General features: G+C 40.0%; 2 pseudogenes; both read right to left on the minus strand.

Annotated features, from left to right (window-relative positions):
- Positions 1 to 45558: 45558 nt before the first annotated feature.
- LOC149184402 (exocyst complex component EXO84B-like) lies at positions 45559 to 51557 on the minus strand (annotated as a pseudogene).
- A 2-nt stretch (positions 51558 to 51559) lies between these two features.
- On the minus strand, positions 51560 to 52900 carry LOC149184403 (exocyst complex component EXO84C-like; annotated as a pseudogene).
- Positions 52901 to 72089: the final 19189 nt, after the last annotated feature.

The raw sequence follows: 72089 nt of genomic DNA on the forward strand, positions 1-72089 counted from the left end.
AAGGTTTTTCGGTGGAGATTGGTTTAAGGGGCAGGGGCAACAATTTTCTCTTGCCCTAAAAAATTTGGCATTTGTGACATGATATGGAAAACTTTTTTACATCTGCAAAAAGAGTGGGCCAGTAGAAGCCAGCCCTTAGAATTTTATTAGCAGTAGACTTCCAAGATAGATGTCCTCCGCAATTACCTGCATGGAATTTTTTCATGACATTGTTAGTTTCATTCGTGGTTAAACAATTAAGCAATATACCTTCATGATTTCTCCAAAATAATGCACCATCTATAACACAAAACTTTAAAGCCTTCATTTTCAAAAATATTTTCTTGGTTCTGGACAATCCTGGGGGAGCACACAGGTTTAATAATACAAAGCATATATCATCGTACCATGGGGATTGTAAAAAGATCTCACTGATCTGTGGAGTCGCCAGCTCTGGTTCATTGTCCAGCTGGTTAATCTCTAAGGCTTGAAAATTCGTCTTGGACATCAGTTTAGCTAAACCTTGTCCCTTTATCAGCTTGGTTGGTTTTATTTCTATGTCATATTCAAGGATGTTTGCAATCCATTTACCTCTTTTGCCTTCTAATCCCTCTTGGGTCAATATGTCTTTTACAGCAGCGTGTGGGACATAGGCAATTACGTGTGAATACAATATGTATACTCTAAAATCCTTGATGGCCTTAACAAGTGCGTAGGCCTGTTTTTCCATGATTGGGTACTTCAACGGGGTGTCTCTTAAGGCTCGGCTGAAAAAAGCAATTGGCTTTTCAGCTCCCTGCTCATCCTTTTGCAACAGGATAGCGGCTATGGTGTGATCTGATGCAAGGAAAATATGATAAAATCTTTGTCAAACTGTGGGCTAGTTAGGATAGGGGTTTGTGTTAAGGCTGATTTGATACTCTCAAATGCTTGCTTGGTTTCAAGAGACCATTTTACCTTGGCATCCTTCTTTAACATGTTGCTTAACAATCTTATCTGCTCAGCTAGATTTGGAATAAATCTTCTCAAGAAGTTGATTTTCCTAAGGAATTCTTGTAACTCTTTTATGTTTCTTGGAAATGGGATTTGGAGGATGGCTTGTATTCTTTCAAGATCAATTCTGATCCCATCCTTTGATATGATGTGGCCAAGTAATTTTCCTTCTTCAAGGCCAAACAGAGACTTCTTGGGGTTCAAGGAAATGCCATATTTCCTACATGTCATGAAAATTTGCCTGAGATGCTTGAGATGTTCTTCATCAGATTTGGAGAATGGGGTTAAGTCATCAAGGTAGACAACTAGGAAGTCATGTATTTCTTTTGCAAATGCAATATCCATTGCTCGTTGAAAGGTAGCACCAACGTTTTTAAGACCAAATGGCATCTTTACATACTTGAATGTCCCCGAGGGTGTAGTAAAAGCAGTTTTGTCTTGATCATCTGGGTGAACAAGTATTTGGTTAAAACCTGAAAAACCATCTAGCAAAGAGATTCTAGATGATCCCACTACTCTCTACAATATGTGGTCCATTTTAGGCAAAGGGTAATGGTCTTTTAGGGAGACTTGATTTAAATTTCTAAGATCTACACAAAGTCTAATTTCACCTGTCTTTTTTCTCATAGGAATGAGATTGGACACCCATTTGGAGAATCTGATGGGTGCTATTATGCCTGCTTCAAACATCCTATTTACTTCCTTCTCAATCGGGGGAAGAAGCATGGGGTTAATTCTTCTAAGTTTCTGCTTGAAGGGTTTCTGGTTTGGTTTTAAAGGAATTGTGTGTTGGATCACCGAGGTGTCATAGGATTTCAAATCCTCATAGCTCCAAGCAAATACATCTTGGAACTCTTTGAATAAGTCAATGTACTTGGGCTTTTGATCTGGTGGAAAGTTTTTGGACAGTTTGATCATTTTCGGATTTTCTACTGTCCCACTGTTGTGTTCTTCTATTTCAGTGTTTATTGGCTGCAATTTTGGTTATCTGGGCACGTCATTAGCATCAAACATGTCTTCCAAAGGGGTGAGGCCAGCGGGCAAAAAATTATCTTTCAAGTTAATGACCTCTGCCTCTGTTTTGTCTATCTCTTCTGTCTATGTTTGTTTCAGCTGTTCTATGTTTTCTTTGTCAAAAATAGTCGGTCTCAGGATTTGCTTGATTGTTGCTGTTGTTATATCTTGCTGATTTTCAGTTGTTTGGTGTTCTGTATCTGTCATAGCATCCATGTCAATGTTAATATTTGAAAATTCATGCTCGAGGGTAAGGAAACTGTTAATCTGGGCATCATTTTCGAATACTTGCCAATCTCTAACGTTGTTTGGGACAGTAGGCCTATGTTTTATTTCAGCCGTGAAGTGATGGTTTGGGTCAAAAGGAAGCTTACATGTACTTGCAAAGGTGGCTAGGCTGTGTGCATGAATGTTGTGATTTCTGGAAATCTTGTCAAGCTTGAATTCAGTGAATGCCTGGAGTATGTCTGTAGCAGCGGTCCTATAGGCTCTCATTCTGTTGTCGTTGGTGACAAAATTACCTTTCATCTGTTGTATAACTAGGTCAGAGTCACCCAAGATAGACACTTTTACAGCTCCTAGAGTTTTAAGCAGTTTAAGGCCTAAAAGTAGAGCCTCATACTCTGCCATGTTATTTGTGCATTTAAAATTTAGTCTGTAGGCATGACCTTCTGCATGGTTATTGTATGTGTTGTGAATCCAGACACCTGCCCCTGCTCCTAACTTGTTGACAGAGCCATCAAACTCTAAATACCATGTGATTTCTTGCTTATGGTTAGTATCAAGAGATTGAACTGTTTTAGGATTGGGTAGATTTAAAATTTCTATCTGGGGAACTTCTTTTGGTAGGCTGGTTGCATCAGCTGCTGTGACAGTTTCATGGGTGTGTGCAACCGATTCTTCGTTGATGTGTGCTTGTTGCTCTAAAGCGAAGGGCTCATTATCAATTGAAACATTTGTATCATGATTAAACAAAATAAATGAATCCATATCAGAGTGGATTGAGTAAATGGGAAAATTTTCAGGCCTGCTCTCACTACTCACCACATATTTCATGAGCGTTTCTCTGTACAGTCTCTTTGGTTGCCCAAAGACTGAAATGGTGGCGTAGGAAAGGTCTAATTGAAGGGATCCTTGTAACTTTGCTCCCCATGATCTTGACAGGAGCATACCGTACTTTGGTGGAATGTCAGCCACCACTACATCCATGAGGATGGTCTTGTTGGGATATTGGACTAAGGAGACACACAAGTCTTTGATGAGGCCTAGACATTTCACTTGACTTGAGTCAAATGAGTACAGATCTTTGTAAGGTCTTGTAACATCAAGATTTAGTTTTTCCATAACTGCTTTGGGCATAAGATTGTGCGATGCCCCTGAGTCAAACATAGCATTGTGCAAAACTTTGTCATGTATATGCAAACTGACATAAAAGGGTGGGACAGGTCCATGTGTTGATTTTCCGTTAACTTATGGGTCGAATAGCAGCTCTGGGGTATCGTCCAAAATATTTACATCATCCTTGTTTTCTGGAATTTGAAGTGACTTTTGAATTTGCTGCCTATATACATCGTGTTTAGCCAGTTATGAAAGAGGAATGGCTATCTTGAGTTTTCCTATATCTGCCTCTAAGTTAAATGGCTTTTCCAGTGGAGTCTTGGTGTTGATAATGGCAGTTTTTTTCTGTTTCATTTGAATTCTCAGCGATCTGCTCTTGTTTATCAGCATTATGGGAAGTTTTTGCTTGCGGTTTTTTAGTTTCAGGAGTGCTTTTTTGGATACTGTTTGAATTTTCTTTTGAGGAAGAAGGTGGCAAAGGCTGCTCAACTGAAGGCTGCGAGTCTGTTATGTTTTCTACAGTCACTTGATGCGGTTTGGAATAGGTATATCAGCTGGTTCTGTTATGACAGCCTTGTTTTTAATCTTGTTGGGCTGTTTGCCATCCTTTGTTTTACTAGGTTCGGAAATGTCAATGGTCCTAGTTCTCAGCTTATATTTTTTGTGTACTTCATACACAGCGGTATCATAGCCTTGTTTAAAATCAAAAGACTCGCCAGACTTAGTCTGAAACTGATTGTAATCGGGTTCATTTTGGTCTTCTTGGGATAAGACAGTTTGATGCTCACCCTTTAGATCCATTAAGTTCATGTGAGTGTCCTCTATGGGTTCACTAGAAGTGGATCCTTCAACATAATTATCTTGGAAAGGGGGTCTTATATCATGGTCTTGGTTAGGCCTACCGGCATTTGTGTTCTGTGTTTTTCTAAAATTTGGGTTCCTTATGGTATTAGACTGTTGTACTTCCCATGATGCTTTTCTCTCAACATTTTCTACTCTTTCTCCTAGTCTTTGCAGGCCATTGATAATAGCATCCAACTTCTGGTCAAAGGCTGAGGGTTCTTCTTTAAAGGTGGTTCTTGTTTCCATTCTAGCTCGGTTTCTTTTGGCAATTAAATTGGCTTCTACGCTGACAGCATCATTTTGCATGTCCGCAAGGGTTTGAGGAGCTCTTTCTTTTAACTGGTATGCCATATCCGGGTCGAATCCATCAGGAAATTTGTACAAGGCCAGATCAGGTGGAGGCCTTAAGTTCTGTGGTATTGCGTTATATACATTATTGAATCTTGCACAATACTCCAAAACAGTCTCTTGAGGACCTTGTTTAATTGTATCATATTCAGCTAGTATGTGCAAGGGGTCTTTCCTTTTCTCCCATCTGTTGGTAAAGGATTGGTAAAGCTCATCTGGGGTAGTTATGGAATTTGCAGCAAGTGATCTGAACCAAGTTCTTACATCACCTGTCAAACTCTGAACAAAAATTCTCATCCTTACACTATCATCATCTATCTCATAGTTTTCAAAATAGTCTTGCATTTTTTTGGTATGCTGAATGGCTGTGAAAGGACCGGTGGAATCAAAATAAGTGATCTTCGATTGGTACTCTTGAGGTAAAGCCCCAGCATTAGCAGGTAATTGCAGGGGTGCATATCTATTAGCCATATTGGCCGGTATAAGTGGAACAACGGGGATAAGTGGAACAACTGGAGTGACGGGGATCACAGGAGTAACTGGAACGCTGGAAACAACAGTGGTGTCAGTATGTGCAGTGAATGAAGGTGTGGAAGGAGTACTACGGGATGTAGATGATGAACTGATGGAAATAGGGGTTGAACGGAACAAAACCTTGACAGGAGTCGGAAAACAGCTAGGGTAAGTTGTTTCAGGGCTCAAATCATCAAAATTTTCCTGTCCTTCTTGCTTCCTAAGGATTTTCGGGATTATATTAGGGTTTTCAAAAACAGCTGGAGGGTTGGGGTCTAGATTTGACCTTGTATATCGTGGATTTTTCTTGGGAGCCAGCTTCTGAATTGTTTTTTGGGTATTTTTCCTGGGAATGTTTTTTGTAATCGACAAGGGACTAATTAAAATTTGAGACAGCTTGTTTGTAACTTAAAACTAGCATGAAGATTGACTGAAGCAGCATTCATTTACTCCTATTAATGCAAAGAAAAAACAGTCTCAAAGGCTTCCTGGCTAACATTCAGGCTTCATTTGTAGTTTTAAGAGATAAACAACAATTGGAAGGTTTGATTTATGGTCTCAGCAGAGCTTTCTTACCTTCTTCATGAAAATATCTGAGGAAGTGTCCCCAGTGGAGTCTTCCAACTTAATCAATAAAACTTTCTGAGGATTAGGTCCCCAGTGGAGTCGCCATTATGTTATCACTCAGGTTGTCCTTAAGCTCTGGAAAAGGATACGGCCGAGGTAACCACAGACCAACTTTGGACTGCAGGTTCTAGCCAACCTGCAATCAGAGAGGGCTCTCTCTTTTAGATTTAGCTTTGTTTGAAAAGGATTTTAGGCTAGGTCTCAAGTTCAGAGGGTTTTTGTTTTATTTTTGGTGGGAAAATTGATATTTCAGGTAGAGAGGCAAAGCATAGTCTAAGGGTTTCGAACCATTGGGCGTGGAGTCGAGGAGAAAAACTGCTGGTGCTTTTCCTTAATAACAGTGAGGGAAAATGGAGCAAGATAGCTGAGCATGAAACAATGTTTCAGGTTTAAGGGATGGAAAGAAGTGCTAAGTAATGAGAGGCAGTTAAGAATCTCTCAATTATGCTTAACAAGGGAAAATGACAAGGCGCTACCTAGGGGCAGTTAAGAATCCCTAGATAATTGGCAAACACAGGTGAATCGGGGTAAACATGAGCCAGAAGGAATTCATATTCATAACCAATTCAATCAGAGGAAAACATAAAGAAATAGCAGAAATTGAGCATAGAGAGTATTTAAACTAATTCTAGGCTATTCTTTCTTTCTGCTATTTAGATAGTGATAACAATAAAACAGAGGTAAGATGCACTTATTGCTTCAGGCTGCAGCACAAGAATTCCATCTTCATATCTCCATAAACATTCATTCACAATAGACAGTCTGCTCTCCAAGCTTTCTGCAATCTTTGATTATAGAAACAGTCAGGTATACAGTGCGAGTCTCTAGTGAAAATTCTCAATCGACCAACCCTTAAAACTATACAGAGGGTGGTATATATAGGGCAAAACTTTCTATCCATAGAGTTCTTTATTACATCTTGACCTAATCAGGGCATAAAGAATAATTAATTTACCTACTCCTATCTGAAATAAATGCATAAAAATATCTCAGGCTGCGCTGGGGCGGCCGTATCAAAACTGAATAACTTATGTAGTCCTTGGTGGCTTGGCGCAGGTGCTTTTGAAATAAATGTGCATGGATTTCTGCTTCTTTGCTGTCCTGTGGCTTTGAATGCCTTAATTGTGATTTGAAGGTAAGGATGGGCTGATGATGCCTGATTTGACTTAGTTGGCGGCCATTCAATGTTAACCTGCTTTGGGAACTGAAGGTTTCCATTAAACAATTTAAATGGTACACTTTGCTGCTTCTCTTTCCTCTGATACTCTCTGACAGATGAACTGGGTCGCTTTTCTTCTTTGCTGCGGGTCTAATCACAAGTTAAATGCCACTGTTCGGCCTCTGTTCCCTTAAAACTGGCTTCTTCTTCTTCCTGAATGCTTTCGCGAAGAAAACGGGTCCTTTTTGCGCCTTTTGGGCTTCCTGGGGCCGTATGATGAAAAGATTCCCTGAAGATTCCCTAAAGATTCTCCATTTCGGCCTAAAAATCGCTCATCAAAAACTGCCTCAGAATCGGATTCTGGGGCTTCGAAGTGCGACTTTTGCTCCTTTGCGCCAAAAAAAGTGCTGATGACGTCAGCATGACGTCGGCATGATGTGACGTTGTACGGTGGGTGACGTCAGCGATGGCATTAGCATGATGACGTGGCGGGATGACATCAGCATGACATCATCATGTACGGACGGTGATGTGGCATGACACATGGCAAGGGGCCACGTAGGCAGATGACTCGGCGACACGGTGGCAGGAGGCCACGCAGGCGGTTGACGTGTCGCGGTGACTGGGCAAGGGGGTCATGTAAGTAGTGACGTCACAGGGCAAGAGGTGGTAAGCGGTATTGTGGCGCACCGCTTATTGGGGATGGTGGTTTCATGAGGGGGGCCTCCGCCACAGCCCAACGCTTGACGCGTGGCGGGAGGTAAGGCGGTAATACTGTCCATCTCCCAGACGCTAAAGCTCGGGCAGCTCGGGGATGGGACAACCCACCCACCATTAATCTGCGGGGCTGGCAATCCAACGGTTGGCGGCAGACGCGAGGCGGCAGGTAGTTAGGGCGGGGAATATTCGCAGGAATATTCCAAACTTAATACTCGCGCCGGTGGGTTATAACTTAGGAAATGTGGGTTACGAGGATTAATGCGGGCGGGGTCAATATTTTATACAAAAACTTTGGGTTAGGGTGGGGAAAGGGGGTTTATGGATGTAAAATGAGTGCGGTTGAAATATATACAGCTGGGACTTAGGGATGAGGGGTAAAACATGGTTTTAGAGGGTTTTTGGGGCTAGGTGAGAGGTTATTAGTCTGACCAGGTGTCCGATTAATCCCTGTTATGACTCGGATGGGCTAAAAACAGCCCGAGATGGACTATTTTTTCCCAGACTTATAAAAATATGGCTATATTGCCAGGGTGGGGATATTTACATAGGGGAGTTTTATGTACATAATTTTAATAGGGGAAGGGGAAAACTGCTAGGGAGTTATATAATACTGTTAATAGTTAATATGAAGGTGATAATCAGGCGCTAAGGTCAGGGACCTTAGGCTAAATTTGGGGAAAAGAACTTGCAAAGAGATGAAGTCCTTGAGTGAAGCAGATCTTCACCAAGGCAACTGATATGGATGATGATGAAACTAAGAGGCTCAAGCAGATCTTGACCTCTTTGGGGAAATTAGTAAGTGACTTGGGGAATTAGAAGAAGGGGAAGTTAGTGATGTCCAGCTCTGAGCTCTTTTGAATAAAACTGTCTGCACTGATCTGTAAAGATAAAACAGTTTGAAACACAAAATTGATCATGAACCACCTTTCTGCAACCACAGCTACCTACCCATCCTACTTTCCTAACATTTTTTCTTCTTTTCTGATTAGGGTGCATTTAGACTTGCAGACCCAGGATTACAATTTTTCTTTTGAATTTTTCCTATCTAAATCTGCAATTATTTCTGCCAGGGCCCAGATTAAACAGTTGGGTCCCTTTGATTCTCTACCTATCTACAAAATCTGCCAAGGTTAAACTGTTTGGACAGATGCATTGTCTATATTCTACAACAGGAAATTGAAACCTAGGGAGACCAAGATTAGACTGTTTGGACCTCCCTTAAATGAAAATTCTTCAACACTGGGACAACTCATCAAAAATTGGAATCAGCAGTGGCATTTGGATTAGCACACTTCATGGCTTTCTTCTTTGGTCTCTTCTGGAAATATGGAACACTGCAGCTTGCAAAGTATGACATATTTGGCATGTAAAAATGTCAATCATGAAAAATGATACCCTGTTGCAACAGGAGGCTAATAGAAGTGTTGTTGGTTTCTTGAGACAACATCATATTGTTGGGTGATCTAAGCTTTTCATGAGGTGAAGAAGGGCTTACTTGCTAAGAGGATGATGATGGGTCAAAACAATCGGTTGTAATTCTCTTGGCTCTTTCTTGATTATCAATAAAACTATTCAAGTTTTCCTCCATACACTTGTGTGATTGATGTTTTATGCATTTGTGTGGTTAATATACATCTGATCCTATATTGCTTATGATAATAGATCTATGTTCTCGTATAGTGTTATGTTGCTTTGATTCTACAGGTACTCTGTGAAGCTGGGTACGAAAGAAAGTAGCAAAGAACTATCAGAAGAGAGAGGAATCGAGCAAGGAACCAATCACAAGACAAAGGTTGGTCTCCTTTATTCTTCTCTCATCTATTTTTCATAAAAGAAAACGAAAGTAGTTTTAGTTTGTTTGTTTCTAAGGTAGCTACCAACCTTAGTGGGATTAGCAGTTCTGCATAGACACTATTCCTGGTAACAGTTGGTTCGGCTGCGCTCAAGACCATGATGCACATGCTACATGACGAGTTGGACAGAGGTACCAGATCAGTGTACCCGCATGCTACGAAGGCGAATGTTCACTTTCAGAAGGATTTCACCACGGAGTACACGAACACCATAATAGACTACCAAGCTTGGCATTAGTTCACCACCAATGATCACGAAGAGGATGTCGAAGAGTTAGTCTTCCCACATCTATTTGAGTCTCAGTGATGTCTTGTATGGATTACTCAAGCCCATTTTTGTCTCACATGGGTACATGTGCAGATTGTATTGTAAATATGTTGTAAAGTGAAATACCTATTGCCAATAGTTGAATGTAAACAGTCATGTGTAAGTTGAAGAGTCATGGGGGTAGCTCAAGAGTCACAAAGGGGAATGTCAAGGGTCACCACACCCTTTTCTATATATAGAACCTTATAACTCATTATGAGGGCTTTTGGGAGCCAAGCTTCTGATAGGTAAAACTTAGAGAAATCTTGGAGCATATTGTAACAAGCCTTGGCTTCTCCACAGTGCAGAGAGAGTATATCTCTTTGGAGGAGCAGGTGACAGTGACTGTAACGTTCCACTATTGGGGCTAGTGGCTATCATGGTTGTACGTATGATTGGATCTTTCACTCTTTTAATATAACAGATCCAACACGTTTCATGCATGTATTGTTATTGTAGTTCGACTATTCTAGTTACTCTAACAATGTATATAGTTGTAACTTATGCATGTATGTATGGACTATTCTGCATATGTTTGTCTGAATCTTATCGAAGCATATTGTTGGTTTAACTCATCACTTTGGATTTTGGACTATTTTTCTTTCCATATTGTGATGTCTTTCACCTCGTGTGTTCCCTTTCAAGTTGCATACTATTACAGGCTTCTAAGGGGCTCACTCCTCTCCCCTTCCGTGTGTTAGAGCCTTTCCATGCATCTTCCTTGACTTGCTGCAAGGTCACACCCTTGCTTCCATCAAGGACATCTTACTTACCTTTGTGTGCAACCGTAGTTAAGGCAATGCCGTACTACCATAGAAAATTTTAGGGGCGATTGTTCGCCCTTTGGCGAAATTAAGGGGTTTTAAATTTTTAGTGGGCGAATATTTTGTATCATAGTATATTTTTACAAATCACCTCAAATAGCCCACCTTATTTTAAGGGAGAGGGTAAAAGAGGTAAATTTAGCCCTTGAAATTAGGAGTTACAACCTTCCATTCGCCCATTTTCAAGAATAGGTTTTATTTAAGTGAATCCATTCGCCCATTTTCAAAAATAGGTTTTATTTAAGTGAATCTTATGGGCCCAAATACCATATTTATAAAAGAGGTATGATAAATTAATAAAAATATAAATAAATGAGAGGTATGGTAAATAAATAAAACATTTTTTATATTTACTCCATAAGTCACCTTATATACATGCAAGGGTGTAAACAAATAAAAATATAAGTAAAGTGGAGGTATGGTAAATAAATAAAATGTCTTTTTATACTTACTCAAAAGGTATGGTAAATAAATAAAAATATAAATAAACTAGATGCATGGTAAATAAATAAAACCAAACCTCTTTTTATGTTTATGAAGGCTCAAGAAAGAGGTTTTATTTAAGTGAATCCTATGGGCCAAATACCATATTTGTAAAATAGGTATGGTAAATTAATAAAAATATAAATAAATGAGAGGTATGGTAAACAAATAAAACATTTTTTTATATTTACTCCATAAGTCACCTTATATTTACGAACACTCAAAAAATGCGTTATATTTAGGTGAAACCTATGGGCAAAATACTATGGGACAAATACCATGGACTAGATTGTTATTAATACTATGCAAAAAAACATTATTAACCCTAATATTAGTATTAATAAAAATAAAAATGGCACATGGTATTGACCCATGGTATTCACCGAGAATGTAGCCTATTTAAATGGGGAATTAAACCAGCATAGATCCATCTTTACTCTGGATCTACTAACCCCCGAGAGGTATCAAATATCGTGATATGCAAACTAGCATAGAGTGAAAAAATATTTGATCTGATCAAGAGTAAAAATGGATGTTATAATTTAATGTATGTTAAACAATTTAGCTTGGTTAAAAATAAAAAAATAAAAAAAAATCAACTATTAATTTTATTAATTTTTATAAATTACTAATAGTAATTTTTAAGCTCCAGGTTTATGATAACCCATGGTATTGACCCATGGTAATACCATGGTATTCATGTGAGCATAGACTATTTAAAGGGGAAATTCTATCATCTTAGATCCATCTTAATTCTGGGTCTACCAAGTGCTCAGAGGGATAAATAGATTTCATCCCCCTAAGAGTGGTAGATGTGGAGTTAAGATGGATATAGGTTGGTTTTTATGATAATGAAGATATTAAATAGACTTAGGAAATTATATTGTAAAAACATCTTAAGGTGAATGGTTAAAGCATAGACATTGGACAAGTATATTTGTATACTTCCGTTTTAAACTGAAACAAATCTAGGGCTAAAAGGAATGGACTGATTGCACTAGTATCCTTCTATAACTTTCCAACATATGCTAGAGTAAACAGATTGTAATTTGGGTAATTTTTCTAATTGCAAATAGGAACATACTTGTGTATTGGTGATGAATTTGAATTTTTCTTGGTTTTATATATAGTATTAGGTTTTTTCTCATGCTTTTTGTGAATGGCACGGGTGAAATTTATCCTACACCCACTAGGTTATCGATATGTAATTTCGGTAATTTTGATTTCAAAAGATATTTTAAAGAAATGCAATGATTTCATTTGTGTATTCAATAAACACAAGATTTTTATAATTCAGTAAAATATTCGCCATGCCTGGTGAGAGATTCGCCAAAAAATTATATATACATATCATATTATTGGTAAAATCGCCTTCCATTTTTCCTATATACCATGGAGATTCGCCCATTTATTATACATGTAAATTTTTTTTTGGGGGGGGGGGGGGGGGGGGGTTCTTAAAATTTTCCCTACGTACTACCCACCGCTGGGACTCCTACTCCAAATGGTCTGAGGTCTAGTTGGGAATTCTTACCGGGGAGATCCCCTAACATGTTGGCAAGTCCAACACCATCAACATTTCTGATGCTAGAAGGAGGGTCGGATGACAAGCTGAGTCCTCACAATTTGTTTTGAATCTTCGCACATCTATCATGGAGTTTGTTATAGTTCACCCTCCGAAATTTCCATCCAACAGATGTATCTTTGAAGTTGAGAGTGAGTTCTTGGATGACTTGTCACAAATCATATATGATGGTGAAGGAGAAGTAGCCTAGCCTGAGCACTTAGATGACTTCCATGCAACCATGGAGAGATTGGAAGGTCTTAATGAAACTATGGTTTGTACACTACTCGCACACACACTTCATGACTACCCATTGCTATGGTGTAGCATACTACCTCATAACTTTGTGCACTCATTCAAACAGTTCAACGATCAAATTGAATCTATTTCTGACCATTTTGATCATGAAGCACTTGATAAAAAAATGTTACAACAATGGAAGGCCCCGCACGAATCTGTAATGGAATTTTGGGGTTTCTTTTGTCTTCTCTCTTTTGAAGCTCCAAACAGTAAGATGTCTTTTCAATATATTTTTGAAAGATTCATGTATGTTTGTACCATATTGATCAATCCAAAAGAAAAAAGGTCTCAAACCCCTCTCAGCATACTTCAGTGATGGAGTCGCGCAATCACAAGCGGACACAGTCGTTGTCACAAGTGACTCCTCTCATCAAACAGCTCCACCCCCATAGTGTGATGTGAGAGAGTGTGCACATAAGTCTGTTGAACTGTCACCTCCTCCCACTCCTACCACTCTCAATTTCTGCGCAGATTTGGTTGGGAATCCCATGGGTTGTCATATGCACTTGTTACCTCAACCTTCGTCCCCGCGTTCTGTTGATCCTCCGGATTGCATTGTTTTGTGTTCTTTTGTTTCAGACTCCACACTTGTTGTGAACGAAGATCGAGTTATCAATGGAGTTGATGTTGCACAACCAACCTGCGTTGCCATTTACGATGAGTATGACTGGGAATATGAACATGAACCCACGATGAAGGATGACCTCCTTTTGTCTGTGCCTCCTCCGCATTTTCCTGACATCTTTAGTGATGTTGTTATTTATGATTTTCCTTGTGAAAATTTATCCCCGGATGCATCTACTTCCGATCATTGGTAGAACACACGTGATGTCATTTCATCATTTGACAACGGAGAGGAGAAATCTTTCATTGAGAATCCACTCAATTTTGCATCTACTATTTTTAGAAACGTAGAGGGTGAACATTATTGCTTCTCATCTACCCCTTTGTATGATTCATTAGACCATGAGGATGCCGATGAACTCATTGATTTTTCTGATCGTAGTTGTCATGATCTCTTTACTCCTATATTCGATCACGATGTTGATTCAATCGTTGTTGATCTTTCAAAGCCACCCGTTTATGATGATTTATCTATCGATGAAGTTGAAACCCCGTAGGCTGTCGAGGAACTTCAACCCTAGATGATGGTTATGTTAGGCCCTCGTTTTCGTGAGGTTAGTTTCACTTCCGATTAGGAAATTGTTGAACAACCCAAGGCTCCTCATTACTCATTTGTATGCATTGAAGATCAATCCAATACACAGATTTCACTTCCTCCACCCGAATCACATGATCCCATCGCTCATGCATTGGAGGAATCATACAAAGCAAGCACACTTTCAAGGCATAATTTTTCTCTCTTTCTCGTGTTTTATTCTCTGTCACAGTCAAAAGAGTGCACATGCTTATTATTTGCATGCAATGTGTCACAACACCATGTTAAGTCCGCAGAATTCTTGTCTTGTGCTTTAACTCTTTTCTTTTCTGTAGACGTGTTTAAAATCAAAGTTCGTTGGTCTTCATTGTAATATATTTCATGTCTTCTAGTTTGCATAACCATCATTTCCACGAATCATGCCTTCACCAACATGGGTTAACCAATGCGCCGATGGCTATATTGCAAATATCACTTCACATGATCAGGCCCATGCACCCTTAGCTTAGGAGTAGGAGTAGTGTTTGATTTGTGTCTTGTTTTCTTGCATGCATGTTTTCCTTTTTACTTGTTTGCTTGCTTGATTTCTTTCTTTGCTTACTTGCTTTTCTTTCACATTTGCTTCTGCTTTTTTCTTTATTGTTTTGTTTTCTTGTTTACGTCTATAGGTTAGTTTCGCATGAAACCGTGTGCGACTCTTAAGACAAGCAGGGTAAAGTACAAGAGGACTTGTACAGCTATCAACACTTGGTTATATATTGTCCTTTCTCTTTATATAGAACTTGTTGTCTTCAGTCAATGATACACCAATGGAATATATGTTCTGTTCGAAGTGAATCTTGGCAAAAACACAACACTTGCGCTCTAACTAGTACCAATTACTCTTGTCTGTTGTTTTGGGTTAACCCTTGTCAGCTCAGTCGAGTAGAGTAAGGTGAGGGGAAAACCTTAAAAAGTATGTCAGAGGTATATAGAACATACTTCCCTGAAGGAACAACCTCTTATGCTCTCAATAAGTAGGGATCCCTCTTCTGCCTCTGAAAAAATAAGTGCCTATGCACAGTTCTTTGAAAATAAAAATAAAATAAAAAATGAAGAATGAAAAATATATAAGGTGAAAGAAGAGAAAGGCTTCCTACGCAGAGAGGTGATGCAAGTAACTCCACCAAGGTAATGACCAAGCTCACTGGTAGCGGAGCAATGCTTTTGTTCCTGCGTGACTCCGACGGGGTACTGTCCAAGCCTGATGGTAGCGGAGAAACACCAGAGATGAAACTTAAACTTTGACAGCTATATTACTTGTGCAACAATATACCCCTCATCCCCAATTGAAACAACTAAGTTGACTTGGCTTGGAATGTGTGCTGACCGATCAAGAGAATGGCAGGTGCTACATCTTTCACTCAAGCAAGTGTGGAAACCATGATCATCGAAGGACCAAACAATACTTCCAAAGGAGTTAGACTTGATTTTCATGAAACAAGGTCCATTCAGAGAGCTGGAGTTCTACCAGTGTGTCGCCAATGTTGTAGCAGCTACAACCACCCTCCAAAATTTTGCCTTGGCTTCATTTTGGAGCCTCCCTACCAACCATTCTTAGCAACATGTGTTGCACTACCCAGGTACTTAGGATTTCAGTTGAGTTTCTTTGGCTTATCAGCTTGTGTTCGCTAACTTATTTTTCTTTCGCCCGCAAGCTGACCTCCCATGACTTGGTCTCAAACCGGCTCTTGTATTGACTTGGAAAAATGTGCAGCACTGGAGGGAAACAAGCCATGCTCTCCAGAATTGTGCAGTGCATCCTGGAAACCAACACTGCTCTCCAGAATTGCGCAGAGCAGGCAGGCTCCCTTCTCCAAGAAAAGTGCGCAGAGCAGCCCATCACTGGGCTTGCTCTCAGAATTTGCATAGTTCTGGCCGGCAGCCCTAGCTTCAGTCCAGAAATTGCGCAGAGCTTGAGGGGCAGCCAAAGCCTCTCAACCCAGAAATTGCGCGGAATTCATCCCAAGGCTTGCTGATCGTTGCATGTGCTCACAGGTTGACCGGTTCCTTGCAGGACTGTGCAATCTTGCATTGCATGCATAGGAAGTTTTTCCAAAAAAGCATCCCTACATTTTAGGGATCTATTTTTAGCATCTGGGGGTTACATGCAAAAACTGTTTTAGAAACCTCCTGCCAAGAGTCGTTTTTTCCTTGAATTGTGGCATGCACGTCATAAGCCTTGATCTTGACAAAAATGTTTATTTTACACCTCATAGCTCATTCTTCACTTTCAATCTTGGAGCTCTTGCATTCCCAATGCATCTAGGAACCTTCAGCACACTCATCGCAGCTTTTTCCGGGTAAGTCCACTTTTCATGTATTTTGCTGCTTTTTACATTTCGGTTCGTGTGAGTGTTGTTTGCTTGGTTTTGTTGAATTCTTGATGTTGTTTCAATGCATGTTAGCTTATAGAAGCGTTGTTTCAAGGTTTTCATTGCATTTCCTTGCTATCACATACATGCCACTGTTTATGCACTAACGGTTGTCGTTGCGGTGACCCGCTTCAAACACTTCATTGTTTTACCATCTTACTGAATCCCACACTTACTGATTGCATGCATGTTTATTCACTCATGTCTGCACCCATCTTTTCACATGTTTTTAGTCCTTACTAATTGCCAATCGCCTGTCGGCAGGTCTGAGCTACCTTGGCTCGGACCTTGCCTTGCCCGGCTTGCACTGCACATTTCTGGGATGGATGGATTTCACTTGCTCCCAGGAATTGCACAAATCTTGCCTCACACTAGCCTCCCAAGGTGTTCTCTATGCAATTTTGATACAAAATGCCTCAGTTGGCCCCAGGGATTGCGTAGTGCAATTTCCCAGGTAGTAGTAATGCTGACTGAAACTGTGCATTGCGTAGTTCCAGTCCTCAAAAGGCCAAGTTGGACTGTTCTCTATGTAGTTTCAGTAGTCATTCAACTCACTGGCAGGCTATATTGTGCTTTGCGCAGTTCCAGCAGTCAGATTCCCAGCCTCTCCTAGAGAAAATTGCACAATTTTCCTAGTGAGTTATTCAGGTGTGTTGCATGTCAGTCCTCAAGTTGCTTCTGGTTTTCAACTGAAATTTTTCTTGCCATGAGCATTGCTCTGTCTCTAGGTATCACACGTCTTCATCAATCTCTTAGCAGTACAAGTACAATGGCTTCCAAGAGAGTAGGGTCAAAGGACACCATAAAGAGCACAACTGGAGATGTGGTCGAGCAAGTGTTTGTGAGTTTGCCCATCTATGAAGATACTAAGTTTTTCTTAGACAAGAAGATCAATATCAGATGGCAGAACATCAATGACATCTTTTCATGTACCTTTGAGGAGAATTTGGAGGATCGCAGAGTCTATCTCAACATACACAAGTTTGGCTTGTACTAGGTTTCATGTAGGTATCCTGCATTTCCATGTGCAAACATGATCCACTGGATTGTCTCGCATACTGATCCAGAGACAATGGTAATAAGAAGTGTCAGTGGAACAAAACTTTCTACCTTCAGGGCAAATAACTTTAAGGAGATGTATCACTTGCCGCAACCCGTGAACAAAATGGATACACTCTTCACCAATCCCAAGAGCAGCGCAAACTCAAGAGACATCTTGAAGAGCTGGGTGAGAGAGTCGTCTAAGTTCAGGATGACACCCAACCAGGTATACAAGACAAAGACACTACAGAAGGCTTATTAGTTCTTGGTCATCTTCGCATGTCGCTCGTATGAGCAAGAGAGTAGAAAAACCTTCCCGCAAAGTTGGGTGATTGTGTTGTATCAACTGGCGAACGAAGGAAGACCTTTCAATTGGTTCGACATGTAGGCTCTCCAGCTAAAGGGGAAAGTAGCAAATGTCCAACATCTGCCCAAGGGTTAGTAGGCAAAAATTTTCATGTCCGCCTACATTCTTGATGCAGTTTGTGCTCGTCAACAGTTCCCTAGCTTGGGTTGGGCATGGACACCTTCAGAAACCTTTGTGCACATCTATTGCAGGTTTTTCTCTGGGTGCAATTTCTGTGGAGTTATACTATAGCTATTAGACCACTTCGTCACCCCGGTGTACAAGATGATCTTTGAGCAGGATCCTCCTTTCATGTCACAGGCAGGGATGGAGGCATTGATTAACATAGCAGATTTGTATGCCTCACCTCTTGGCACCTTCATACGAATGTACATCGCGAAGAAGGATCCACATGTGTTACCGAAGTTTTCCATGGACAAGTTGGTCATGAAAGAGGTTGCATACCACATCTCGACAGGGTTTTCAGCGAAACTGCACAGGAAGAAGAAGGAACCTTGGCCCACTCTTCCTTTGCAGATCGGGTTGTATGAGATCCAGAGTCTCAAGCATGCTGAAGCTGAGATGGAGGAATTCAAGAGATTCACCTTTGGCACCAGAAGTTTCAATCCATATGACCTACATTTCTTATTGAACGACCACTGTGCGAGAGTGTATCATCCTTGGATCTACGAGGCATGTCATTGGCTTGAGGAAGACCCATGGAGATACTGCTATAACTCCTCAAGGCTCAATGAATCAGTCAGATTGGTTGTAGAATGGTTAGAAGCGCACAAGGAAAAAACACTTGAGAAAGAAGCAACAATAGTAGTAGAAGAGAGCAGCAGCCCTGTGCATGACAAAGGCAAGAGGAAGATTGATGATAGTGCAGAGGTGGAACAAAGCTACAAGTTCAAGGAAGATCCACTTGTAGTAAGAGAAACTTTGGAGATTGAAGCAAAGAAGCAATAGTACAATAGAAGGATTGTGTAAAGACAGAGGGAGAAGCAGAAGTTGGAGGAGGCAAAGAAGAAGTTGTAGGAGGTGAAGCAACAAGTAAGGGAAGAAAAAGAGCTACGTAGAAGGCAGAAGGAAGTGCAACAGGAACAAGAACAACAAGAAGCGCAATGTGTACACATTGATGAAATTGCGCAAATACATGTTATTGAATCAGAACATATGGCAGATCACAAACAAGGTGAGGAGTCGCAGGAGAAAGACTTTGCTCAAGAGATTGAACATACGTTGGAGCAGATGGACATGAATTTGGTTTAGCTGAAGTAGGATTAGGATAGAGACCTCATGCCCAAGGACCTAAAGGTCACTCCACACGCTTCACCAGATCCAAGAGCAGAGCATGTCCCAAGTGATCAAGGAGATACTGAAATCCTCAAGGACAATCCATAAGAAAATTTTCACAACATATCCTTTTATGAGTCACAACACAGAGTTGTGCAGTCGCGCAGAGTGCCCACTTCGAATGTCCATGCATCTCCTATGTATTTTCAAGAATGAGTGACCGTGTCTGATGTGCGCAGACATCCAGCTGCATTAGCTAATGCTACAAAGGAATATGCCAAAGCTACAAGCTCAAGTGTGAGATTCTTGATAGTTGAGAACGAACACATGGCTAAGGAATTGCAAGCGGCCAAGAAGAGAGAAGCGAAAGCTACAACATCTACCATAGCAGAGTGGAGGAAAGCAATACTTGATGAAGTATCATCTCTCGAGACAGTCATGTGGAAGTCATACTTCAGGTTCATCATCGTGCATAAGTAATTTGTCCATCTTAATGGTTGGCAGCATCGTTGTCTAGGAGAGCACGCATCTTGACAGACATACAGACCATTGTCGATCACATGAAAATATGGACAATGAGGTACAAGGGAGCCCCGTTGTACTTGCCAAATATGATGAATCTAAAGATAGTGGAGTTGAATGCATGCATCTATAGTCAAATCCGAAACTATGAGGAACTCCCACAACTCATCACCAACTTATAGGCTTCACATGCATGAGTTTTCAGAAGCATGGATGTCATTGTGCACACGCATGTGATCCCATCCATTGGCACACTCACCGAGTCAAAAGAAAAGAACTAAGTCCAACTGGAGTTGGACATGTACTTCGAGCAGTTGATGCACATAGCCATCAACGCAGATTTGCAAATGAGCGCAAACACTATGTACAAGTATGTTGTTGGTCTGGATAAACTCAAGACAATAATGCAAATGCTACATGATGAGTTGGACAGAGGTGCAAAATCAGTGTATCCGGATGGTATTAAGGTGAAAGTTTGCTTTCTAAAGGATGTCACCACGGAGTACACAGACACCATAGAAGACTACCAAGCTTGGCATCAGTTCGCCACCAACAATCACCAAGAAGATGTTGACGAGTTAGTCTTCCCACAGTTGTCTGAGTCTCAGTGATGTATTGTATGGCTTACTCGGCCCATTTTTGTCTCACATGGGTACATGTGCAGATTGTATTGTAAACATGTTGCAAAGTGAAAGACCAAGTATCAATAGTTGAATGTAAACAGTTATGTGTAAGTTGAAGAGTCATGAGGGTAGCTCAAGAGTCATAAAGGGGAATTTCAAGTAAAATTCTAAGTGTGGGCACAAACAATTCCTCTAGCTCGAGAGCGGGTCTAGACACAAACAAGACATTCTATGGAGGATTTCCTTAGGTTAGAACCAATTAAGGGAGCCTAACTCTTAGTACGCTTATCCCATTTGGTGATGACCTTGTTTCCTCACTCCAGCGATCTCACGTTTCCTTCTTCAAGAATCTGAAACGAGTAAACAACAACCAATAACAACCGTGATAATAAACAAATTGTATTCAACCTACTTAACAAGTCAAGAAACATTAAGCCATAAACATGTGAGATGACATATTATGTAGGAAATCAATCAATAGTTGTATATATATTAAATCAAGAAGAGATTACAACCATTGTCTTGACGTTGTTGTTCTCCTCCGAAAAATCCGGGTTCCAACACACTTCCATTAGCATTCCATGATGGCCTCAACAATGGTAGTTTTAAGGCTCTTCCCTTTAGTCTTCACACTAAACCAAATTCACACTTCTCCCTCACACACAACTAGAGAGCTACAACTATGAATAACTTGCTGATTAATCCACAATCAAAACTTCAACTAGAGCCTAATTAGAACTAAAAGCTAACACTAGCTTGTGCTTGGGAAAAAGGGAGGTTTGTAGAAATTTCTCTATAGATCAGCTAGCTCTGACACCATGTAGAAATTCTGCAAATTCTCTACAAATATCACTCTAAGATTATGTAGAAAATATGACTGTAGTTTAACCCGATAATGCAATATACCAAAGAAAAATACTATAATGTACTTCTACTATCAATTTGCGGAAGCTTAAAGATTGAGCAAGATCGAGCTGAACACATATAACCAAAAGAAGATGAATCAATGCACATGAACACAGAAAATACTCAAGGGAAAGCCTCAGCTAAAAACCCCGCTATCTGTATTATCATACAAGGTGGAAATACATCAGAATTATACAAAGCCTTAGCTCTCACAGCTAGACAGTTCTCAGTACAATCCTCCTGGATGCTCATAGGCAATCAAAGCTTCTCACAAGCCTTCTCCTCTACCCTCCAAGCTCCTATTTCCTTGTGTTGTTCCTAATGGATGATTCTCACCTCACCAAGTGGAACACTGCTCTTACACACTGTAAAACTACGCAATCCTCAAGGAACCTTGCCTTGACTGCATGCATGATTTTCCTTTATAGGAAAACACATGCAACTGATAGTACACTGTCCTTGTCTTTAATCTCAATTGGGTCTTTCTATGAATAGACATGCATGATTTCCTGATGAGGGAATCTTCAGTTATCCGGAGTAAACTGGTTGAGTGCATGCATGTATCAACTGACCGATAACTCACAATTAGTTCCTCAAACAGTTTGGAACTAATTTAACTGGGCTTAACTCGGTAAACTGAGCTAACTAATTACAACTCAAATATAACTCAATCGTATCTCCTTAATTAAGGGATAATCTCCTTAATTTAAGGGATAACTGTTGGATGAATTCAGAAAGACTACTAACTTGAATTTCTCCAACTAATTAATCCATAATGAAATAATTAATTATCTCCAAGCCGCTGGTGAGACTAAATTTGAATTTTAATTCACAATTTTAATTCAAGGACAAATTAAAATTGGAATATTTTGGATTCTATTTTTATCATTTCTTGTTGCTATTTCCAACACTCCCTCTCAACAATAAAGGAATTCAGCTCAATCCCGATCGCGAACCTTTGGAATGTTATGCATGCAACACTTCTCTCTAGTGTTGTTGCTCCAACAACTCCAAAAACAGAAAAGAAAATAAAACATCCAACCTGAATCAGTATGATGCATCTGTCATCAAAGTCTCTCATTGCTATTGCCTCTGTCAATTGAAAACTTTGCGCCTCTGCTGACTCAGCCTTTCTGCACTGTTGTCAATCCTTCTCTACGCTCTTCAGTATCTAGTTGATCTAGCCTCTGTCACTTTGATCTCTGACTGCATCAATCCCACTGATTCCTCCTGCTACTATGTACTTTGGGATCCTATAGCAAGGTACTATCCATGAGATAAAACCTCTCAATGGACCCTGCCAAATTTCAGCCTTCTTGAGACTATCACTTCACATCGCCCCACCTCACACCTGGAGGTATGGCTGCATGTGATCCCTCTGCCCACTTCTCCAATTGTGACTCCTCCACAATTGTCTAAGACTTCTTCTGGGGCTGCATGTTGAGAGGTAATTTACTCTCCCTCTCAACCACCAAGTCTCTAACATTTGCCTTGCTCCTCAAGGCTTTGCATGCATCTTGAACCTCAAGAGCATACAGGTTCTTAACTCGTGAACCGATCTGTTTCACTTGTCTCATGGTGATGTGTCTAAGGAAAACCTTTCCCTTTCAGAAGAAAACATTGTAGCCTTTGTCCTCCAACATCGTGACCGATACTAAGTTCTTCTTCAGTCCAGGCACATACTTCACATCTGTCATGGTGATAGGAGCTCCATGCTCCCTCTGAAAAGCAACTGTGCCCACTCCTAAAACACTATAATTTTCGTCGTCACCCATCTCTATGTGCATCTTGAGGCCTTTCTCCTCCAAGGTACTGAATAAACTTTTATCGCTAGTCATGTGGAATGAGGCTCCACTGTCAATATACCAGACACAACCCATCATCGATGACACTATGCATGCAATGAGGGTAAAGTCCATTTCGAACTGAGAGGCTAATGCCTCACCTTCCGATCCATCCGAGGATCCCTTAATGGACTTCTACGATAGGAAATTAGTCGCATAATGTCCCATCTCGTGACAATTAAAGCATATCACTTTAGACTTGCCAACATTCTTCCCTCCATGAGAAAAATTTGATTTGGAATGGGAATCCTTCCCCTTCCCTTTCCTTGCCTTACTCGCTAAGGCCAGATTTTCTTCATCATCATCCTTGGATGAAGAACCATCTCAAGTGCTCCTCCTAATCTCCTCCTGCATGAGATCCGACCACAGTCGTTCCTAATCCGACAGTTTCTCCCTTCCATTCACAGAGTCATGGTAGTTATTCCAGCTCTTTGGAAGGCCAAGGAGAGCGAGGCTCACAATATCATCATCGACAATAGTTATTCCCACACTACCAAGCTCATCTCTGCAAGTGGTGAGCTTGTTCAGATATGTGGAAATAGTATTGCCGTTCTCCATCTTGATTCTTCGAAACTTATCCTTGAGCGCCAATTTCCTCTGGTCACTATTGTTCTGGTAGAGGTCCTTCAATGTCTTCCACATTGAATATGGAGTATCCTTCCCATGGAGACTCGAGACAATATGGTCTCAAACTCCCTCAAGGATGATATGTCTCGCCCTCACCACACAATTCTTCCACTCAGCCAACTCTTGTGCATTAGTTGAACCTGGCTTTGGGATTTCTTGACCAATGAAATCCTTCAAGCCTTTGTCTTCTAATACAAACTCCATGCGATCTTTCCATGCTATGTAATTCGAGCTGTCTTCCAAGGCATACTTGAGTCTCAAGCCCTAGAATGCCATTGGCCAACCTTGAAGTATGATATGAATTCGATTTGCACCTACAACCCCGAACTTCAAACTTCGAATTCTCTTCTTCGTATACTATTCACAGCTCCGATAAACTTGGCTCCGATACCATGTAGAAATTCTGCAAATTCTCTACAAATCTCACTCTAATACTATGTAGAAAATCTGACTGTAGATTAACCCGATAATGCAATATACCAAAGCAAAATACTATAACCTACTTATACTATCAATTTGCGGAAGCTTAAAGATTGAGCAAGATCAAGCTAAACACATATAACTAGAAGAAGAAGAATCAATGCACATGAACACAGAAAATACTCAAGTGAAAGCCTAAGCTGAAAACCCCACTATTTGTATTATCATACAAGGTGGAAATACATCAGAATTATACAAAGCCTTAGCTCTCACATCTAGCCAGCTCTCAGTACAATCCTCCTGGATGCTCATAGGAAATCAAAGCTTCTCACAATCTTTCTCCTCTACCCTCCAAGCTCCTATTTCCTTGTGTTGTTCCTAGTGGATGATTCTCACCTCACCAAGTGGAACACACTGTAAAATTGTGCAATCCTCAAGGAACCTTGCCTTGACTGCATGCATGATTTTCCTTTATAGGAAAACACATGCAACTGATAGTACATTGTCCTTGTCTTTAATCTCAACTCAATCTTTCTCTGAATAGACATGCATGAGTTCCTGACGAGGGAATCTTCAGTTATCTGGAGTACACTGATTGAGTGCATGCATGCATCAACTGACCGATAACTCTCAATTAGTTCCTCAAATAGTTTGGAACTAATTTAAATGGACTTAACTCAGTAAACTGAGCCAACTAATTACAACTCAAATATAACTCAATCTTATCTCCTTAATTTAAGGGATAATTGTTGCATGACTTCAGCAAGACTTCTAACTTGAATTTCTCCAACTAATTAATCTATAATGAATTAAATAATTATTTCCAAGCAGCTGGTGGAACTAAATTCGAATTTTAATTCACAATTTTAATTCAAGGACAAATTAAAATTGGAATATTCTGGATTCTATTTTTATAATTTCTTGTTGCTATTTCCAACAAGGTTTATATAGCATGGATGGAAGGGAGATAATTCCTCTTCTCATGGGAGAAGGTCTTACCTCTTGAGGTAGTTCCATCCTAATAGGGGAAAGGAGCCCAATCTGACCTCCTGTTGAAGCCTCGAAAATCACTGCAACAACATTGGGGATAACCACCCAGTCCGGACCTTAGTACAGCTCCTTTTCCGTTTGGAATAGTGGCTCCGACTGGGGATAATGGGACCAGTTTCCCAAAAGTGGATAAACAGGATGAATAGATGATCTATAAACTAAGCTAACGGTGAGCGAATAACTAAAACTATTAACAAGAATACATAAACTATGATCTATCTCGGGAACTTATTGAGCTTTAAAGTGCAGCGCTTGATGATCTGTGTCTATAAACAGGCATATAGATGACTATATTTAACAGACATAGACATTATTTCATTCATGATTACTATGCTTAAATAGTTAAGCAAAGCGATTGAAGTGATATTACCACACTTATCATTTATATCATTGACATATACATGATTAAAAAGAAAGGCACATCATAAAACATCCAATAGTGGAATGAATATAGATCTGCTGTTACAGCGCATGCATATAATCAATAATAGCAAGAATAATCACATAACAATTCATATGAAAGGAATGAATTCAGACATAGATAGAAATACCATATGAGCTGCTTGACACTCCCAATATCAGTCGCTACTTGTAATTCTTCCTTCAACGCAGAAACATTCTCAACAAAGACAATAGTGCACAATTGCATAAAAAGCTTCCTTGTCGAATTAAGAACAACTGGTCCAGTTTCATAAAAGAATATTGACTGAAGCACAATAGTGCAAACTTCAGTCTTTAAGTCTGGTACAAAACTTTACGACCCTTTCCAAAACAATGAAAGGGTCTATAAATACTTAACTAATCTACCTATCTATAAAACAGAAATCCTATTAAATTGGTATCAATCAATCTTGATATGATTTTCCTCAGCGATCTGGCAGTCGGTGGCATGATTCATCAGGTAGGCTGCTTGCCTTTATATCTGAGCTGACTTATCGCAAGCATTGGCTCTACTTCAGGAGGTTTGTTGAGGCGCGAGCTGAGCTGGGCAGCATAGGTGGCATCCTGAATATCGGGAATCATATACCCAATTGCATCTGTTAGGCATTTGAGGGCGGCTCTCTGTGTATGCGGCTTTACCAGGAAGAACCAATATGGGTCCCAGGTTAAACTATTGATCCCAGTGATTAATCTCCCCTTTTCCTCTAAATCAGGATAACATGATTGCTCCAATGTGTTCGTTGTTGTCAACTTTCCTGGTGTACATTGGGAAATCATATTTGATAAGTAGAGAGTGTTGTTAACTAGTTCAACTAGATTGCTGGAAGTTGATTTACATCTTGAAGTCGCCCTCTCTGCTTTCATCAACTGGGACTGCCATTCTGTGAAGAGTATATCTTTATGCGTTTCTAGGATCCTGGGAAAATTTGCCGCTTTCCCTTGATCAGAATCTTGCCAGTCAAGAAATGCAGCTATGGTTTCTTCGGCTTGATCCAATTCATTTCTGGCCTTCTCTACCTGCTGATTTATGGATGTCGTTAATTCACACAGTGGCTCTGCCTGGGCAATTTGTTGACACAGAAGCTTAATTTGGGATATTAATGCAGTGTTTATTTGTAATGCTTCTGCTCTGAATTCAGCCACTTGTGGAACGCCCTTTATTTTTTCGAGCTGCGATGACAATTGAGCAATTTGCTCATCTTTTGTTTTCATTATTTGCTCATTTGCTGCCTTTAATTGTGCCAATGCCTCTGATAATTCCTTCTGTTTCTGGATCGCGCTTTGGTCGATCCTTTGCTTTTCTGCCTGCAATTGTTGAGTTAGTTGACTGTTCACTCGTTGTTGTGTCAACAATTGCTGCTCTGCCTTCTGCTTTGTCTAAGCTAACTCTGCCTGTAATGAGAAAATATCTTGATCCTTGGTTTTCAGTAGAAGAGTTACCTCCAATGCCTTATCAATTGTCGCTGCCGAATAGGCTCCATATACTGCGACAGTTTTGTCAGGTCATCGGAGGGGTCAAATTCCTCCTTCTAAACCACATTTCCCGTAACAGTTTGCTCTGGGAAAAGGGAAGGTTGATCAGTCCTTCTTCTTTTCCTTTGCCGTTTAACCACTGCTTTATGCCTTGGGCTATAGAAGACATCCAGGGGAGGAATATCTTCTACCTGCAAAATGATTTGGTCGGAGGGGTCCTTTGGTATTATCTCAACCTCTTTGGAAATGGGTGGGCCGCTGGTTCCACTTAGAACCTGAGGTGAAGTGATGTCCTGTGTATCGGTTGTCTTGGAAGTGTCTGTATCCTTTGAACATTCCAACCCACTGATGATGGAATCAAATTGCTTCCATTCCTGGAGCAATTTTGGGTCAATATGAGTATCTATATTGACATCAATGGTGGTTTGTCTTTATTTTTCAGCTTGGGACTCCTTCAGCACTTTTTCCTGTTCTCTTTTCTGCTTTTCCTCTTGCTCTTTCTTTTGTCTTTCCTCCTGCTCTTTCTTTTGCTGTTCCTCTTTCTCTTTCCTCTGTTTTTCTTCCTGCGCTCTCTTCTGGCTCTCTTCTTTTTCTTTTCTCTGCTTTTCTTCCTGTTCTTTCTTCTGCTTTTCCTCCTGTTCCTTTGTTATAACGGGAGGTTCCTTTGACTGTTGTTGATCAGGCTCGCTTGATGATGTCGCTAGGGTTGTCGCTAGTAAATCTAGAGGCAGAGTTTGCAACCTCTGTTCTCCAAGTTTATTAAATTCAGTCAACCCTTCATCATTATATTTCACTTTAGCGAATGCTTTAACCTGATTTATTGTCTCAGCTGAAGAGAACAGGTCGTCAAACATATCTTCTTTATGGTCAAATCTTGTCAATTTGGCCCGTTCTAGTGCAGTATAGGCAACTTTGTTTGGATCAAACTGCCTATTTGGGAGAGTCGCCAGAGTTAAGATTGAATCTTTGTAGCTTCCTTTTCTGCATGTTTGAGATCATGCAAGGTATATACACCGCATCTCAAAGGAAAAGAGGGCCAGCCTTGCTTCTTATTTTTCTTGAGCGTTTGTGTAACACTCTCAGCAATGATTTGGTAAGAAATTTCCCTCGCCAGCAGTTTATCCGGTATGTATAAAGGGAGGACATGAGGTCTGGCTTGGCTACCGAAAACTCTTATGTAGGTAAATCTCTCCTCTCCAAACCATCTACCTATTGAGGTTAAATCAATTCCGGCTTGATAAGAAATCTTGGGAGCAGGTTTATCGAAAATGGAATAATAAATAGGCAACATAAAGCCATTACAGACTTGGTATAGATGATGTTTATAAGAAGATTTCCACAATTTCTGATGATATATATGAATAGGCGTGGGGTCTTGTGCAGTCCACCTCCATCCGAGTACGGGGAATTCAGAGTTAAAACACGGGGTATCTAGAATATAGGCACTGTAGTAGAATGGGGGAATTACCCTTTCAGAAATACGGGTTTTGCTTCTAAACTCAAGCACAGCTGTTGCTAGTTTGTCTGAGAGGATAGTGGCCCAATCCATAATTACACTGTTGCATGCTGCTTCCATTAGGGGAACCATTTATATGGTAAAATTAGCAAAGTCATGCAATCCCCATAATCTACACATCATTATTCCAGCATAGCAATAAGGAGAAGCCAGAGAATCAACCGAGTACTTACCGGAAGATTCATGTTTGCGCTTGGCCGGATTTTGTCTCCAATCCCGGATGGGTTCGAATTCAACTTCGTTCTCGTTCGAGAATTTTTCCAGGAATGCCTTATTGTATATCTTCTCTGGCTCAGGCAAATGATACATTTGCCTCAAATCATCAGCTTTGAATGACCCGAAAATTCTCCCGTCTCTGGTGCTGAAGGTTCTATCCAGGATTGGGATTTCTTCAATTGCCCATCGCACTACATCTGTGTATGGGAGAATTTGTTCCCTGGCTGCTATCCGGTGAAGGAAAGAGTCAGCTAAATCCTTGAGAGTATTCTCTGATTTCCGAGTAGAATCTACAGTAACTTCTACTATTGTCTTTGCTGGTTCTTCATCTTCAATCAGGTTGTAGGTACCTTGCCAAGTAACTCTGACGAGACCCGAACATGTAGTATCAGATATCAATCCCTTCTTTTTGTCCACGACAGCTTGTCCTGCAGCTGGCACAGCGGAAGCGCCTGTGGTCTTCTCGGATTTCTTCCCCATTTTTCTTGAGCTTTCGCCTTTGGATGAATTCTGCACAGAGGCGAAAATAAACGTAACACAGAGATATGCCAATGAAAATCCAATATGGGAAAGATATATTGATCAAACCGTGCTGAGAGATTAACTCTAAAAATGGCTGCGGATACAATCTATGGGAAGATCTTTCAATTACATTAAATGGCCGTTTAAAACCTGCCACCCCTTAAATGCACATTATATCATTATTCGGCCGAATGGCTTGCTTAAGCGTGCTATGGATATTTTGGCAGTTGAGCGCAGGTGAATGATTGCTTAACAGATCAAGCTTTAAATATGAACGGATCGTAATATTCCTCCACTTAACGGCTTTTTTGAAATCTGCGCTTTATCGCAATCGGTGATCGGGGAGAGCTTAACCTCTTGTATTGACACCGTTTAAAACCCCCGATCGCCGATAGCCGATATCGCATCGCGTCGGAAGAATAGGGATTATATATGACATGGACAGCATATCGCCGATTTGCCGATTGCGATATCGCATCGCATCGGGCTGCATCACCTGGGCGCCTTATTAATGTGCATAGGATATTTCCGATTGCCGATTGCGATATCGCATCGCATCGGGGTGAAAGGCTTGGGGTGCTTTAAGACTGCGTATAGAGTATCGCCGATAGCCAATAGCGATATCGCATCGGCGGAAACCAATATGCCACTTATTTGTGTTTTCTATGTCATTGCGATATGCGATCTTGCGATCGCTTTATCGCAATGATGAAAGATTATTTTATTTGATCAAAATGGGTTTTCCAAAAGGTTTTTATATAATGTTTTCATTTGGTTATCGGACCTTTTTGAACAATACAATATTGATACCAATTAACTTCTAAAGGGACCCATTTCATATGATTATTTTGTAAATAAAAATGATATGAAATGGGGGGTTGTTGTAGAGCACAACAATTGGCGATTCGCTGGAAGAACCAGTTATCTCTGAAAAGCCTAGAAATACTTAAACTTTTTTTCAAAATAGAGTTCTAATCAAAAGGGAAAATTCTAATGTAACTAGGTATACATGCATTCCAAGTAAAATGAATGTACTTTTGCTAATTTCCTCTCTTTTTTAAGAAAATAGATACATTCTAAGTTTTAAATAGGCCTCTATTGGTTTATAATGATAAAACAGAAAACTTTTCCAAATCAGCTTTTATAGTGAACTCTTCTGTCATAGGTAGAGCCTCTGCTGCCAGCAAACGTTCATAGTTTCGACAGGGATACCTTTTAACCATGTTATTGTCCATTGTTCCATCCAATTAAGAGTGTGATTAACAGAATGAATTCAAAACATGTTTTCATATTTTGTATTTCATTTCCTTTTTCTGTTATTGATAAGATAAAAAGCCATTGTCCTGGTTTGGTGGCCAGCTATTGACAATGCCATTCACTGGTAGTAATCTAACCGAACAAGCTGGCTCGTAATAAGACCTCTTATCTTTTGTATCAAATATTTTAGAATTACACTCTGAGTAATCATAAACTTTAGTGAATGGGATGGACAATTTTCTCTTTTAAGAGTAAATGGATGACAGGGTAAGAGTTGAAGATGCTGAAATTGGATTAGCTTCTATCTTGATATTGATAACCTTTTGAGACCAATTTAAAAACAGAAAATGATTTACAATACTTCTAAACTTTGAGAGGAGTTCACAAAACTTGAAATTTGGTTTCAAAATACAATGATACCTAATTGCCTAGAAATTATCCCTTTTGGTTGTGAGCTCTATTATTTAAAAGCAAGTATCCATACTACTTCTGTGGGACAACTTTTTCAAACACAACAAAAGGTCGATGGAAGATACCTTACAACTTTATTTCCTAATGATCCTACAAACTATAAAACTCTATCAAGCTAAAAGGAGAAGGGGTTACCTCCTCAATTAAAGAATTTTTTTAAGATAAGGCCATTAACAGGGAGAGAATCTCTCGAACCTAATAAATCTTGCAATATAAAGGTCGAATGGCCTATCTTTTCACAGATCTAAAATGGTCCAAGCCACATCTTCTGGAACTTGGTGTGTTTACCCTTGTCCTCATGGGCTTTGTCCCATTTCAGAACTAAATCACTGACTTGAAATTGTTTTGAACCAGATGAGACTGAATCAAAAGCTGCTTTGATGATTTGCTGATGTTTGGCATGAGTAACCCTAGCTTTTTCTCTTTCCTCTTCTAATTTTAGAATTTGGTCATGTCTAAGCTGAATAGAAGAGGAAGGACTTTCCTCAATGAACTGAATTAGGGCTAGAGAAGGAAGAACAAGATTTGTGGGCAGTACTGCTTCTTTTCCATACACAAGGTTGAATGGGGAAGATCCTATAGAAGCTTTCTGTGTTATCCTATCAGCCCATAACGCAAACATTAAGGATTTATGCCAGTTTTTATGATTCTGTTCAATAGTTCGCTTAATGATTTTGATCAGATTCTTATTAGTAGACTCTACTAAACCATTACCCTGGGGATAGTAATTAGTAGAATATTTCAATTTAAATCCTCTTTTAATAGCGAAATCAAACATAGCATTACCTGAGAAATAAGATGCATTATCAAAAACAAGAGCATTTGGGACACCAAACCTGGTAATGATGAATTGATCTATGAACTCAATGATTGCTTCAGAATTTGCTGTCTTCAAAGGAATTGCCTCCACCCACTTAGTAAAATAATCGGTAGCAGTAAGGATATACTTATGCTATTTGGAAGATGGTGGAGTAATTTCCCCTATGATGTCCAATCCCCATTGCTCAAATGGTTGTTCAATGTTGACTGGTTGCAGAGGGAAAGCTGATTTACGTTGTCTTCCACTAGAAGTTTGACAATTGAGGCATTTCCTTACATATTCGTGAGCATCTCTAAACAGAGTGGGCCAATAGTATCCAGCATGAATAATTTTGTGAGCTGTTGTGTCAGCTCCAAAATGTCCTCCTACTGGTCCATCATGTAACTCCTGCAAAACCTTTTGTGCTTCAGGTTTCTCAAGGCATCTTAACAAAATAGAATCATAATTCTGCTTAAAAAGCACATCATCAATAATTGTGAAATTCCTTGCTTTTAACCTAATGGCCCTTTTGTTTTTGTAAGACAAGTTTGGAGGTGCATAACCATTCTTTAAATAAAAGATTAAATCTACATATTGAGATTCAGAATCAGTAACACTTATCTGGTTGATTTCTTCAGTTTGATCTGTATCGCTTGATTTTGGAATGTTGGATGCTCCTACCAATATCCTGCAAAAACCTTGGCCCCTAACAATCTTTGCTGGTTTAATTTGTAAGTCATATTCTTGAAGCGCTGTGACCCAATTTGCCCTTTTTTCACCCAGTTCTTTTTGGATTAATAGTTGCCTAACTGCAGGGAAAGGAACTATAACTTTTGTGTGGGTTTTCAAAAGGAAGGGTCTATAATGCTTGACTGCTTTAAATACAGCAAAGGCTTGTTTTTCTACATCGGAGTAATTTAATTCAGCACCCTGAAGATTTGAGCTAAAAAATGAAATGGGTGCTTCTAGATTGTGATCATTTAGTTGCATGAGTACTGCAGCATAAGACAAGTTGGATGCGATGGTATACAATGTAAAATGATTAGAAAAATTTGGAGTATTTAAGGATGGGGCATTGATTATTGATTGCTTGATTAAATCAAAAGCTTCTTTTTCTGCTGATCCCCACTTAAAGACTGAATTTTTCTTAATCATTGTTTGAAGTGGCAAAATAATTTGAGAAAAATATGGAACAAATCTTTTAACAAAATTGATCTGGCCTAAAAATGACTGCATCGATTTTTTATTGTGTGGGAAAGGGATTTCAGAGATTTCTTTGATCCGATCAGGATCAATATAAATGCCATCTTTGGACACAATAAAACCCAAGAGCTTTCCTTGATCAAGAGCAAAGAAAGACTTTTTAGGGTTAAGAGAAATACCATATCTTTTGCAACGCTGAAAATTTTGATTTTGATCATGCAAATGATTGTACCTCTCCTTAGAGAATACAGTAATATCGTCTAGATAGACGACTACTGTTCTATTAATCAACCCTCTAAAATCTATATCCATAGCTCTTTGGAATGTCACTCCTGCATTTATAAGTCCGAAAGGCATTTTCTGATATGCATATGTTCCCCATTTTGTTCTGAATGTGGTTTTAAGCTGGTCATCAGGATGAACTAGGACTTGGTTATATCCTGAGAAACCATCTAGAAAGGACATCAATTCAGAGCCTGCTACTGATTGAAGTATTTGCTCCATAGTAGGTAATGGGAAATTGTCTTTCAAGCTTGCTTTATTCAAATTTCTGAAATCAATAGAAATTCGAATGTCGCCATTTTTCTTTCTGACTGGCACCATATTAGAGACCCAGTTTGAGTGTCAGACAGGAAAAATAATCTTGGCTTTCAAGAGTTTGTTAAGTTCCGATTTTATCTGGCTCTCTAAGTTTGGATGTATTTTTCTTAACTTCTGCTGAATCGGTTTCTGATCGGGAAGCATTGGAATGGTATGCTGGATAATGGATGTATCATAAGTCTTCAAATCATCGTACTTCCAAGCAAAGACCTGTTTATTTTTCCTTAACAGTCTAATGAATGCCTCCTTCTCTTCCAAGGAAAGTCCTAGTCCTAAGTTAATGTTTTGAGGAATTTGCTCGGTGCCAAGATTTATCAATTCAAACCTAAGGGTAGAACTTTGGAGCTTTGCATTAGTTACAGGTTTAAACCTGTCTTTTATATCATAAAGATCCTCGAGCTTTACCACTGGCTTAGGAATTGAATTTTCCTACGGCGTTTCTTTCATTTGTAGATCATGGTCATTTTCCTCGATAATTTGATCGTCATAGGACTTTTCAGAAGCTAGAAATTGTAAAATATCCTCATCATGGTTGAATACTCTCCAATTAGTGACATTGTCAAGAATTGAAGGCCTAAAAAGCAATTCTACGGAAAATCTATCTGGGCTGTAGTCTTCAGAAGGTAGGAGCTTGGAAGCTACATTGGCTAGGAGATCGGTTGCCGAGTTTTGAGACCTAGGGATGGAGGAAATGTTGAACGCGGAAAAGTGCGATGTAAGTTCTTGTATTAGCGATTGATAATGCTTGAGGTGATTTGAAAGACAATGGATTGCATTCCTCACCTGTTTAACAATAATTTCAGAATCGCCGAATACTTTTAGATATTGCACTTTAAGGCCGATTGCTTTATATAGTCCCTGGACTAAGTGATCCGAATGGAAAATGGCATCAACCCATGGTACTCATCCACCCATATTATTCATCGACCCATGGAATTTACCCATGGTATTGTAAATGGAATCTGCCCGTGGTATTGTAAAATCCACCCATGCTATTCATTCACCTATGGAATTGACCCGTGGTATTGTAACTGAAAAATACTATAAGTAACAAGTCACATTTTGTAAAAGGACAGATTGTCCGCCACAATGTAGCCTTTACAGTTCAAAGGCATGTAGCGATCACATCTCTTCTCAGAGATAAGCTACCATCGCCCTAGCTGGTTTATTTTTCATTACTATTTTAAATAAAATTTTCTTTGTGGTTTTGTTTATTGGGAATTCTCGTATTTTTCTTCTGGCAATGCAAGTTTTCAGATCTTGGAGTCCTTTCCCCCAAGATCCATTGCAAGGTTTCAGATCTTGGGGGTCTCTCCCCCCAAGATCCATTTCAATTCTCTAGATCTTGGGGGCCTCCCCCCAAGATCCGGATCACTAATGCTTCATATTCAGCTGTATTATTAGTGCATTCAAATTCTAGCCTAGAGGACAACATTGTCTTTTCCCCTTGTGGACTAATTAAAATACATCCTGCTCCTGAGCCCTCACTAGACTTGGACCCATCGAAATATAAAGACCAAAATAAAGAAGTATTAACAATTGTATTTACAATTTTCTCAGTATCATTGAAACATCTTGATCGATCTGTTTGTGAAAATTTTTCGATCTGAGACGTAGAATGGTTTACTGAGAACGGAGAGGGTTGGGCAACGAAGTTGCCAAAGAATGATTTTGATGAATAATTCCCCAAAATGTTGTTGTTGAATGCTACCGGCTGGTTTTCTTGTTCGAATTCTGTAACTGTATGGGTCATATGTTTTTCCCGATCGATCCTTATTTGATTTGGCTTGCCCTTGTAGGGAAGCCACATATGTGACCAATCAGTGGAAATATACCCATGCAATTTCTCAGACCAATCCCTACTCAAAATTAAACCGTAAAATTCAGGTATATCGGCTATTAGAATATCAATCCTCTGTACTATTCTTGGATCAGCAGATAACCTAATAGTTACGGAATTAATTTCTCCTAAAACCTGTACTTTGGTCCTGTCCAACTGTACAATATGAATAGCAGACTTTTGGGGTTCAATGTTCAGTTTAGAACAAACTGAAGCTGGCATTATGTTAGATGATGCCCCTGAGTCAATTAAACAGTTGTGCAGGTTTCTGTTGTAAATCTCATAGGTCAATAGGAAAGGTGGGGTATGATAATTTGATCTATCGCCAATCAGAACTGAATCGATAGCTTCAACCATACCAGGAGGGGGTTGGCCTGAATCATTAGCAGCTTTAGCACTGGGAAGAGGTGCAGAGGGAACAGCATTCAATTCCTTGAGAAGCAATTTCTGCTGATGCTTTAATTTACTAAGTTCAAACATAGTAATGTTTGCTTTAGTTTTCTTCATGTCATCAACAATATTGTACTCCATTGAATCAGATACCACCAATGTTTTAGATGTTGAGGGAAAATTAGAAGTTGAAGGCTGGTTTTGGGGAACTGCTGCAGGTGATTTCTTTGCAGGCGTTTTTGTTTTAGTTGTAGCAGCACCTGCACTCCTTTTCTTTGAGGTTACCTGAATAGGTTTGGAAGTACTTTTACTCCTAGTGGTGACCGGGAATGCTTCCTCTTCATTATCAGAATCGGAGTTGGGGAGTATAAAATCCCACATTCCATGACATTCTACTTCTTCTTCTTCATCGCTAGTTGGTGTAATCGTTTCCTCTTCCTCTTCTTCTTGCTCTGAATCAGCATTAGATATGACATTTGGTGGCTTTGATTCATTTTTCTTAAAAGTCCTAAAGGGTCTTTTGGTTGATGTCTCGGCTACCTGTTTCTTTATTTCAACCATTTCATTTGATAAAGTTTTTAGGACTTTTTGCAAACCCTCCATGTCATAGGGGTCTTTTGAGATTTTCTTTCTTGAGTCATCTTTAAAAGAGACTTTTTTGGCTTTTCTGTCTTCCAGGGCAGCTTTCTTTTCTAGAGCATTGATACGTTTCTCCACAGCAAGCGCTTCTTTCATGTTTTCGGCTAAGGTAGGTTTCCCAGCTCTATCTACAAAAATGGCTATATTGGCAGGTAGGGCTGTTATATACCATTCGCTTCGAATTTGTTCACTTGGTTTGGAGGCTGTAGGGATTTTATTCAGGAGTTTATTGAAGCGAGCATTAAATTCCTTAATTGGTTCCCTATGCTCTATCCTAAGATTGGAGAGGTCGTTTATTAGGGTAGCCAGAGACCTATCATCTCCATATTTGGTAAGAAACTGCTCTTGGCAAGTGTTCCAACTGGTAATGGAACCAGATGGTAGAGAAAAATACCAGGATCCTGCTGATCCCTGCAAGGTGTAAGGAAAAAGTCTAACAACAACGTCTTGTTCTGTTACTCCCTTCAAGTTGACTGCCAACATGAAATTATTGATGTGTTCCTCAGCCTGGGTCCCATCATCTGGATTAAACTTGGGTAGCCATTTTTCAGGAGCATCTGGTAATGGATGCAATGGTGCAGGCATATTGACTGCACCAGGTCTGGTCCATGGATCTGCCATTATAATAGCAGTAGTGGTTGATACTACTGTCGGGACTACAGATGTCTGGGAAGGAAATAATGTTGAGGAGTGAGCAGGTTGGGATGTTGAAGCTCCTAGTCCCTGGTGAACAACAATATGTAAAGGGGGAGTGGATGGTTGACTTTGCAGAGGAGAAGATGCAATGGAGGATGTGGATGAAAGCTCTTCACTATCAGATCCTTCAGTATATTTCTTCGCCTTTTTCCTTTTGGGTAAAGGGAACTCAGTGGATTCAATACCAAGCTTTTCGCTCTGAAGTCTGGTGAGAGGATGAGGTAAACTGAACTGCGAAGTCGCACTGCTTTGTGATACCTCAGATTTCTGTGGTGAAATCGAGAAGCTCTGAAGTTTATGGATAAGAGACTGGACTTCAGGTGATTCAAGACTTAATTGTTCTGGAGTATGATGGGTTTGAGCAGTGGTAGTTGATTCCTCTTCTTCTTGTTTGGATACTGGAGAACCAGCATGCGAATGAGAGCTTGAGGGGATTTGGAGGGAGAATTACTCTTAGAATGGCTTATAGATTTTGGTTTATGTGCCATTCACAGTCAGGCCCTCCTTCTAGTGCCAAAAATGTTGAAGCCTCGAAAATCGCTGCAACAACATTGGGGATAACCACCCAGTCCAGACCTTAGTACAGCTCCTTTTCCGTTTGGAATAGTGGCTCCGACTGGGGATAATGGGACCAGTTTCCCAAAAGTGGATAAACGGGATGAATAGATGATCTATAAACTAAGCTAACGGTGAGCGAATAACTAAAACTATTAACAAGAATACATAAACTATGATCTATCCCGGGAACTTATTGAGCTTTAAAGTGCAGCGCTTGATGATCTGTGTCTATAAACAGACATATAGATGACTGTATTTAACAGACATAGACATTATTTCATTCATGATTACTATACTTAAATAGTTAAGCAAAGCGATTGAAGCGATATTACCACACTTATCATTTATATCATTGACATATACATGATTATAAAGAAAGGCACATCATAAAACATCCAATAGTGGAATGAATATAGATCTGCTGTTACAGCGCATGCATATAATCAATAATAGCAAGAATAATCACATAACAATTCATATGAAAGGAATGAATTCAGACATAGATAGAAATACCATATGAGCTGCTTGACACTCCCAATATCAATCGCTACTTGTAATTCTTCCTTCAACGCAGAAACATTCTCAACAAAGACAATAGTGCACAATTGCATAAAAATCTTCCTTGTCGAATTAAGAACAACTGGTCCAGTTTCATAAAAGAATATTGACTGAAGCACAATAGTGCAAACTTTAGTCTTTAAGTCTGGTACAAAACTTTACGACCCTTTCCAAAACAATGAAAGGGTCTATAAATACTTAACTAATCTACCTATCTATAAAACAGAAATCCTATTAAATTGGTATCAATCAATCTTGATATGATTTTCTTCAGCGATCTGGCAGTCGGTGGCATGATTCATCAGGTAGGCTGCTTGCCTTTATATCTGAGCTGACTTATTGCAAGCATTGGCTCTACTTCAGGAGGTTTGTTGAGGCGCGAGCTGAGCTGGGCGGCATAGGTGGCATCCTGAATATCGGGAATCATATACTCGATTGCATCTGTTAGGCATTTGAGGGCAGCTCTCTGTGTATGCGGCTTTACCAGGAAGAACCAATATGCGTCCCAGGTTAAACTATTAATCCCAGTGATTAATCTCCCATTTTCCTCTAAATCAGGATAACATGATTGCTCCAATGTGTTCGTTGTTGTCAACTTTCCTGGTGTACATTGGGAAATCATATTTGATAAATAGAGAGTGTTGTTAACTAGTTCAACTAGATTGCTGGAAGTTGATTTACATCTTGAAGCCGCCCTCTCTGCTTTCATCAACTGGGACTGCCATTCTGTGAAGAGTATATCTTTATGCGTTTCTAGGATCCTGGGCAAATTCGCCGCTTTCCCTTGATCAGAATCTTGCCAGTCAAGAAATGCAGCTATGGTTTCTTCAGCTTGATCCAATTCATTTCTGGCCTTCTCTACCTGCTGATTTATGGATGTCGTTAATTCACACAGTGGCTCTGCCTGGGCGATTTTTTGACACAGAAGCTTAATTTGGGATATTAATGTAGTGTTTATTTGTAATGATTCTGCTCTGAATTCAGCCACTTGTGGAACGCCCTTTATTTTTTTGAGCTGCGATGACAATTGAGCAATTTGCTCATCTTTTGTTTTCATTATTTGCTCATTTGCTTCCTTTAATTGTGCCAATGCCTCTGATAATTCCTTCTGTTTCTGGATCGCGCTTTGGTCAATCCTTTGCTTTTCTGCCTGCAATTGTTGAGTTAGTTGACTGTTCACTTGCTGTTGTGTCAACAATTGCTACTCTGCCTCCTGCTTTGTCTCAGCTAACTCTGCCTGTAATGAGAAAATCTCTTGATCCTTGGTTTTCAGTAGAAGACTTACCTCCGATGCCTTATCAATTGTCACTGCCGAATAGGCTCCCACATACTACGACAGTTTTGTCAGGTCATCGGAGGGGTCAAATTCCTCCTTCCAAACCACATTGCCCGTAACAGTTTGCTCTGGGAAAAGGGAACATTGATCAGTCCTTCTTCTTTTCCTTTGCCGTTTAACCACTGCTTTATGCCTTGGGCTATAGAAGACATCCAGGGGAAGAATATCTTCTACCTGCAAAATGATTTGGTCGGAGGGGTCCTTTGGAATTATCTCAACCTCTTTGGAAATGGGTGGGCCGCTGGTTCCACTTAGAACCTGAGGTGAAGTGATGTCCTGTGTATCGGTTGTCTTGGAAGTGTCTGTATCCTTTGAACATTCCAACCCACTGATGATGGAATCAAATTGCTTCCATTCCTGGAGCAATTTTGGGTCAATATGAGTATCTATATTGACATCAATGGTGGTTTGTCTTTGTTTTTCAGCTTGGGACTCCTTCAACACTTTTTCCTGTTCTCTTTTCTGATTTTCCTCTTGCTCTTTCTTTTGTCTTTCCTCCTGCTCTTTCTTTTGTTGTTCCTCTTTCTCTTTCCTTTGTTTTTCTTCCTGCGCTCTCTTTTGGCTCTCTTCTTTTTCTTTTCTCTGCTTTTCTTCCTGTTCTTTCTTCTGCTTTTCCTCCTGTTCCTTTGTTATAACGGGAGGTTCCTTTGACTGTTGTTGATCAGGCTCGCTTGATGATGTCGCTGGGGTTGTCGCTAGTAAATCTAGAGGTAGAGTTTGCAACCTTTGTTCTCTAAGTTTATTAAATTTAGTCAACCCTTCATCATTATATTTCACTTTAGCGAATGCTTTAACCTGATTTATTGTCTCAGCTGAAGAGAACAGGTCGTCAAACATATCTTCTTTATGGTCAAATCTTGTCAATTTGGCCTGTTCTAGTGCAGTATAGGCAACTTTTTTTGGATCAAACTGCCTATTTGGGAGAGTCGCCAGAGTTAAGGATTGAATCTTTGTAGCTTCCTTTTCTGCATGTTTGAGATCATGCAAGGTATATACACCGCATCTCAAAGGAAAAGAGGGCCAGCCTTGCTTCTTATTTTTCTTGAGCGTTTGTGTAACACTCTCAGCAATGATTTGGTAAGAAATTTCCCTCGCCAGCAGTTTATCCGGTATGTATAAAGGGAGGACATGAGGTCTGGCTTGGCTACCGAAAAATCTTATGTAGGTAAATCTCTCCTCTCCAAACCATCTACCTATTGAGGTTAAATCAATTTCGGCTTGATAAGAAATCTTGGGAGCAGGTTTATCGAAAATGGAATAATAAATAGGCAACATAAAACCATTACAAACTTGGTATAGATGATGTTTATAAGAAGATTTCCAAAATTTCTGATGATATGTATGAATAGGCGTGGGGTGTTGTGCAGTCCACCTCCAGCCGAGTACGTGGAATTCAGAGTTAAAACACAGGGTATCTAGAATATAGGCACTGTAGTAGAATGGGGGAATTACCCTTTCAGAAATACGGGTTTTGCTTCTAAACTCAAGCACAGATGTTACTAGTTTGTCTGAGAGGATAGTGGCCCAATCCATAATTACACTGTTGCATGCTGCTTCCATTAGGGGAACCATTTCTATGGTAAAATTAGCAGAGTCATGCAATCCCCATAATCTACACATCATTATTCCAGCATAGCAATAAGGAGAAGCCAGAGAATCAACCAAGTACTTACCGGAAGATTCATGTTTGTGCTTGGCCGGATTTTGTCTCCAATCCCGGATGGGTTCGGATTCAACTTCGTTCTCGTTCGAGAATTTTTCCAGGAATGCCTTATTGTATATCTTCTCTGGCTCAGGCAAATGATACATTTGCCTCAAATCATCAGCTTTGAATGACCCGAAAATTCTCCCGTCTCTGGTGCTGAAGGTTCTATCCAGGATTGGGATTTCTTCAATTGCCCACCGCACTACATCTGTGTATGGGAGAATTTGTTCCCTGGCTGCTATCCGGTGAAGGAAAGAGTCAACTAAATCCTTGAGAGTATTCTCTGATTTCCGAGTAGAATCTGTAGTAACTTCTACTATTGTCTTTGCTGGTTCTTCAGCTTCAATCAGGTTGTAGGTACCTTGCCAAGTAACTCCGACGAGACCCGGGCATGTAGTATCAGATATCAATCCCTTCTTTTTGTCCACGACAGCTTGTCCTGCAGCTGGCGCAGCGGAAGCGCCTATGGTCTTCTTGTATTTCTTCCCCATTTTGCTTGAGCTTTCTCCTTTGGATGAATTCTGCACAGAGGTGAAAATAAACGTAACGCAGAGATATGCCAATGAAAATCCAATATGGGAAAGATATATTGATCAAAGCGTGCTGAGAGATTAACTCTAAAAATGGTCGTGGATACAATCTATGGGAAGATCTTTCAATTACATTAAATGGACGTTTAAAACCTGCCACCCCTTAAATGCACATTATATCATTATTCGGCCGAATGGCCCGCTTAAGCGTGCTATGGATATTTTGGCAGTTGAGCGCAGGTGAATGATTGCTTAACAGATCAAGCTTTAAATATGAACGGATCGTAATATTCCTCCACTTAACGGCTTTTTTGAAATCTGCGCTTTATCGCAATCGGCGATCGGGGAGAGCTTAACCTCTTGTATTGACACCGTTCAAAACCCCCGATCGCCGATAGCCGATATCGCATCGCGTCGGAAGAATAGGGATTATATATGACATGGACAGCATATCACCGATTTTCCGATTGTGATATCGCATCGCATCGGGCTGCATCACCTGGGCGCCTTATTAATGTGCATAGGATATTGCCGATTGCCGATTGCGATATCGCATCGCATCGGGGTGAAAGGCTTAGGGTGCTTTAAGACTGCGTATAGAGTATCGCCGATAGCCGATAGCAATATCGCATCGGCGGAAACCAATATGCCACTTATTTGTGTTTTCTATGTCATTGCGATATGCGATCTTGCGATCGCTTTATCGCAATGATGAAAGATTATTTTATTTGATCAAAATGGGTTTTTCAAAAGGTTTTTATATAATGTTTTCATTTGGTTATCGGACCTTTTTGAACAATACAATATTGATACCAATTAAATTCTAAAGGGACCCATTTCATATGATTATTTTGTAAATAAAAATGATATGAAATGGGGGGTTGTTGTAGAGCACAACACCTCCTCGGCTCCATCCAGCCTAACCATTTACCAAACTTCCATTACGAAGCTTCTAGAGTTGGAAGCTTTGGCTCCTTCTTTAAAAAAAATTCCAAAAGAGGATTGGCATGACTAGAACAAGGCTCAGTCGCTCCGGTCGGCGCTAGGGACGGTTGTAATCTCTGCATATCGGCGTGAGGAGGAAACGGGTCATTAGCGTCGGTCTTGTAAACTGGGAAAAACAGAAGATTTTTGGGAAATGATGCAAAAGGGAATTGTTCTGCTCATGAAGAGGGACACAATGGGAGTTTCTTCATGAAGTGAAAGCATGTAGGGTTCACTGTAGAGGTCCTCCAAGATCGTGGAATGGGGAGTACAGGGATAGTGACAAAATGTTGTGTAACAGATGCCCCCTAAAGCATGAAGGCCGAACTAGAGTGAGGGGTGAAATGCTTTATGAACCAGTGCGGGGAACCAAAGTCTATCATTGGAAAACCTACAAGAAAGTACAGATACATATACATTACTGAAAACTCTACTAAATGATACATGAATTGTGGTATGGACACATCCATCTAGAGAATGATCATGTAAATGGATCCAGGTATGGGCGCAACCATCCGATAAAGAGGATCATATCGAAACCAAGGTATTTTCACAGCCATCCAATAATGAGAAGGATCACATATGACAACTCATGGTATGGTCGCATCCATCCATCTGAGAGAGACATGCATATCAGTACAATCACATCACACTGCCTTGTAACTTGGACTTTTGTAATCTGAGTCTAGGGTCTTGTGCTCCAACACGACTCGATCAAAGTACAAATTCTAACACGTGAATAGATGTGTTGACGTCGAACATGCTAGAAAATCACTTGATTACCAGCCAATGATGTAAATTGTTAACTATCGCGAGAGAAACCACCAATAATGAAAATGGTCCTCAAGGTACTATCAGCACAATTCACGGAATGTGAATAAAGGAACAGAATTCGAACACCCATGAAATCACCCGATCGAAAGCCAATGATGTGAACTTTTTGTCGAGTGCGAAGAAATTTCCATTAGGGCATGCAAGCTCTAAGGTACTGCAAGGGAGTCTCTCAGTCAACTTCCTGGATAATGATCTGAAGTCGACAGGGAGCGATCGTGTTGAAGGAGGGCCATAATGTATCCCACATCGTCAACACGAGAAAAAGCGATGCAAAATGATTTTGGAAGATGTTAGCACTCAGGATTGTACCTCAAGGCTGAGAAAAGGCAATCCCAAGGTAACCACAGACCAAGCTTTCGATCTGGCATCTAGCCCTTCCAGACCAGAGAGGGCTCTCTCTTTGCCAACGAAGGGTGGCTGCAATAAATGAATCTTAGGCTAGCTATAAAGTGTGGGGATTTGTTTGAAAGTTTTGGGTCGAAAACAACAAGAGAAAGGACCATTGGGCTATGGAGTCGATGCCGGTTTCTGCCGGCAAACTTGGGGAAAAGTAGATGCAATGCTCAACCAGATAAAAGATGTAAATGAGAGAAGAAAAGAGGAGAAAGCTTGCTGCCCTACAGGCATCAATCAGGGGATGGATCTACAGTGGCAGCATTATAAGAAAGAGAAACACAAGGTTACTCAACAAAGCATCTAACAAAGGATGGATTCTGCAAAGATAACCACTACATTTAACAACAAAATCATTGTGAAAGGAGCATCGTGCGTGGATGGATTCCTAACACTTCCCTTAGATAATGTTGTAACAAGAATTAGCAGAAAAAATAAAGTATGTAAGTGATCTTACAAGGAACACATGCTGGACATTAAACACCGTGATGGATCCCAAATCTAAAGGGCAGAAACTGCTCCATTAAAAATAATATTCAGAAAAAGCTTTACACAGTCCAAAGCAGCCTCACTCTGCTGCAAAATCAAACCCCCTATTCTTTCAAACTAATCCTACTTATATAATATTACAAAATCATTTTAATTTCCTCAACATAGGAAATAAAAAGTAGAAAATAAAATTAATAATGAAATCCTATCATAAAACAATATTATAAACTAAACAATATTAAAAAACTCTCGTGAACTATGGCAAATAGAGTTGTTTTGAAAACCAAAATCAGTGAATTTTGTTCAAGATATGCTTCCTTTAAGGGTGGAATTCCACAAAATTTGCCTTTCTACTGCCATTTCACCCTTTGACTGCTAATATTGAGCCCTAAGATATGAGATTTTCATCAACTACTACTGGAATTGTGCCTGGCAACTCTAACACTTCAGTTTTTACCACTAATTTTCCTCTTTCAAAAGTTGATCTCCATTTCCTCGAATCTGGGACTTGATTATTCGATGATTTTAATCCTAAAATATCTCACTTGTTTCCAAATCTTCCACATTATCTAAGTTAAATGACAATGATTTTGTGAACTTTTTTTAGCAGAAGCATTATGTCTGCAGACATTCCCCATCTATCATGGTTGCTTTCTTGGTTGGGCTCTTTACTACAGTGTCCACTAACATATGAAACAGAAGTATCAGCGTGCTTATATCCATCAGACGAGACACCACTTTCATACTTGTCATCAAAACTACTCTGCTTCCTTTCACGGGACCTATTTCCGTGCCTACTTTCATATTTATCATATGAACTCCTAGAATGTCTCCCTTCATGTCTATCAGCAAATATTTCCTCATAAGTGGAGCTGCAATAATAACAGACATTATTATCATTATAAAGTTTCACACTATGACATCTATCATTGCTTTCATCCTCAAAATGATCATTCCTCTTTCTATGCTCATGCTTGTTTGACCCGTTGTCATTGTCAAGGAAGCTTTGTGAGCAATTGCTTCACCACCTTGTGTTTTCCAACCAACACAATTGCAACAAGTTGTGCAAGCTCATTCAATTTCATGAATAATGCCTAGAAAGACAAAGAGGGCATTGTATTTGCATCCCAAAATAAATCCTCATTCTTCCCATTTAGGTATGTAGTTCCAGTCAATTGCATAGTGCCTTCTCTAGAATATATGAGGCCAAGGACATATTGCTGACAAAAATGATCTCTCAATATGTCTCCTACATGTTGAAGATGGCATCTCCACTCCTTGAGTTCTACAGAGAGTGATGCAAGCTGCTTTGTTGCTGTTGTTTTGCATGTGCATTCTTGGTTTTCAGTTTGTTGTCCCAAAAATTTTGAGATAGAAAGTAGTATCAGTTCATCAGCAAGGGTTGACGAATTTCCCAAAAGGGAAAGTTGTTGAGTCTCTATTTCCGCACAAATCAAATTAGAGTTATCTATGAACTTTGTGCTATTTTCCTCTTCCGAGGTATAACATATAGCTCCCATACAAGTGTTCATATAGCTTTCAAAAAAGGCAAGCAATCCATTTCAAAATACTCCCTCCAAAGTGCACAATTGCGAATGGGGTCAAGCGTTCTACAGTGCCCTGTACCACTGAAATAAATTTGAATGCACTATTAGACAGCTTAACTTGACAAACGAAACTAGCAGCATTTTGTATCTATGATGTGTGGTTCACAAGAATATCATTAACTGGTAAAGTGAGGACCCAATCATCACTTTCTGTAATAGCACAGATATCTTCCTCAACCTTTTTTAAGTTTGCCTGTAAAGCCCGTTCCCAATACAGCTGAGTCCACTCTAAGAGATATGGAGATAATATCAAGCCTTCCTTCTCCACCAATGAACAAAGCGAGAAAGAAGCCTGCACACACATTGTGGCAGCACGAAAACCTACTTCTGGATTTGATAAGGATGCGTATTTCTTCACCAACTTCACAAAATGTTTGATTTCTTTCTGAGCCCATTTTAAAAATTTTGCAGAATATTCTGATGCAACTACAAAAATTGTTGCAAAATTTCTTTGTTGCTTGTGAAATGACTGAAAAAACCAGTTGTGCTAGGTTTGTAGCATAAGTTTTAGGGTAGAATGGAATGGAAGGAAAAATACTTTGTATATTTCTCTCAAGTCGCGAATGATAATAATGTAAGAATAATGTGATTGCCTCAGGACCATCACCAAGTCTGAGCAGACCAGACAATGCTTTCCGCAGCTCAAAGCCATGCACTACAAGTTGTTCAGCAATTTCAGCAAACTGTTTAGAAAGTTTGTCCTTACACTCACTAACAACAGATTGATATAACAAGAATTTTGATGATGAAGAGTCTCCTTCTTTCTGATATTAAATGAGAGCTCCATCCTCTTCATCTGATGACAAAAGTGAGGATCCCATCTAGGAGTTGAATGCTGCATTAATGCACCTCTCCAACTCAACTTGTGATAATTGTGTTGGAGCCTCAAGCATCTCAAAACCTACTGTGAGGCTGCCATAAGGTTCACCTTCATCAAGAATGACAGTTGCCTTGTGCCTTAAGAAAAATGGAGTGCCTCCAAATAAGAAGACAAGGCCCCAACACATAACTTCATAGCACTAGACTAATATACTAGATCAATCACTTTCTTGAGTGAGGATAGTTGGCCCCAGAAGCAATGTAATTAAATACAACGTCCATCAGCACCTCAATACCATGCTTGTGTGCTTCTCTAACAAGAATTTTAAATTCATGAATTGCATCTCGTCCACAATTCCTAACACCTGTAGCAGCATATTGAATCATTGGAGAAAATAAGTTGATGGTTGAGTAGCCCCAAAAATTCATCTTGTGATCACCCATAACAGGATTATCTGAGTAATATTCCAATTCATTAAACTTCACGTAATTGAGTTTAGTTCTATCTATCATTCATACCAAGATTGAGATGAAGAAATAATGGCCCATTGATTATTAGGTTCCATCATAGGAAGCTAAACCATGTTTCAATAAACCATCCTGAAAACATATCATCCAAAGTGATACATCTCTTGCCTATTTCAATGGACTGCGTGTCTAGAAATCCTGTAGCCTTTGTATCATTTGAATTTGGCATTGATATTGGTGAGAGAAAAAGACTGATACAACAACTAAGTTGCTGGTTGTAAGATGTCTATTTCAATCACTGATGTTGTTCTTCATTTTCCAATCTCCCCTTAAGAAATTAGGTTTAGTAGAGGCATGAATTATCTAAATATCTGACTTGCACATCATAGCATAGGCGCATCTTGATAATTTCAACTCTCTTGACTTAAATGAGTAATTAACTAATGGTCTCTGTCACATATAATACTAATAATACATCATTAAATAAACTCTGCAACATACATCAGTATACTTGATAAAGAAACATTTATGCTTGCATGAAGAGATCCTTTCCAAGCCTTGGGCAGCAGAAATTTGCAGGAAACAAGAAAAGTTCCAATCTCATCACCAACAGTTCTACTTTTCTTGCAAACCCACTTCCCAAGAACCAGAGTAAGTGGAGGGTTTGTGTTTCTATGGTTTGATGGCCCCAACAGTATCTTGAAATCCTACTACATATGGATAGCTAGTGCTATAGCATGGTCGAGAACAATTGATCCATTTGGTGGACACTTCAACAGACTATGTAGATCTTGATGATACGTCTGTATAGCCATTGATGGTCTAACCACCTTAGCAAACTGAAGATCTTTGTCATTCAAAATAATATCAATGTTAGCAATGTACAGTGACCTATGCCACGAATTGGAAGCAGGTTCTCAATTACCAAGAATTGCATCTCCTTTTCCTCAGAAGATCATTAAATACATGAACTACTGCACTAGGAGATCTTTGAGTCAATCATTCATTCGATCATATCTTCTGATCCAAAGGCCCGTTTCGGGAGTGTGATATACCATTGGAAATATCTTTCTGAGCCACTTCTCATGAACACACTTATGAAATGTTTTGCATTGAAGATCATGTGAAAAAATTCTAAAAACCAGATATAGTAAAATCCCATTTTGATCACTAGTGACAGGCTGCGAAGACTGGAACTATCATTGGCCTTATTGGGGATGGCAGCTCCTTGGAGGTGTCAAGAACACCGTAGACCAAGTGCCTAGCTGATTGGGCCAATACGGTCACCAACAAATGCAAACCTGAACAACTTATACCAACCCAAAACACACATACTGCAACCTGTTTATTAGGAAATTGAAACGAATGCCGAAAATTGAAATGATGCCTTGGGTAGCTTATTTATGTACAAACCTACCCTACTTTGCTACAAAATTACTAGATCAAGTGATGCTATAGTGCCAAATCAACCAATCAAGCAGTTGTGGCAATGATGATGCTAGGGATTGCTTGAACCAGGACACAATTGGAAATGCTAACAGCCATACATGCACACAATGATTTTGGCTGTTTAAAAGACAATCTGGTTTGTCATTCAAACTGAAAAAATATTACATATATGCAACAATAGGATCATAGAAACCAGACCATGTCTGCTGCCCTAACTCCTCAACATATGCTTCCAGCTGCAAACTGTCAATGCAAACATCCAAGGGTGGCCTTACCTTTCCTTCCTTCTGTTGAAAAAGGTCCCCAAAGAATGGGACTTGACAGTCCAGATCCTGGGACTGTATTTGGATCTCCAACTCGGCAAGATCTTCTTCAATTTTAATGGCAAACTCTTGCAAAAATCCATCTTAACTTCATGGCTACATTGACAGGATTTCAGATAAGAAGAAAGAGATGAAGCAAAGTTCTCATCTACCTCATCATCTGTACACATATCTTCCCATTCTCTAAAGCCTTGAATAGAGGCCACCTATATTTTGAATTCTTCCTCTTTCTCCATCCATGTTTCAAGAAAGATACGCCAAAAATTTGCAAATGACTTAATAGATCTGATAGGAAAACCTTTAATCCATCTTCTACATTTTCCTTGAAACGAATCAAATAACAATTTGATGAAGACATCTTCTTTTTTTACTCTAAGAATTTCCACAAATGTTTTAAAATTTGCTATATGTTCAAAAGTCAAAGTCAAATCTTCCCCATTGAATTTAGGGGCATTGCTCAAAATATATGCATCCTTCGGTAATTGATTAGGAAAACTAGGCATATTAGAAAAATGGATACATGAATACCTTGAATAAATAGAAGCAACACCTGATTCCTTCATTTAGCCAGCGGTGCCACCATCAATACTTTGAAACTTGGGATTTCAAATAGTGGAGTTGCCAGGCAGATGTTTCAGCCTTCATATGTATCTGACTGTTGTCCACCATCAGCAATCAGATCTGCAACTTGAACAATCTTTCCCGGAGAAGATCTATCACCTCATTCCCTGGCAATGACGCCAATATGCTAGCACTCAGGATTGTACCTCAAGGCTGAGAAAAGGCAATCTTGAGGTAACCACAAACCAAGCTTTTGATCTAGAATCTAGCCCTGCCATAGCAAAGAGGGCTCTCTCTTTGCCAACGAAGGGTGGCTGTAACAAATGAATCTTAGGCTATCTATAAAGTGCAGGTATTTGTTTGAACGTTTTGGGTCGAAAACAGCAAGATAAAGGACCATTGGGCTATGGAGTCAATGCCAATTTCTGGCGGAAAACTTGGGGCAAAGTAGACGCAATGCTCAACTAGATAAAAGATGTAAATGAGAGAAGAAAAGAGGAGAAAGCCCACTGCCCTGCAGGCATCAATCAAGGGATGGATCTATAGTGGCAGCGATAGAAGAAAGAGAAACACAAGGTTACTCAATAGAGCATCTAACAGAGGATGGATTCTGCAAAGACCCACTACATTTAACAACAAAATCATTGTGAAAGGAGCATTGTGCGTGGATGGATTCCTAACACTTCCCCTAGATAATGTTGTAAGAAGAATTAGCGGAAAAAATAAAGTATGTAAGTGATCTTACAAGGAACACATGCTAGACATTAAACACCGTGATGGATCCCAAATCTAAAGGGCAGAAACTACTCCATTAAAAATAATATTCAGAAAAAGCTTTACACAGTCCAAAGCAGCCTCACTCTACTGCAAAATCGAACCCCCTATTCTTTCAAAATAATCCTACTTATATAATATTACAAAATCATTTTAATTTCCTCAATATAGGAAATAAAAAATAATAATAATAATAATGAAATCCTATCATAAAACAATATTATAAACTAAACAATATTAAAAAACTCTCGTGAACTATGGTAAATAGAGCTGTTTTGAAAACCAAAATTAATGAATTTTGGTCAAGATATGCTTCCTTTAAGGGTGGAATTCCACAAAATCTTCCTTTCTACTGCCATTTCACCCTTTGACTGCTAATATTGAGCCCTAAGATCTGAGATTTTCCTCAACTACTGCTGGATTTGTGCCTGGCAACTCTGACACTTCAGTTTTTACCACTAATTTTCCTCTTTCAAAAGTTGATCTCCATTTCCTCAAATCTGGGACTTGATTATTCGATGATTTTAATCCTAAAATATCTCACTTGTTTCCAAATCTTCCACATTATCTAAGTTCAATGACAATGATTTTGTGAATTTTTTTTAGAAGAAGCATTATGTCTGCAGACATTCCCCATCTATCATGGCTGCTTCCTTAGCTGTGCTCTTTACTACAGTGTCCACTGACATATGAAACAGAAGTATCAATGGGCTTATATCCATCAGATGAGACACCACTTTCATACTTGTCATCAAAACTACTCTGCTTCCTTTCACGGGACCTACTTCCGTGCCCACTTTCATATTTATCATATGAACTCTTGGAATGTCTCGCTTCATGTCTATCAGCAAATATTTCCTCAGAAGTGGAGCTGCAATAATAACAGACATTATTATCACTATAAAGTTTCACACTATGACATCTATCATTGCTTTCATCCTCAAAATTGATCAGTCCTCTTTCTACGCTCATGCTTGTCTGATCCGTTGTCATTGTCAAGGAAGCTTTGTGAGCAATTTCTTCACCACCTTGTGTTTTCCAACCAACACAATTGCAGCAAGTTGTGAAATCTCATTCAATTTCATGAATAATGCCTGGAAAGACAAAGAGGGCATTGTATCTGCGTCCCAAAATAAATCCTCATTCTTCCCATTTAGGTATGTATTTCCAGTCAATTTCACAGTGCCTTCTCTAGAATATATGAGGCCAAGGACATATTGCCGACAAAAATGATCTCTCAGTATGTCTCCTACACGTTGAAGATGGCGTCTCCACTCCTTGAGTTCTACAGGGAGTGATGCAAGCTGCTCTGTTGTTGCTGTTTTGCATGTGCATTCTTGGTTTTCAGTTTGCTATCCCAAAAATTTTGAGATAGAAAGTAGTATCGGTTCATCAACAAGGGCTGACGCATTTCCCAAAAGGGCAAGTTGTTGAGTCTCTGTTTCCGCACAAATCAAATTAGAGTTATCTATGAACTTTGTGCTATTTTCCTCTTCTGAGGTATAGCGTATAGCTCCCATACAAGTGTTCATATAGATTTCAAAAAAGGCAAGCAAGCCATTTCAGAATACTCCGTCCAAAGTGCACAATTGTGAATGGGGTCAAGCATTCTACAGTGCCCTGTACCACTGAAATAAATTTGAATGCACTATTAGACAACTTAACTTGACAAACGAAACTAGCAGTGTTTTGTATCTGTGATGTGTGGTTCACAAGAATATCGTTAATTGGTAAAGTGAGGACCTAATCATCACTTTATGTAACAACACAAATATCTTCCTCAACCTGTTTTAAGTTTGCTTGTACAACCTATTCCCAATACAGCTGAGTCTGCTCTAAGAGATATGGAGATAATATCAAGCCTTCCTTCTCCAACAATGAACAAAGCGAGAAATAAGCCTGCACACACATCGTGGCAGCACGAAAACCTACTTCTGGATTTGAGAAGGATGTGTATTTCTTCACCAGCTTCACAAAATGTTTGATTTCTTTCTGAGCCCATTTTAAAAAAATTTGCAGAATATTCTAGTGCATCTACAGAAATTGTTGCAAAATTTCTTTGTTGCTTGTGAAATGACTGAAAAAACCAGTTGTGCTAGATTCGTAGCATAAGTTTCAGGGTAGAATGGAATGGAAGGCAAAATACTTTGTATATTTCTCTCAAGTCATGAATACTAAGAACGTAAGAATAATGTGATTGCCTCAGGACCATCACCAAGTCTGAGCAGACCAGAAAATGCTTTCCACAACTAGGAGTCACGCACTACAGGTTGTTCAACAATTTCACCAAACTGTTTAGAAAGTCTGGCCTTACACTCACTAACAATAGATTGATATAACAATAATTATGATGATGAAGAGTCTCCTTCTTTATGATATTCAATGAGAGCTCCATCCTCTTCATCCAATGACAAAAGCGAGGATCCCATCCAGGAGTTGAATGCTGCATTAATGAGCCTCTCCAATTCAACTTGTGATAATTGTGTTGGAGCCTCAAGCATCTCAAAACCTACTGTGAGGATGCCATAAGGTTCACCTTCATCAATAATGACAGTTTCCTTGTGCCTTAAGAAAAATGGAGTGCCTCCAAATAAGAAGACAAGGCCCCAACACATAACTTCATAGCACCAGAATAATATACTAGATCAATCACTTTCTTGAGTGAGGATAGTTTGCCCCAAAAGCAATGTAATTAAACACAACGTCCATCAGCACCTCAATACCATGCTTGTGTGCTTCTCTAACAAGCATTTTAAATTCATGAATTGCATCTCGTCCACAATTCCTAACACCTGCAGTAGCATATGGAATCACTTAAGAAAAGAAGTTGATGGTTGAGTAGCCCAAAAAATTCATCTTGTGATCACCCATAACAGGATTATCTAAGTAATATTCCAATTCATTAAACTTCATGTAATTGAGTTTAGTTCTATATATCGTTCATACCAAGATTGAGATGAAGAAATAATGGCCCATTGATTATTATGTTACATCATAGGAAGCTAAACCATGTTTCAATAAACCATCCTGAAAACATATCATCCAAAGTGATACATCTCTTGCCTATTTCAGTGGACTGCATGTCTAGAAATCCTGTAGCCTTCGTATCATTTGAATTTGGCATTGATATTGGTGAGAGAAAAATACTGATACAACAACTAAGTTTTTGGTTGTAAGCTGTTTGTGTCAATCACTGATGTTGTTCTTCATTTTCCAATCTCCCCTTGAGAAATTAGGTTTAGTAGAGGCATGAATTATCTAAATATCTGATTTGAACATCATAGCATAGGTGCATCTTGATATTTTCAACTCTCTTGACTTAAATGAGTAATTAACTAATGGTCTATGTCACGTATAATACTATTAATACATCATTAAATAAAATCTGCAACATACATCAATATACTTGATAGAGAAACATTTATGCTTGCATGAAGAGATTCTTTCCAAGACTTGGGCAGCAGAAATTTGCAGGAAATAAGAAAAGTTGCAATCTCCTCACCAACAGTTCTACTTTTCTTGCAAACCCACTTCCCAAGAACCAGAGTAAGTGGAGGGTTTGTGCTTCTATGGTTTGATGGCCCCAATAGTCTCATGAAATCCTGATGCATATGGATAGTTAGTGCTAATATATGGTCAAGAACAATTGAACCATTTGGTGGACACTTCAAAAGACTATGTAGAGCTTGATGATATGTCTGCATAGCCATTGATGTTCTAGCCACCTTAGCAAACTGAAGATCTTTGTCATTCAAAATAATATCACTATCAACAATGTACATTGCCCTATGCCATGAATTGGAAGCAGATTCTCAAATATTAAGAATTGCATCTCCTTTTCCTCAAGAGATCATTAAATACATGAACTGCTGCACTGGGAGATCTTTGAGTCAATCATTTATTCATTCATATCTTCTGATCCAGAAGCCGGTTTCAGGAATGTGATATATCATTGGAAAGATTTCTCTGAGCCACTTCTGATGAACATACTTATGAAATGTTTTGCGCTGAAGCTCATGTGAAAAACATCTCTGAAAACCAGACATAGTAAGAGCCCATTTTGATCACTGGTGACAGGCTGCGAAGATTGGAACTAACAGATGATACAGAGAATCAAGGTAAGTGTAACTGTAGAAGGACAACTCTTGAACATATCGGCAACACGACTGGAAGTTTGGCAGCTTTTGGATCTAGAGGATCAGTGGTCATGATGACGTGGCGGAGATCAAAAGGAAGGCAAAAAAGGCCCAACCCAGGAAGGTCGAAGATGAAGTACCCCAATTATTTTTTAATCGCAAGCTTGAAGGGGATAGCATATGCTTGCACTGTAAGTTCATCCTTTGGATGAATCGGACCTAGTAATTTTAACGAGCCTTAGGAAGTAGAAGCTCATGTTCGTCATGGTGACAAATCCAATGTCGTTGTATGTTTTAACAAGTCCGACAAAGGTGCAACTCGGTATCTTTTTCATGTTTAGAGAGTTTGAAAAAGACACGGAAACAAAAACTCCACATGGTCCCTTTTCGTACATTTGTGTCTCTTGAGCCCGAAAAGGTAGAAAACGATACTTGAGAGAACCACTTGACCATTTCAGTCAAGGAGTAACTTTTTCGTAAATAGTGCATCCTAGCCCGAAAAAGGGGTAAATGCATATTGGGCGCACGACGTTTCACATCCGTTAACGAGCTCAAAACGACAGGAGCTTGACAATATTTTCGTGTTTAAAGGGTCAAAAAAGAGCTTGAAATTGGACCCCCCATTTTATTCTCTTTTACGAGTCAAAATGGAAAAATACTCAGCAATCTTTTCATTTGAGTTTTACGAGTCGAGAAAAGAACTGAAACGTGACTCAGTACCATCGTCGAACATCCATCACTTGTCGCTGCGCAAAAGGTAAAATGCATTATCCAATTCTTGAGGCAAAATAGGTCAAAAATACTTAAAAACCCTAATATTTCATGAAAAACTGAATAAAAGGAGGGAAAAGTAAATTTTTTTACCATTTACCATTTTACCTTGTGAAAAACATTTTACCCACTTTTGCCCTAATTTTTCTGAAGCAGATTGTGGGAGATCCAGTAGATCATTCACCGAGCTGCTAGTTGCAAGTAAGAGCCAAGTCCTTAAGCTCCATTTCCATACTATTTATTCATGCTTTTATCCATTTTTTGGATTTTTGAGGGAGGTTTTGGCAAAAAAAATTGCCCTCGGTCGGCATGAATTTCGGGCACAGAATCGTAGCGGCCGAGGGTTGCTAAAACGACCAACCACGCCTTCGGCGCAACTGTTTTTAAAACAGGCGCACCAGCGCCGTGAACAAAGAAAAAACCATTTTTCTCTTAAATCCATTGTTTGAATCCAAATTTTAGTTGCCAAAAATGATTATTGACTTGAATACATGGTTTTTGCAAGAAAGAATCGTCGAAAATGGTAGACTGGAAAGAACGTGAGCATGAAGATGTGGACACCCAAGTAATGGCTGATCCGAACTTCTTGGATGCCTTGAGGAACTGTGGGATCCTCAATTTCTTTCTCACACCAGGGATGTGGGCTCAACCTGAGCTACTTCGATACCTGATTAGTCTTTGGAACATAAATCGGGAAATTTTTATCATTGGTGACCAGAAGCTAGAGTTGGAAACTTCAAACATCTATTTCATCACAAGACTGCCCCGGAGAGGGTAACCAATCAACCTATATGGGTCACGGTCGATTGGGGCAAGCATATCCATGCTACTCGCTGAACATTTCCCAGAAGCCCTCAAATCCAAGAGTGGCAAGATCGAGATTGCCATTGTGCGAGATCTTACACTGAGAGTGCTATTGTTGACCATCAATAGAGTGGCTGGGTCCTAAGCAGAGCACGAAACCAACAAGTCGAAATTTCTATATGCTATCGACTGTACAACACCGACGATCTTCAATTGGGCGAAAGCCATGAATATCAACATGAAACACCAACTATCAAAAGCTAAGGCAGGGAATTTGAAGCAATTTTGCTTTGGATCTGTGCTAGTGACCTTCTTCCTGGATCGGGTTCCGTTGTTCTAGTACCAGCTGACTGAGGTAGATCCATCGATGCCACGAGACCCACAGATGGTCCGTTGGAGTCGTTTGATGCCTAGGATCACCAGGGGCCAACATATGTCCTACAAACCCGCCTTCTTCTCATGGCTATGATGACAGTTGATTGTAGTGGAGGATTGGCCATACATCGATACCGACTTCTGCAAAGATCCGGATATGCTGCTTCCAGATGGGGAGGATTTCGACAATGAAGGTAAAAAATCAATTTTTAATTTTTTGATTTTTAATTGTTTTTGATATATATGTGTTTATAACATTTTGTTTTATCAATGCAGATGTTGGACCAGAGTGTCCTACTGAGATGTCCCTAATAGCCAGGCACGTCGCTCGCTAGTTTGATGTCACTCCTTATCAGGAAGGAAGCAACAACAAGGAGGAGATTGCGAGGAACCTTGAGGAGTTGAATCGTGGTATCCCAGAGTATGTTCAGGTGGGAGACATCCCACACCAATACCAGAGGCATATGGTGGGGTTATCTGATCGGATCTGTCGATTGCTGACTCGTGTAGCACAAGCAGTTTCATGTTACCATGGTCACCATGTTGATTAGCTCCTGGGTCCAACATTTACATTTTTTAGGCCTGCATGCCACAGATATATGAGGCCTGCAAGTCATGGATGTTATTTGAGCACACATATTATTTTTTGGGGTTTTGATGTATCAAACATTATCACCATATATATATATATATATATATATATATATATATATATATATATATATATATATATATATATGTGTGTGTGTGTGTGTGTGTGTGTGTGTGTGTGTTGTATTTTCTTACTTACTATGGTACAAATGATTTGTTTTAGCTTTTCACATGTTTCGTAAATGTCTATCCAACACATAATTAGCTAATGCATCTGTCAATGTATTCATGTGTCTGGGAATATGATGATATGTAATGTAATCAAAATTTCTTTCCAGTAGACGAATACGTAGATACATTCTCAATATCTAAGGGTTTCTGACGGAATATTTCCCATTGAGTTGAAGGACAATAAGCTGTGAATCCAGGTTGACAACCAATTCCCAAATGTCAAGAGCAATGGCTTCTAACAACAATTCGATAATTGTGTTGTATTCAACAATGTTATTAGTTGTACGACCTAAAAAAATACCTTGAAGATCAATCAACTCACCATGAGGGTCATAAATGGCCCATGCCGCGAAGGATAGATCTGGTACTACAACAAGCACCATCAGCGAAACCGATGTGAGGAGTCACAGACATCTGCAAAGTAGGGAAAAACATAGTAAACAGGAAAGTTGTTTGAAAACTAACACACCAAACCACACTACACAAAAATGAATGACACACTAATGTACACAAGTAACCATGCAAGATGACCTAAGAATAGTACTTTTTGAGATAAAGCCCATTTCGGGGCTTGTCTAGAGGATTGCCTTCATAATCAATTAGCTCATAGGCCCCTTTTTGCAACACTCGTTTAACAATGTAGGGCTCATGCCACATGGGTTCGAACTTACCTACCCCCAACTTATCATTAGCTTGATCATATAGTAAACGCAAGTCACCCTCGGAAAACATGTGATGGGAAACCGACTGATCAAAATGGGACTTGACTCGCTTCTTTTGTGCTTCGATGACCAAAGTAGCAAGATGGCGAGTCTCATCCAGTTGTTCTAAATACAAGAGGACCTCTTCTTGAGGTGAGGTTTCGAGGATAATTTCGACAACTAGCTTGAGTGAAGGAATTTTGCACTCAATTGGTAACGTTGCTTCCAAATCGTAGACTCGATGGAATGGTGTGAAAATAGTTGCATCCTTGGTCGAGATTCAGTAATCCCACAAGGCTGAAAAGAGCATGAGATGCCAATTTGACTTATGCATCCCAATAGTACGTTGAAGCATTGTAACCAAAACTTTGTTCACAGCTTCAAATTGACCATTGGCCTGAGGGTAATACGGGGTTGAGCCATCGTGGCGTAAACCCAACGTAGAGGTCACCTCAGCCATCATGTAATCCCGGAAATGGGAGCCATGGTCGGTGATAATGGCTTGAGGTACGCCGAACCTGGAAATAACGTGATTGAATAGAAATTGAGCCGCCATTTTACTGTCTGCAGAGTGTGTAGGCATCGCTTCGGCCCATTTGGTGAAATAATCCACAACAACGATAATATAACCGTTCCCCCCAGCCGAACGAGGGTTACATGTCATATAGTCAATGCCCCATTTGGCAAAAGGACCAATGATAATGCGAGGTGTAGGTGAGCAGGCGGGGCGCGCATCTTGCGCTAGTAAATTTGGCATTCATGACACTTGCGAACGACAAGGATGCAATCCTTAAAGATGGATGGTAATAAATAACCAGCGCGAAGGATTTTTTGAGAAGTAGCATAGCCAGACATATGATTTCCACATGCCCCAGAATGGCAATCATTAAGAACTGTCTCAGCCTCCTCGAGAGTAAGACATCAGCGAAGAACTGAATCGACACTTACATGTTATAAAGTATCTCCAATAATATGGTATGGTTGGGAGTGATGTTGAATACATTTGCGATCATCCTTAGTCAATGCGAATCGGAACATGGACGTCTGGAGATACACGATGATATCACTGTACCACGAGTCAAGGGTGCTTATCAGGAAAAGAGTCTCATTCGGGAGCTTCTCATCTGCACCAACGAGGAGAGACGTAGAAGGAAGGGAGCAAATCAACTCAAAAAAAACCAGTGATTTCTTATATTTGGCAGTAGTAAACACCAAATTGAATTATTGAAGGATGACAATCCATTTAGAATACTTTCCCCCCAGAAACTAACGAGTCAAGATGTAGGTCATGGGGTTGCATTTAGAAATCACAGTAGTAGTGCATAAGAGAATGTAGTGCCAAAAGCGTTGAACAACCTGTACGACAGCCAAAGCCAACTTCTCAACATGGGCATAACGTGTTTTAGTGTCGAGGAGATTGCGAATGAGGTAGTAAATAACATGTTCATTGCCTTCGTCATCGTCTTGTACCAACACCATAGCAATGGTACTAGACTGCAAATAGATAAAGGAAGTAATCATGATGATAATCCGAGGGATGCAGCAGAGGAGCATTTATGAGGATAGCCTTAAGTGTTAGAAAATTAAATATTACAGAGCAGTGGAACACATAAAATATTGCAAAAATATAAACACAGAAAACGCATAAAACAAGAGAGACATAGATATAGATGGTTCACCCAGTTTGGGCTACGTCCAGGGAGAAACAATCAGTCCTTCCTTTATATTATCCAGCAAACTGAAGAGATACAACCTACAGCAGATCTGTTGTAGTTCCCTTTTCGCTCTCAATCTCCTCTCTCTTCCTCACTCACTCAGAATACAGATCTACATAGACGCAATACAATTCCCTCATATATAGCGAGGGGTTGCCTTCTAGGGCAAAAAACCCTAAATTAAACATAACTTCTACCATCAGATCTCCGCCTAATGAACGGCCCAGATTGACTACGAAATGACAACATTTTACAAGGAAATTTTACATCTATTTTTAGCTTCGGGGGCGCTTCCCTCGCGGGGGGGCTCCCAAAGGTAGCAGCTGCCCCCCGGACCCCCCCTGCAACGAATATTTTAAGAGCAGCATTGCCACCCCATTACGAAATGGGGTCCAATGTGGCGATACATATGAATACATAAGATAATCAGGCTCCACACCCAACAATCTCCCACTTGGAGACTGATTATAGCAACTCCACTACTGCTTCATTTGATGGACAATGCCTCCACTTTGTACCTAGATATTTCTCATCTTCTTCATAATACCTGAAGACCAATTGAAACTGAGCAGATTCTTAGTTTCTCCCTGGTTACAACTTTTGTAAACATATCTGTAGGATTCTGGCTAGTGTGTATCTTTTCCAGCTTTAATTGTCCATCTTCCAACGCTAACCGTATGAAATGGTACTTGAGTTGTATATCTTTAGTCTTGGAATGAAATTCAGAGTTCTTTGCAAGATGTATGGCACTTTGGTTTTCACTGTATAACCTTCCCAACTCCTCCTTCTTACCCAATTCATCCAGAAACCTTTGTAACCAAATCATTTCTTTACTAGTCTCTGTAGCAGCAACATACTCTGCTTCTGTTGTTGAGAGTGCAACAGCACTTTGCAGTTTTGAGACCCAACTAACAGTTGTTCCACCTACAATAAACACATACCTTGTTGTGCTCCTCCTGTTATCTTTATCACCTGCCATATCTGCAAAAACATATCCCTGTAGAGAAATGTTTGAACCACCAAAGCATGATGCTTGATTTGTGGTACCTCTCAAATACTTGAGAATCCACTTCACCGCCATCCAATGTTCTTTTCCTGGATTGTTCATGTACCTGCTTACAACTCCCACTGCATGTGAAATATCAGGCCTTGTGCAGACCATTCCATACATTAAGCTTCCAACTATTGATGGCTATCGAACTTTAGACATATGAGCCACTTCTTCCAGAGTCTTGGGACACTCCTCCTTACTTAATTTGAAATGGCTAGCCAAAGGTATACTAATTGGTTTTTCATTCTGCATATTAAACCTTTTCAACACCTTTTCTATGTACTCACTTTGAGACAATGTTAATTTGGGATTCTTCCTGTCTCTAGTTATTCTCATACCAAGGATTTGTTTTGCAACACCAAAATCCTTCATTGCAAATGAGTTCACCAATTTTATTTTGAGCACATTTATTTCTTGCATGTTAGAACCTGCAACAAGCATATCATCTACATATAATAACAATATAATATAGCTGCCATCATTTTTCCTTTTGAGATAAATACAATGATCAAAGTGACATATAGTATAACCTTGTTCAAACATAAACCTGTCAAATTTTAGATACCACTACCTTGGATCTTGTTTTAAGCCATACAAGCTCTTATTCAACCCGCACACTAGTTTCTCCTTCCCTTTTACCTCATATCCTTGTGGCTGCTACATATATATCCCTTCCTCCAAATCCCCATGGAGAAAGGTTGTCTTTACATCTAACTGATCAAGATGCAAATCTTCAGCTGCTACTAGACTTAAAATAGTTTTGATTGAAGTCATTTTAACAACAAGAGAAAATATCTCATCAAAATCTATACCATTTTTCTATGCAAACCCTTTCACCACAAATTTAGCTTTATACCTTTTTCTACCTCCATCTTTTTCCTTCAACTTGTAAACCCATTTATTCTGCAATGTTGTTTTACTTGCAAGCAACCAGACTAAGTCCCAAGTCTGGTTATGTGCTAAGGAGTCCATCCTTCTTCCATGGCTTGATCCCACTTCTTCCCGGTTTCTACCTGTATTGCTTCTTCATAACATTCTGGTTCACGAGAATCATTCAACAATACATAATATAATGAAGGAGTATCGTTCAGGGGGTCTACTTATCCTAGTATATCTTCTAACACCACTTTCAGGTGTTTGAGATGCTTTTTGCTGTTGTGGTTGTTGTTCTGGATGTTGATCATTATGATTTTTAGGCACCATCACTTTTTCTGTGATCTCGTCAAGCACTGTGTATTTTGTGTTTCTTTTTTCCTGTTTCTTTTCCTGCATTTGATCCTTATACAAAACCTTTTCATTGAATATGACATCTCTGCTCCTAATGATTTTGTGTTTTACATAATCATAAAAGTGATAACCAAAATCATTAACACCATATCCAATAAAGGTACATTTCTTTGATTTTTCCTCAAGCTTTGTTCTATTTTCTTTATTAATGTGGACAAAGGCTTCGCAACCAAAAGTTTTTAAAAAAGAGTAGTTTACCTTTTTACCTGTCCATGCCTCCTCTGGAATACCACCATCCAAGGAACTTGAAGGCCCTCTGTTTATTAGATAAGCAGCAATATCTACATCATCTGCCCAAAATTTTAAAGACAATCCTGCATGCAATCTCATGCACCTTGCAAGCTCCATGATTGTCATGTTCATCCTTTCTGACACACCATTTTCTTGTGGTGTTCCTGGAACTATCTTCTCTTTGTGAATTCCATTCTCTGAACAGTACCTATCAAACTCTTTGCTGCAATATTCACCTCCATTTTCTGATCTGAGACACTTCAACCTTTTTCCTGTCTCATTTTTAACCAAATCTTTCCATTTCTTGAAAGTATCAAATATGTCAAATTTATTTCGAATACAATAAATCCAGGTTTTTTTGGTTGCATCATCAATAAAAGTAACATAATAACAAGAGCCACCAAGAGATGATACCTGAGTAGGTCCCCATACATCTGTATGCACAAGCTCTAATTTTTCGCTCTTTTCTTCTTTCCCAACTCTGAGGAATCTGACTCTCTTATGTTTTCCATAAACACATTTCTCACAGAATTTTAAATCAACATGCTTCAAACCTAGCAACAAATTTCTTGAGTGAAGAATCTACATCCCCTTCTCACTCATTTTCCCGAGCCTATGATGACATAATGCCGTATCTTCTCCTGTAGAGGTTAAAGCATTAACAGAATTAGAAATACCATTGCATAAATACAATGTACCAACCTTTTCTCCTTTTGTTATTACTAGGGATCCTTTAGTGACCTTCCAGTTTTTATCTGTAAAAGTAGTCACACAGCCTTCACCTCCCAACGGCCCTGTTGAAATAAGATTTTTCTTCAGATATGGAACATGCCTTACCTCCTTCAATAGCCATTGATTTCCATTCTGTTGTTTTATGAAAACTGTACCCATTCCAATGATTTTACAGGGTTTATCATCATCCAATCGAACCTATCCAAAATCTCCTTGAACATAATCATGAAAATGTTTCCTATCAGGTGTGGCATGGAAGGAGGCCCCTGAATCTACTGCCCAGGCATCAGATAATATTTTCTAAAGAAAGAATCAAAGAATATTGCAACACATCACCTGTTACATTCGCTTCATGATTCTTTTCTTGTTGCACGTCTCCTTCTCTTCCCTTCCGAGACTTGCAGTCTTTCTTTAGGTGTCCTTTTTTCCCGCATTTCCAGCACACTATCCCCAATCTGGACTTGGATCTACCTTTTCTTGACTTACTGTGATATCCAGGGCTCTTTCCTCTTTCCATTTTTCTTCCCCTAGTATTTGCAGTCAAAGCATTACCTGATGTCTCACCGAAGCTTTTCCGTCGCATTTCCTCGCTAAGGATTGCACTGACAACACATCAAACTTTAAAGTACTAGATCTAGAGACAGAGTTACTAATGGCCATAACTAAACCATTCCAACTTTCTGGCAATGAGAACAGAAATAACATAGCCCTAACTTCATCATCAAAAGTTACCCCTACAGAACTTAACTGATTGGTAACTGTATTAAATTCATTTAAATGATCAACAACAAATCCACCTTCTCACATCTTCATATTAAATAAATGCTTCATAAGACATACCTTATTTGAGGCCGATGGTTTTTCATATAGTTTGGCCAATGTCGACATTAAACCCTCTGTTGTCATTTCCTTTGAAACATTAAACGCTACCGATGCAGCTAGGCACAACCGTATTGTTCCAAGTGCTTTTTTGTCGAGAATATCCCATTATGTGTCTGTCATACTCGTTAGCTTCTTTGCCTTTCAGCTCAATGGTTGGTACAGATCTCTCTGGTACAAATAATCTTCCATCTGCATCTTCCACAGCTGGTAGTTTTGGCTGTTAAATTTTTCGACCCTAAACCTACCATCTTCCACCATTGCTCCCACTCAAACCATGAACCATTCTCTCCTATGAGTTTATCATCCAAATATACCTTCAGCTCTGATACCAGTTGTTAGAAAATTATATATTACAGAGCAATGGAACACATAAAATATTGCAGAAATATAAACATAGAAAACACATAAAACAAGAGAGACACAGATATACATGGTTCACCCAGTTTGGGCTATGTCCACGGAGAAACAACCAATCCTTCCTTTTATATTATCTAGCAAACTGAAGAGATACAACCTACAACAGATCCATTGTAATTCCCTCTTCGCTCTCAATCTCCTCTCTCTTCCTCACTCACTCAGAATACAAATATACATAGACGCAATACAATTCCCTCATATATAGCAAGGGGTTGCCTTCTAGGGAAAAAAACCCTAAATTAAACATAACTTCTACCATCAGATCTTTGCCTAATGAACGACCCAGATTGACTACGAAGTTACAACATTTTACAAGGCAATTTTACATCTATTTTTAGCTTCAAGGGCACTGCCCCCGATCCCCCTGCCAGGGGGGGCTCCCAAAGGTCGCAGCCACCCCCCTGGACCCCCCCTGCAATGAATATTTTATGGGCAGCATTTCTGCCCCATTACGAACTGGGGTCCAATGTGACAATACCTTTGAATACAGAAGATAATCAGGCTCCACACCCAACATTAAGGTCATCGAAAGCCTTTTGGGCAATCTCATCCCAAACAAAGGGCGTTCCTTGCTTGAGCAACCAAGTAAACCCTAAAGCTAGCTTAGCATAATTGGGTACGAAACGATGGAGGAAATTTGCTTTTCCTTGCAGGCTCTACAGTTGGTGCAACAAAGATGGAGGGGGTAAATTAACAATGGCCTCGACTTTAAGCGGATCAAGGCGAATGCCTTCCTTAGAAACAATAAAGCCGAGGAGTCATCCAGATTCGACAAAGAAAACACATTTATGTAGATTCAACTAAATGTTGTAGTGTCTACAACGAAGAAAAATCTGCTGAAGATGATCAGGGTGATCATGGCGCTTACGAGAATGAGCGAGAAGGTCATCCAAGTAAGGTTGAATGATGTTTCGAATGTCGTGAAATGCATAGGACATCGCCCTCTGAAATGTAGCCCCAACATTTTTGAGGCCAAAAGGGAGATTTTTGTATGCAAAAGTACCCCATGGATAGATAAAAGTCGTCTTTTCTTGATCAACCGGCACAATGTTAATCTGGTTGTAACCAGAAAAACTGTCCATAAAGGAAAAAATTTCACTCCCATCGCATTCATCAATGATCTGATCAATGAAGGGAGTGGGATAGTTATCCTTAGGATAAGCACGATTGAGGTCAAGGTAATCGACGCAAACACGGATCGTGCCTTGTTTTTTTGCCACCAGTGCAATATTTGACACCCAATCTGTGAGAGGGATTGGATAATGAATCCAGCTTTGAGAAGTTTTTCAACTTCACCCTTGATAGCTGCTGCATTCCTAGGGTGCATTGGGCATAGCCGTTGGCGAACGGGCTTCATGTGAGGATAAGTCAGTATTTCGTGCATGACGATGCTAGGATAAATGCTAGGCATTTCCTCATATGACCATGCAAACACATCACAAAATTCTTGGAACAAATGAGTATAGATCTTGATCTCATCTAGAGAACAAGTTACCCCAATATGGACATTTTCAACAACACCAAGCTTAACAGAAATATCAATTGGCATCGTTTGGGTAATGTTACCCAAATTTCCTTTTGACCATACTTCATGAGTCATGATTGGTGCCTGAAGCGGTAGGGAAGGAAACTGAGAAGAGAACTCTTTGAGACAAGTAGACATGACTGTTGGGCTAGGCAGGAACAAGGAATGATGATGAGTATCGTTCCAAGGTGGTTCCTCCAGAGACATTACTTCCATGATACTCTCATTAGCAAGAAAAGTCTCAGCTAAGGGATCAGGGGATTCCAAAGCACCAAGCCACGGGGATTGAGAATATGTATTGAGAGATGTCCTCGAAATAGGAAAATCAAAGGATACGAAACTTAAGGACGAAACAATTTCCACATAATTTATTTCGGAAGGACTAAGTGGCATAACCTCACCCCAGGTATCAAAAATATCTAGTGAAGGTATGACCCAAGGATGATATTTGATCGAGATCATGTTGACAGAGGAAACATGAGGAGGTGGGAGCAGAAAAATTCCCATCAAAGCAAAATCTTTAAAAAGTCCTGCCCCCGCACTCTCATAAGGAGCATCAGTGTGCTTATCATACGGAACATTTCCATCTGAGGAGGAAGAGGAAAAGAAATACAGTTAGTCAGCTATGACGATCTTCCCTTAATGGGGAAAATGAATCACGCGGAATAGGGAGGAGGCTACAGCATGCATGGCATGGGTCCAGCTTCGTCCGAGTAGAAGATTATAATTGAGATTAGCGTCAACAATCTCCACCTCGACATGTACTGTCTTGCCCTCCAAAGTAATGGCAAGGTTGGGTAAGACACTGAATGGTCGCAAATCGCGCCCGTTGAAAGCTTCCAAAGTGTTAGGGGATTGGTTCAAAGTAGGAGAACCAATTGCCTTCTATCAAGAGACTGACATGATGCAGGTAGAAGCACCTTCATCGATGACGGTCCTATGAATGGTTTTATCATTGATGATTACCTGAATGAGAAAGGCAATATGATGACACAGTCGCGGAATGTGGTTCTCTAGATCAAAATATATCAGATTGGAATCGGTAGGATCAATACCTCCAATAGCCGACAGTAATGATTTCCGTTGAGACAGACAGCTTTGGAGTACCTTGAGAGTAGACATAGCTGATGGTGCCTGAGCCAAATCCTCAACAATATTATAGTGTTGAGCAGCTCGAGCATTGGGATTATACGAGGACTTCCTTAGCACACCTCGAGAAGGAGGTTGAATCGCAGAATCAGGGTTAGGGCGCTCGATATGAAGAGGGCCAAAACTCGGGGGGGGAAGAAGAAGGGGTGGCCTCTTTCTCTTTCTCGGTTGTCGAAGAAAGAGTTTGATAATATTTTGATCTAGTAGCCACATTAATAGGTGTACTCATCATGAACACTTGTGATCCTAAGGAAGCAAACGATTGAGGCTGGTCTACCATTTGAGTCTACTGAGATGAAAATGGCTCTTTCAGGATAGCTGGGGTCCCTTTGAGAAAACGACTAACTTTGGACCGTAAGGGACAATCCTTAGTATAGTGATCCTCCTCACAAATGAGGCACGGATACTTAGGCTTCCATTGTGAAGAATCACCAGCAGATGGCTTAGGAGGATCCTATTTTGGGGCATCGACTTTACCCTTGCCTTTGCCTTTCTTCTTACCTTTCGAGGATTTGTCCGCTGTGGTAGAGTGAACAGCGTGGACCTCTGAGGTTTTACCAGGGCCAGGTGGATTCTAGGAGGGACTATTGGAAGCAGTGTTCGAGACCAGCTTCTGTTTGGAAGAAGATTCCACAGGGGTCTGGGACAAGAAACCAATTACTCCATCAATAGGAGGTGTAGCCTGTGACTTAGATGTCATTGGATCGAATGATGGTTGCGAAGCGTCAGCTAATAACTCATACAAAGTGCCAGACTGAGAATAAACGAGGTCTAAGTATTGGGCACAAGCAATGGCTTGTTCTTCGGTAACGCACCCACCCATAACTATATCGCAATCAATTGGAGCGACGAATGACTTGGTAAACCATTCGGTTAGCAACTGATCAGAAATCTCGAATTTGATCAAGTGTCGTCTACGTCTCCATTCATGGATGTGACCAGAGATGTGCATCGCAGTATCTTTCTTGAGAGATGTAAGCAAATAGATGCCAGTTTCATCGTGAACCGGAAACTGGAAATGCGTGAGGAAAGCCATGGCTAAAGATTTGAAGTCATGGGAAGTACTTCGAGGGAGTTCGATGTACCACGTGGCTGCAACACGTGTAAGGGTTTGTTCGAAAAGACAGAGACGAATACAATCATCAACGTAGGAATTTGAAGAGCACCAGAGGTGATATGTCATCACATGGGCTTGAGGATCTTCTTTTGCTTTCCCATCGAACTTCAGACAATCGCTCAGGATATTGGACAAAACTAGAGGCCAGTATGGTGAATGAAGAATTGGATCATTCGTGAGTCGAGACACATCTCACAACTCTAGTGTAGCCAAGAACGACAATTGAGTATTGAAAGGCATTGGAGGTATATAAGCGAGTCCAATCGGAGGAACCCATCCCTGATAGTAAGGGTTTTGTCCCCATAGTGGAGGGTTTTGGCCATATGGCATTTGGTTTTGCCCCCACTGTAGGTTACCTTGGTCGTAGGAAGGATTTTGAACTTGAAAGCCTTGAAACTATCCAGCCAGAGGTGGCTGATAAGAAACATACGGGTTAAAAGGCTATTGAACCTGTTGACCTTGGACATATGGATATTTCACCTATTGTCCTTGAACATACGATTTTTGAACCTGCTGCCCCTGAACAAGAGGATTTTGGACTTGCTGTCCTTGGACATAGGGATTCTGCACTTGTTGTCCTTGGACATAGGGATTTTGGACCTGCAGCCCTTGGACAAAAGGATTCGGAACCTGTTGCCCTTGGACATTAGGATTTTGGGCCTACTGTTGTAAGGCTTGACCCTGACTTTGTCCTTGCAAGGGTTGACCCTATTGATATGTATATAAGGGTTGTTGTTGCTCGGGTTGGCTCTGCTGCTACAAGGATTGACCTTGCGGCTGCAAAGGTTGTCCCTGCGGCTACAGAGGTTGGCCTTGCGAAGACATAAGCTGGGAGGTTTGTGGAGCATAATGCATCTGTGGCTGCATGGTTTGTTGCAACTGTTGCGAGGGTTGCCCTTGCGGTTGTTACAGTTGCCCTTGCTGCGGCATCATCTGCCCCTGCTACTGCGCAAACGGCCCTTGCTGCAACAAAGGTTGCCCTTGTTGCTACAGAGGTTGTCCTTGCTGCTACAAGGGTACTTGAACAGTTCCCGAATTAAGACCTTGGAAATTTCTGAACTGTATTTGGCCATAGCCACTAGGAAAAGAGGACGGACTAGGTTGAACATACTGTCTAGGATGAAGGACGTAAGGCAGATTGACCATTCCTTGGGAACCATATGGAGCATAAGGAGCTTGGTACTGAACCTGAGCCTCATAAGGCTGCTGATACTGGAAATTGCTTGACCCAGATGGACCAACAGGATTTTGGACCTGTTGGTACTGGACATTGCTTAATCTAGTAGGACCAGTAGGGTTTTGGATAGCACCAGAAGAAGGTTGGTTCATCCCAACCATGTGAGCCTATGAGCTACTCACATTGGTTGTGCTTGACACCATAGAAACACTCAAATTCTACCCCCCAGGCGGTGGTATAGCTTGTCCACTTACTGGAGGGGTCAAAGAACTGACAACAATGTGCCTCGAGACCATCGGTTGAACCAGACGGGTGACTTGGACGGATGAGACAAGAGGGTTCAGAATGATGCGTTGCATCGGGACTGAAGTAACTGTAGAAATCATCTTCTGTTGGGAGGTCGGGTTCTAAATGAACGGACCTGTGGTAGGCACAACACCAGACACCCAAACAGGGTTGTGATAAAGTGATGAGGCACTAGGTGTACCTGAGACCAACTATGCTAAAGTCACATAATTAGGTGGAAAATCCCAATACACATTGATGGGAATGCTCCCCGTGTAGGAGAAACCTTCTGGAGGAAATTGATGCTCTTCCTCTTTGACAGTGTGTGGCGTAGAAACTTTTGATTGATCCGAAGAGGTAACTGGAGCTTCGCCTTGGGGTTCCATAGCTAGGAACAAGCGATGACGAACGATTGAAGATGTACGAGGGGATAATTCCAAAGGAACACCCATCTAATCATACGGACTATACGAACGCTGCAGTGATATCACAACATGGTCGAACAAAGGATTTGGAGGATATATCACCAATCCAAGCTGACCTTCAATAGTCAATGAACTCTCAGGAGTCTGGACGAGATTGTCCGAAGATTCCTAGCCAATATCAGAAGGTGACCCATTATCTGAAGTAGGTGGAGGACGAGATGACAAAGGTTGAATGCTCAGAACGATTCCGAGTTCAACACCTTGGTCCTCGAGTGACTTTGGTAATTCAGGAAAAGGCTCCTTAGACAATCTTCCAGATGGAGGAGAGGAAGAGCAACTAGGTGAACCAGATTGTTCAGCCACGATGACCTCATCTTAGTTAATAGGAAAAGAGAGATAAATTTCAAGGCTTTAAAATGTACTTTAAGGAAAACTCACGATTTTTTCTAGAAAAGACTAACATGATGTTATAAGATCGTGGGAAACAATTTTTTAAGACACATAAATAAATTGGTGCTCTTTCATGTTTTAAGAGTCGAGAAAGAAGCAAAGATGACTAAAGGAAAAGCGCTCGAATGATATTTTAAGTTTAATGAGTCAAAAAGATCAAATGACTACTCCGAATGATCTAGGTAAAAAGGATTACCATGCAACCATGAACTGCAGAATACCTCCAGGTGAACCGAGAAGTACGGGCAAGCAATATCCTCGAATGTTGTGTTCGGTGTATCATGTTTGCAAGGCGGAAGACTCGGCTTGCTATGCATAAAGGATTGTAGCCTAGAGGGGTCTCCCTTTATATACTCGACGGTACAGGGAGCACAAGTCTGTACTAGCGTTGTTTAGCGTCGAATCTAATGATAGCTGCTAGGTTTAAAGAAGTAGGAACATGTCTCTAGCCTAGACCTTCTAGATGTGAGCGTTAGGTTTCAAATGTGCCTTAAGTTAATTGAGTTCATTTTAAAGTTTATCTTGAATTATGTCTCAGTTTTCAGGCCTTAGAGATGTGACTCAAAAAGTTCTAAATGCAGCTAAATGAGACAAGACCCTTTCAATTCGATGAATTGTCTACACTAGAGAGGGTAGAAAACACAATCAAATGAAAATAACCAAGCAACCGAAAGCAAAATGATTTTTCACTACTTCACTTCTTGAAAAAATAAACTAATGAAAAATTCATTCCAAATCCTAGTTTCCTAACAAGTATACTCCAAACAGTGCTTTCAAAAGTAAATAGGATTCTTTTTTCTTTTCGTTGTCTTGATGTTGTTGTTCTCCTCCAACAAATCCAGGTTCCCACACACTTCTGTTAGCATTCCATGATGGCCTCAACAATGGTAGTTTTAAGGCTCTTCCCTTTAGTCTTCACAGTAAACCAAATTCACACTTCTCCCTCACACACATCTAGAGAGCTACAACTATGAATAACTTGCTGATTACTCCACAATCAAAACTTCAACCAGAGCCTAATTAGAACTAAAAGCTAACACTAGCTTGTGCTTGGGAAAAAGGGAGGTTTATATAGCATGGATGGAAGGGATATGGTTCCTCTTCTCATGGGAGAAGGTCTTATCTCTTGAGGTGGTTCCATCCTAATAGGGTAAAGGAGCCCAATCTGACCTCCTTGGCTCCATCCAACCTAACCAATTACCAGACTTCCGTTACGAAGCTTCTAGAGTTGGAAGCTTTGGCTCCTTATTTAAAAAACTTTCCAAAATAGGATCGACGCGACTCGAACAAGGCTCACTCCTTCGGTCGATGCTAAAGACAGTTGTCATTAGCGGCAGCCTTGTAAACTAGGAAAAACATAAGATTTTTGGGAAATGATGCAAAAGGGAATTGTTCTTCTCATGAAGAGGGACACAATGGGAGTTTATTCATGAAGGGAAATCATGTAGGGTTCACTGTAGAGGTCCTCCAGGA

The sequence above is a fragment of the Pinus tabuliformis genome, chromosome 3_2, assembly GCF_031772625.1.
Source record: "Pinus tabuliformis cultivar Carrire ecotype Pingquan chromosome 3_2, CPIR1, whole genome shotgun sequence".
NCBI lineage: Eukaryota > Viridiplantae > Streptophyta > Pinopsida > Pinales > Pinaceae > Pinus > Pinus tabuliformis.